We start from the raw sequence: 72,089 nt of genomic DNA on the forward strand, positions 1-72,089 counted from the left end.
GCCCTGCGGTAAACTGAAAACCAGCTCAAAAGTGGCATCACTGTGTACAATAGAGACTTTCCGTGAGAGGTCGCTCCAGTAGTATTCTATATATTCAGCTCTATGTATTGTACAGAGTGAAGCCAGCTAGGCAGTTGTTCGTTTTTCGCAGATCCTGGAAACTGTAATCACACATTCACACACATAGAAAACTATAGAAAATATGATCATTCATCATACATCAAGTAGTAACAGAATATTGTTACGTATTATATGTCGTCCATAATAAATAAATAAATAAATAAATAAATAAATAAATGTAAACGTAACCGAAGAATAGATCGGTTAAAATAGCGCCAAGAATTGAAATCACAAAAATGAGCGCCAAGTTCTGGTGAACAACAGTTACAAACACTCAAGGAATCACTTTCAAATTTAGATTTGAAACTTGCCTATGTTGTCTGTTGAAAATTATAAAGTAGTTTGACATAATTTTTAGCTAGTGGTAACCATACAGACAACAGCCAAGTTTCAAATCTAAATTTGAAGTGAGCCAGTGAGTGTTTGTAACTGTTGTCCACCAGAACTTGGCGCCTATTTTTGTAATTTCAATTCTTTTTAAGGCCACTCGTACTTGGCTCTTTTACAGGAATGTTTTTTGTTGGATATCACTTCTTTTTGTAGGCTAATTTCGAGGATAACATTTTCTTTTGGTATCAAACTCAATAACTTGTAACTTCCGTCTTACTTTTCATGTACAAGGGATTTATATCAATATTTTGTAAAGAAAAAAATAATACTACTAATTGTAAAAAAAGAATACCTGTGCCATACACAGTGTGTAGAAGTTTTTATACCCTTCAATATCCTTAAAGAACATATTTAATATTGTACACTACCAAGACTATTAATAAAAGTAATGCCATTTTTATAATTACTACTGCCCCTACTACTACTACTACAAGCATTCTATAATACTACTACAGGAAATAAAAACAACAACAAAAATAATTACTAGTACTATAAAAACTACTGCTACACTGGGCAATTGTTTTTAGAGGACTTGAGTTTTGAGGAGGGAAGAGATTATTAGTTTTGGGGGGAGTGCGCCATCAGCTTTGGGGGGATGGGCACCCCTGAACGGGAGTACCACAAGAAAACGCATGGGCATGATGTGTAAAACGTACTTGGTCGGGAAGCGAAGCGAAGCAAAGCACCCACATAATAATGACTTACGGACTTTGAAAAAATTGGTGGAATGAAAAATGAGAGAAAACGGAAGTACCATGAGAAAACATATGGACAGGATGTTGCTTTGTACAACAAACTTACATGGTCGAGAATCAAAGCAGGGCCCCCATAATGATGGATCAAGGACTTTAAACTTTTAGTACCGGGCTGCCCGCACTAATATTTTAGTACCGGGAAAGCCAGCACATGCCTTTTGGTACCGGGGTCACCCAGGCCCGCACAGGCGTTATAGTACCTGGGCCACCCCTTGCTTTTAGTTATGGACTTACTGAAATGTGTCATAATGCAATATGTTCGCACTTTAGGACGGTGTTTACCCATTCATCTTCCACGTTGGCCGATATAAAAAAAAAACACTATGTTCTACTTTTGATTCATTTATTCACTGCAGGAGTTTCAGGCAAATTCTGAATATATGTTGCTAGTTATGACCTTGATAAAATGTGTCATATTGATTTATGTTCGCAGTTTAGGGTGATGCTTACTCCCCTCAAACCCCGACGTTAGCCGACATAAAAACACATGTATCCTACTTTTGATTTCTTTATTCACTTCAGAAGTTTCAAGCATATTTCGAATGTGTTGCTCGTTGTGGCGTTGCTAAACTGTGTCATATTGCTCTGTGTTCCCACTGTAGAGGGGACTTTACCCCTTCATCCTCCACGTTGGCCGATATAAAAAAAAAACACTTATGTCTTACATTTGATTCTTTATTCACCACAGGAGATAAGAGCAAACCAGAACTTGAAATTTGAGAAACCCTGCTTGTAAGAATTAAAGCTTAAGAAAAATTTTCTCTAAAGTTACATGTAAGATAGACAAGTAAAAAGCAAATAAGTATATAAATAATATACAGATAAAATATTCAAATTAGAAATATCAAAAGTCCCTGTGAACTATAAACATAACTAGTATATATATTTTTAAACAGCTGTCCAGGAATGGATTAAGAAACTTTACATGATATATATATATATATATATATATATATACTTTAACTCAGAATTCTTTGTACACTTACCATAAGGAAGGGGAATGAAACTATCCACCTACAATACGTAAAAGGACATAAAATTGTGAAGGATTCATTTCATATGTAAAATAATGCTGAAAGTTAAGACAGAACCCAATTCTCGCCTGCGTAGTAAAATATAACACAAAGTACAACAAAAAATTGTTTGCAATGGATATGAAAGTTCAGCCCGTTGAAAAATCCGTTACACATCGCACAAAAGAATTGTCGAAAGCAGTTGTGTAAACTCAGTGGTAAGTTATTGAATTTCAAATCTTAAGCTCGTGAGTTCGATTCCCATCCTCCACTTTTTAATGAAATTTTATTTTAGGCAATGCATGAAAAATTATATAAAATAATTAGATTCAAATACCTGTTGCATATATGTATAACATATAATAATTGACAAAAGTAATTATTATGTTTAAAATATAACATCTGAGATAGATGTTCACAATACGTCAGCATTATATATGTGAATGTTAAATACAGATTAAGGAAATCATATAATAGCAATAAATAAGTTATGTAGTGTATTTATTTCCAGCTATTTGCCGTATAGACATTACTTCTTTACGTTCTCATTACAGCATCACATTTACCTTTTTGAAATATTATTCAAGCCATAAACATAGAGTATAAACAGAGATTATTTAAAGTCGGATCGTGGTTCCAGACAAGCGACACAATAGCACCAAAGTGTTCACAAAAATTTTAAGAACAAGAAAGGTAACGTGAAGAGACTGAAATTTTGCTTAGAATGGAAATCCTTCACATAAGGTTACAGTTTAATACTCTGATATGCTTCTGTAACTTGTAAATAACATGTTTTATAATATGGCGAAGCGATAGTGACTCTCTTTCTAGCTATCATATATATATATAAAGTGCATGTATGTATGTGTGTGTGTGCTCCAACAATTCTGATATGTCTAAATCAAAACAATCGTTATTAGTATCGGATACATAATTTCGGGGTCGCTTAGGTAAATAGTGTCATTTTCATTTCCGCTTAACTCGAATTAAGCTCCCTTTAGCACCCAGGTTTGTTCTGTTGGTATGTAAAGAAGGGAAATCGACGGATATTAGTGTCGAATCGTAAGTTTTCAGCGTCGCTAACTTAATTGGTAGCAGTGTAATTCCTTTGAATAAGAAATGCATCTCACCAAATGCGCAGCGCGCCCGCTCGGGTTATTGTGTTTTTCGTCGAGAAAGTACTTACTATATTCTGTGTTCTAATTTTCAGTAGGATGTAATGTTTCTTTGGTAATATTGTGGAAAAACCAATAATTGAAACCTACAGGAAAGGCATTTTTTTCTGTAACAATTAATTTATACTATTAGTATTACTGAATATCGAATAGTGCTGAATGCGAAGGCTGGTGTTATGGCCCGATGCGCGCCCGCTCAGACGTTGGCGACATTATAGTCACAAATGCCCTTTGATTTAGCTGGTGAGGCCTGTAAGATTTCACTGGGAAGTTTGTAACCCCATGCAGCTTTAAAATATGTAAGTGGAAAGATAATTTCAATGGTATGAATCGACTTCACATTGCCAAAGGAATCGATTAACCCTGCGTTAGGCGCGTACGTTTGTGTTGCACAATTAGGCGCGTGGGTGACAGATTTCACCCACCCACAAAAATATATCTAGAATAAGTAAAATCATCTTTAAATGACGATTCTTTGATTTGTTTGATACAATGTTAATTACAGGTAAGGGTTTTAGTTGTACACAGTCTTCTACTGAATACAACGGACTTTTTTTTTCATGACTACTAGACTGACTGCAAGCATGTTACACAAATGTTTTGAGATGTTCACTACACATCGATCTCTTACATTTTAATCACCACTTCCTTGTAGTTTTGTCTCTTCTTCCGTAGGCATGCCAGGGTCCTCAGGAACCTGATGGCTTTTCAAGGTCGACCATTTCTCTTCCTCAACACCCAGTAAGAATCGAAGTTCACCTCTCTTCCTAATTTCAACCGGAACTTGGGGAATAGAGCATCGCCGTTGTAACTGAGTTTCCTAGGCGATATCCTTCAACAAAATCTTCATGATAATTGAGTTGAACTGGTATTGAATTTCACAATGTAAAGTGCGTTAACTGCACATATATTTAGAAGATCAAAAGTAACACTAGGGCCATTTTGTTCCGTTTCAGTATTGAGTGTCACTTGCACTTATGTGACCAATTTCATAATAACTGTCATCAGAACACACTTCTGACTCCTGCTCTTCCTCCTCAGACCATTGCAGAACAATATTTTTATCTGTTGTCGTCTCTGGCTTACGGCGTTTTCATATTTTACTTGTTATGTACATAGGAGCGCGGTTGACAATTGTCACCCAAACAAGCTCCTGCAGAAATAATTTATTTCTTATAAACTGCAGACGGAAAACAGAAGTGTACTACTGCTGCCATATCAAACACCAAGAATTAACGTTCAGCTACTGAAAGGCGCAACTGCGAACTCCAACACACAGTGTTGCCGATTTGAGACAAAAATCACTGGGGGACACCTGTCACCCACGCGACTAATCTAGAGTTAAGGTAGTTCAAAACTATTGTTCTCACACACCCCACCAACCACACCTGACTGACCGTAGAACCCTTATAAGTTCAAACGGGTCTAGGTCAAAACCCCCACAGTCAAAACCCCCACACTCAAGAAATGTCAAAACGCCCACACGATCGGTCATAACTCCCACACAAATGGACAAATCTCCCAAACGCACGAACGATCAAAACCCCCACAGCCAAAACCCCCACACTCAAGAAATGTCAAAACGCCCACACGATCGGTCATAACTCCCACACAAATGGGGAAATCTCCCAAACGCACGAACGGTCAAAACCCCCACAGCCAAAACTCCCACACTCAAGAAATGTCAAAACGCTCACAAAATCGGTCAAAACTCCCACACAAATGGACAAAACTCCCACGCATAGCAACGGTCACAGTGGGGGTTTTGGCTGTGGGGGTTTTGACCGTTCGTGCGTTTGGGAGATTTGTCCATTTGTGTGGGAGTTATGACCGATCGTGTGGGCGTTTTGACATTTCTTGAGTGTGGGGGTTTTGACCTAGACCCACTCTGGAGAAGTATCTCAAAACATCATTCTATTTCTGGATAGAAGTGTTATAGCTTTGTTGCAGAATTTATACGATATAGAAGTGTACTGAAACTACAGTATAATCCCGCTTTCAACGCTTCTTCGCCTCTTCCAACATTTTAAAGTGTCCTCGAGTGTTCCAGTGCGATGGAAGTGATAACGGAACTCAAACATCTCCCACAGCTTGTGGTTTACATGACATGGATATAGAGGGTCCGGGGAACCGCTGATAAGGAAGAATAACGCTTTAGCACGACACCAATGGTGCGGCGAGCATGCAACATAACCTGCTGGTGAATAAAAACGTGTGATATGGTCGGATGAGTCGTTGTTCACCTTATTTCAACCTACAGATCGCGTTTGTTTGTGATGAACGCTCAAACAAGCGTAATTATCGTCAGTGTCGCCACTTAACCATGAAACAAACCGTCGGTTTGCTGATGCTGTGGACCGTAATATACTGGTTTTCAGTGGGTTCTGTGGTTTAAATACAATAATGCTATATTCCTGGGCGTTGATGTGCCCATTCACACGCTGAAATTGTTGCGATGTGGTTTGAGGGAGATCAGGATGAAGTCCAATAGCTTTCCTAGCTCGCCTAATCCCTGGACCTAAATATAATTGAATATCTGTGTTCCAGTTAGTAGACACATACATAATTGACATGTCTTATATTACTAAAGTTCAAATTTAAAGGCTATCTTGTATATATATATATATATATATATATATATATATATATATATATATATATATATATATATATATATATAGCCTTTAAATTATATATATATGTACTTCTCGCCATTCAAATTGCAAAACGAAGAAGGAGGTGAGGTAGAAATGCGAAACTTGGCAAACAGAGATGGACTAATAAGAGGAAAAAATTACATTTCCGTTAGGCAGTCTATTGATTAATGACACAGCAACGGGGTGAGCATCTCCGTGATGCACCGTTGGCTGTTTAATGTCCCTGTAATGCGTACGAGACACGAAAGAACACGCGGCACCCCATACCATGATGCTCAATGAAGGACCTGTGTGACGATGCATAATACAGGTGTCCTGAAGCGTATTGCCACGGTGCCACCAGACACGTACACGTCCGTCATGATGTCATGATACTGTAAACAAAGGCGGGACTCATCGGAAATGAGCACAAGATTCCATTCCTCAAGCCATGCACGATAGTGTTCGCACCATGTCTGGCGCGCATGCCTATGTTATACCCGCAGAGAAATCCCCAGTGATGAGCGACGAGAAAAAAGTCTCCGCTTCGCCAAACGAAGAAGCACGGCTTATGGTGACACTGGACGTCGTAAAATCGCACGTAATTCCCGCGCGAGCCGCCTTATGTAGCCGTACGGTGTGTTAGATCTATGCGTACCTGGAGTTAGTCCTTGCGGTCCATCGTCTGGCGCGGACGTTAGGAAACCTTTACGTCACTTTACTGTATCTTCCGGTACCCACTGGTTCCACACACGTGCCACAGTAGGTGCATTCCGTTCTAGTCTGGCACCAATCTCTCGGTACGATATATCATAATCACGGTATGCAACAATTCGGCCCCGATCGAGCTGCGAAATCTGCTGGAAGCGCAGCCGTATTCTACGACGAAGCATTACTGACCACTTTTGACACACTACACTCACGACCATGCACATTTACCGGTCTTCTGCGCCTGTTTGAGGTACTTCTTCTCAGATGGCATGTCAGGCGTATGTTACACACAACGGCCTTGGCCACCTAATCATTTCCTTCCACAATCATCCTCTACACGCTGTGCAAATTTCGTGCTGTTCCGATAATTCCTTCTGGGTGTTGTAATTTTATGGGCGTGCAGTTTATATAGCTATATTCTGAACTTTTTAAATTCTCAGTGGCGTAACAAAAGACATGAAGGTTCTCAGTACAGCGAGCGCGGAATGGCGTTCCCTTTCCATGTTTCTATTAGAAAGTCAATACGAAATACTGGCCAATTATTTCAACTTTCAAAGAGGACACTTATTTTTGCTACAATGACTTGTGATTTTCATCTCTACAGATCGGAAATCACCATTGTATTGTACCTAAAATTGTTCTCCCTATATGAGTCGTTCAGTTCCAAACTTGCTTTTGTTTATTTAAAGCAAATCCTGAAAAAGGGAGAAAAAGTGTAGGATCGATATATTTTGTAGAACTGGAGATACTTGACTGTTCATTTGAATAATTTGAATGCCCTCAAATATTTCCAACCCTACAATAATACATCGATCATACCGTTTTCTAGGATTTGCTGTAAATGAACAAAAGCTGGTTTCCAACTGGACAACTCAAACATGGAAAGAGTTTGTTTTGGTTGTCAATTTAGGAATATACTAGTATGTGCTGGATAAGAAGGCTTATGCTATAACAGTTGAGACAAGCACACTTCTGCATAATTTCTGATTATAAGGTGCTTCTTAATACTGAACTGAAGGCTATACAATTTCATGCTGTATTTGATTGTAAGAAATCAAACGTCGTAAGCATCATATCATGTGAGAAAGAAAAACTTGAAACACACACATGTAGGCAAGAATATAGAGAGTGTTCAACAAGAATATTTTAACAAAATCTCAATCTTTTATGCCTAATAGTTTCAGAGACTTTGTTAACGTCAGAAAAATCATTAAAGCCCTATCCTCTCTTAGGAGAGACAATTCGCAAAACTCTTTCTTATCTAGAACTTATAATGAACATTTCTACATTTCAAAGTTCTGCACATAATAGTTTTTGATATATGGCGAACATAACAAAAATCATTCAAAAACCCGTCTCCCCTTTGAGTAAGCTTTTAGAAAATCTGCTTCTTACAAATAGGCTAGAGTGCAAGGAAACAATTTCTGAAAAATTTCAAGGTTCCACGCCAATCTTTTGGAGATGTAGCTAATGCCAAACAATCGTTCAACCTCTCATTCCTCCTTAAGATACAAATTTTGCAAAACCCTGTCATATCTACAGTCTAGGGTGCAAGGAGGACATTTAATACAAGGTTACAAAGTTCTACTTCTAATAGCTGCGGAGATCTAGAAATCGTAAAAAAACATCATTGAACCCTATCCCCCCTGAGAAAAGGCATTTAGTATAACCCCCTATTTTCTACAGCTTAGGGAGTAAGAAGAACATCCGTAAAAAATGAGGGTTTCTTAGATCTGTTGGTGATTGAATCAGTGAGTCAGTGGATTACTCTTTTATATAAATATAGATTCATCGTAGTAGTTGTTATGAATGTTATGATGTATGAATGTTGTTATGAATGAATCTTAATGCTCAATCAATATTAGAAGGAAATCCAGATAAAAGACAGTTGTATTGTATTTATAGTATTTTCTTCCATATTTCCTGAGGACAGAACATTATGAAAAACCATCTGCAATATTTCAAACCTTAATCTCGACTTCGTCTTCTGACAGTAACAAATTGCAAATTTACTTATTTTTATTTTTTCTTACAGTTTGAAATCATTGGAAATTATTAGAAATGTATATTCTTCTGTCAAATTTACGAAAAAACATATAAACATGAGAGACAGCCGTAATGCTTCGCTCGGTTGGAAGTCTACGTTAGCAAAACATCACTCTTCTTTGCTTTTAACAACAATAATAACAATATTTAAGTGTCAGTGCACGAGAATCAGCTATTTTATTGTCCTATTTTATGTAACTTATTATTCCACTTTGTTATTAATGTTCTTTGTTATGCCAGTTATTTTTCTGAGTTTTATCACCTTTTTTCGAACAAGTTATTCAAGATTTAATGTGAAAAGTGGCCATTAAAGACAAATATCTACAGACGGCTTAACAAATCGTTGTTGCTATGCATTTAAAAAATATATAGCAAAGTCGAAACAACTCAACCAAAACAGTTCTTGAATTCATCCAAATATTCACAGTTTCTGACCTTTAACAAGTCGAATTTCCGTTTTTAAAGGAAAAGAAGATACTACGTTAAAATAGGAAAATAGGGAAACAAGATCTTATAAGGTAAGCTTTTCAATTTTTTTAATAGTTTATTTACTCGGATGGTTTGTTGGATGGACTACAAAATGGTAGTTTTAGGAAAGACCCAGTGTAACGTCGGTTCCTGTCACCACGACATGGCGCGTCTCACGTTCCGGATCGAGGAATAGGCCTCTAGATATAGAGGTTAGCTGCGAATATACTGAATAAGCAGTCGCGGTCAGACGACTAGGAGTGGTCCTCCAGCTTGGGGGTTTGGGTAGGGCTAACAACCTCATCCTGTCAAAAAGTCACTTGTTCAGAAATATTCACAAAAGCCTCGAACAAGGACTGATACTTGGTACGACCTCAGCTAAAGAAAATGGACATGAGATTTGGAACATGGAATATTACAAATCTTTATAGAGCGTTAAAATCCATAATGAGTGAGTTAGAGAAATACAGGATGGACCTAGTAGGAGTTCAGGAAGTTAGGTGGAAAGGAAATGGATCTGTTAATTCTGGAAATTTTACATTCTTTTACGGAGAAGGAAATAAAAACCAACAGTTTCGTTCACAAACGAATATTACCAGCAATTAAACGGGTTGAATTTGTTACTGACAGACTTTCTTTTATTACTCTTAAAGGTCGGTGGTGTGATATTATTCTTTTAAATGTACATGCCTCAACAGAAGATAAGGATGATGATATAAAAAGACAGTTTTTACAAAGAAGTGGAACGGATGTTTGACCAGCTCCCGCGATACCATATGAAAATTCTATTAGGGGAAGTCAATGTGAAGGTAAGACGAGAGGATATTTTCAAACCGATTATAGGGAACGAAAGTCTGCATAAGGAAAGTAATGACAACGGTGTTAGACTCGTGAACTTTGCAACATCCAAAAACCTAATCGTGAAGAGTACAAAATTCCCATATCGCGACGTTCATAAATACACATGGACCCCACCAGACGGAAAAACACATAATCAAATTGATCACACATAATCAAAGAAGGCAATCTAGCATAATTGATGTCCGCGGTCGTTTAGAGGGGCTGATTGTCACACTGATCACTACCTGGTAGCTGCAACGCCATCTTGTATTTTTAATGTAATTTTAAATATCTTTTCTTTCCGGGCAATGTGCACTAACTAGTTAGAAGAAGAAGAAGAAAATACGAAAAAATAAATAGAATCAAAATTGATTCTGATATGTTAACTCTATGAGTTTTTGTCAGTAAGTTGTCATAACAACGTTTTAAAAATAAAAGATATAATAGTTCAAGAATCATCGTATAAAATATGTATGCATAATCATAAAGGAGTATTTTATTTCAATAATTGTGTGCCACCATAAGACACGAAAGAAAAATGTCATATATACAGTTTTAAGTGATTTTAGTGATATAGCTAAAAAATATGACTGAGGACCTATGTATATAACAAGTTATGTTATATAGCAACGATAATGAGAGAGATTATCGTTGAATAAAAGAAATATTCAATGTCCGAAAACGGAGAGATTTAATTTAAAGAAATTAGATGAGAGCCAGATAAGAGAGGAATACAAGGTTGAACTTTCGAATAGATTCTCGCAATTAGAAGACTCGGAGTGCACTAGTGTTGAGGACACTTTGATTGAAATTAGGGATAGTGTTAAAATTTTGGCAAAAGACAAATTGGGACACGCGGAAATACATAGGAACAAACCATGGTTCGACCAGGAATGCACTAAACTAGCAGAGAAGATAAACAGGAAAAATTACGTTTGCTATAAAACCAGAATGAAATAAGTACACAAAATTTCGTAGACATCAGGCGGGAAACGTCCAAAACTTTTAGAACAAAGAAACGGGATTTTTTGAAAGCTAAACTTAAGGAACTTGAAGATAGTAGTATAAGTAAAAACATTCGGGACACGTATAAGGGGATCAACTAATTTAAGAAAGGCTATCAACCTCGTGCTTATATTAAAGAAAGTTGACTGAACAGTTGTTACTAATACGGATAGCATCTTAAATAGATGGAAGGATTTCTTTGACGATTTGCTGAACCCGCAGCCAAAAACTAATGTGCGTGGAGAAAAGGAGATACATACCGCAGAACCGTGTATTTCAGAACCTAACTGAATAGAAATAGAAACCGCTATAAAGAAATTAAAGAAACACAAATCTCCGGGTGTAGACGAAATTCCGTTTGAGTTGATTTTAGGTTGATGAGAAAAATTGTGGAACAAGATACACAAACTCATTATTCTTATCTGGAACAAGGGAGAATTGCCACAAGAGCAGAAAGAATCAATCATTGTTCCAATTCACAAGAAAGGCGACAAAACTAACTAATAATTATCGAGGCATTTCTATTCTGTTAACATCCTATAAAATCCTTTCAAATATTCTATTAGCAAGATTGACCCCATACAGATGAAATTATTGGAGATTATCAGTGCGGATTTAGACGAAATCGATCATCTATCGACCAAATACTTACCATTCGCCTAATACCGGTACTCGAAAAGAAGTGGGAATACAATACCCCGGCACATGAACTATTTATTGATTTTAGAAAGGCTTACGACTCGGTTAGGAAAGAAACATTATACAACGTTCTTACAGAACTTGGAAAACCGAGAAAGCTAATTTGATTAATTAAGATATGTTTAAATGAATCTCAAAGTAAAGTCCGGGTAGGAAATTTTTTGTCCACGAGCTTTCACGTCGAAAATGGCCTGAAACAAGGAGATGCATGGCCGCCATTATTATTTAACTTTGTGCTGGAATACGCTATAAGGAAAATCAAAGATAGCAACAAGGGCGAAGAGTTGAACGGTATTCACCAGGTTATGGCATATGCGGATGATGTAAATTTAATAGGGAATGACAGGAGAACAATAGAAAGAAATACTGAGATCTTATTAAACGCTTGCAGGGACATGGGTTTAGATGTAAATGCAGAGAAAACTAAATACATGGAAGTGCGTCGGGACCGTAACACAGCAAATTATAGATGCGTTAAAATATTAAATAATGCTTTTGATAAAGTGGATAGTTTCAAATATTTAGGATCAATATTAACAGACGAAAATCATATTCACGAAGAAATTAAATGTCAACTAAAACCAGGGAATTCATGTTAGTATTCAGTTCAAAATCTCTTGTCGTCGCGAATTCTGTCGAGGAATTTGAAGCTTAAAATATACAAAACGATGATTATGAATGTTGTTGTATATGGTTGCGAAACATGGTCGCTTATTCTGAAAGAAGAACATAGACTGAAGGTATTTGAGACCAAGATCCAGGGACGAATATTCGGACCCAACAGGAACGGGAATGGGGAATAGCTGAAACTTCATAGCGAGGAACTACATAATTTATACGGTTTACCAAACATTGTTAGGGTCATCAAGTCTAGGAGGCTTAGGTAGGCGGGTCATGTAGCTAGAATGGGAGAAAGTAGAAACGCCTTCAAAGTCTTGACTGGAAGACCAATCGGAAAACGACCATTAGGAAGACCTAGGTGCAGATGGGACACACTATTAAGATGGATCTCGCCAAGATAGGAACACAAAGTAGAAACTGGGTTAAGTTGGCTAAGGATAGAAGTCAGTGGAGAGCTTTTGTGAACGCGGCATTGAACCTCTGGATTCCATAAGCCATAGAGTTAGTTAGTTTTAAGATGGACTACATGCCCAGAAGGAGTAAATTCCCTATTTTCTTGTCCTAGGGACTTACATTAATAAAATGGAACAGCACAAGTAAGTCTAAATAACAAACAACATTTGCAGTAAATAAATATGCTGCCTTTCAATATTTTGATATATTTTAAGTTTAAAATTAATAATGTCAAACTTTAATATCATACGTATCATGGAATCCAAATAATTCGTGAGCAAAATGAAATATACGGCATTATACAAATATAAGTAAGTAATCTGTCGAGTAGATTTTGAGTTTAACGTCCCTTTCAGTAGCGAGGCTATATGAGATGGGACCTACTGATTAAAGTGGAATCCGAACCACATGGGCTCCCGCCGGAAATCGAATTCGGATCTCCCATGCCAAAGGCGTGTACGTTAACCGAAAAGCTCTCGAAGGAGCTCAAGTAAGTAATCTGTCCATAATGGTTCAATATGCGTAAATGAGTAATTTAGTATTATTTATTCATTAAAATTACTTCTCTAATACAAAATATCAACACCAAATATGAAATTGCATTTTTCTGTTTAAAAAGTAAGAACACACGGTGTTATGTGAATTCTGTATGATAAGTAGGAACAAATACTGAATTTTTCCGCTCACCTGCGACTGCCATTGCTGTGTTCTTGCTAAGTGCCAACACATTCCATTCCCCTCTCTTCTCCAGTCTTTTCGATACTATAGAAGATGTTTTCAGCGATTAGTAGTATTCGGATTAATTGTAGGAGAAGAACGCGGAAAAGCGTACTTTTTTTCAAGAATCAAGTGTTTAATGTATTGCGCTCACATAAAGGAAAAGGTAACTCTGATTGAAGTGACTTTCAAAATCCCATTTCTGATATACCCATTTCTGATATACCCATTTCTGATAGTGAGTTAGACCCATTTCTGATAGTTAGTTAGACCCATTTCTGATATACACCCTATTCCAAAAATAATGAGCGCATTGATTATGCCTCTTTTGAGCTCAAACTCCAATTTCGAGCATCTTCGGAAACAGTAAACCAAACATATCAAATTCGAGCTCCAAGCCAACCTTCGCAATCGGGAAAGTTGTGCAGATGTATTTTTTCTTTTAAGTATAATAAGACATTTTTAAATATTATTAAGTGTAGAAAAACGAACATTTATTGAAATATTTAATGATACAGCATTTCGAAAGTATGTATACATATGAGCACATGTTGGTGTTGTCATTTAAGTTTCCATATGCAAAAGAACATTTCCAATGAAAGGACAGGCAGTGAATATAGTTCTCGCATTTACTCTAGAATACATAATACAAAGCGGAAAGAGCAACACAATTTGCAGTGGATATGAATGTCATTGTTTTGGAAATTCATTTATATTTCAGCACTAGACGATTGGCAGTAATGTTCATGTTAACTGAGTGGTAAACCGCGGAACTACTATTCATAAGGTCGTGAATTCTAATCTCGCTTAGATCAAACTGTTTGATACCTAATGTTGTATTTCCCAGTACAGAAATATTTATATAAAATAATTACATCAAGAAGTCAGTTATATATTTCTCTCTTTCACTATATATAATATACGGCCGACCGACTCCCGGGATAAGGAGTCAGCTTCTACCAAGTGCCAACAACCTTCTCGGAGAGCGGATGAGCGGGTGGAGATCAGGGCACCTTCTTGTCCTTAGGAGGGAAAACTGTCCTAAAAGGCGGATGAACCACTAGATAGTCAACGGCATGGAGATGTGGAAAGTAAATATGATGGTTCTTTCTGAGGTAAAAAAAATTCCGCAGGTAAAACAGTCCCCCGTTCGGATCTCCGGGTGAGGACTACTCCCGGAAAAATCATCAGAGGAGAAAATAATAACTTTCATTTCAGCATGGGAACCTGGAACGTACGAATGCTACAACGTGAGGGAAAGCTTGAAAATTAAAAAGCGGAAATTTGAAAATGTAAAGTGAACATAATTTAGTGAGCTTGAGTGAAGTGAGATGGCCAAGGAAAGATGAGATAGTATTGGGAAATTACAGAATATGCTATTCGGGTGGCGAGAAGGCCCGAGCATGGTGTCGCAATAGCAATGAAGAACGAAGCAGCAAGAACTGTAACCAAAGTGGAATGCTGCTTTGACCGCTTGATGTTTGTAAAATTACATGCAAAACCAGTAGATATTATGATAATACAAGTGTAGATGTCAACAATCGACCATGATGATAATGAAGTAGAAGTAATGTATGATCAGATTAGTGACATATTGCATCAAGAAGGAAGCGGTAAGGTCAACGGGATAGTAATGGGAGACTTCAACAGCGTAGTAAGATTAGGAACTGCGAATAAGGTACTGGGATCATTGGACTAGGTAGAAGAAACGAACGAGGTCAAATGTTTATCGATTTGTGTAGGCAACATGATCTGGTGGTGATGAACACGTGGTTTATAAAAGAAAAACCAAACTGTACACGTGGAAAAGTAAAGGAGAAAAGAAACGCTACCAAATCGAATACTTACTTGTGAAGTAACATTTCAGGAATAGTGTGCGAGACGTGAAGACTGCCAGGAGCGGACATTGAATCGGAACACAATCCTCTGGTGGCGGAAATGCAATCCTGGTTAAAGTCGATCAAGAAAAATGGGAGGAGAAATTGAAAATGTAACATCGAACTACTAAGAAATATCGACGATGATGTGAAAGAAGAGATTGAAGAAAAATTCTGTGCAATAGGAGATATGGTTGACAATATAGAGAATAGTTGGGGAAAAGTTAAACAGATTCTACTGGACACACTTCACACTGACATTGGCAGGATGCAAAGAACACCGAGGAAACCATGGATAACTGAAGCAATGCTTAAGAAGATGGAGGAACGCAGAAGGGCGAGAAACACAGACATCAAGGAATACAGAAGGCTGAATAATGAACTGAGAAGAGAAACGGACAAATCCAAAGAAAAGTACATGAAGCAAATATGTGAAGAAATAATGGAATTTCAACGGCGCGGCAGATATGATCTGATGTACTAAAAAGCACACGAATTAGGAGGGAAAGCTAACAAAAGTATACGAACGTTCGGTATCGAAGATCAACAATCTAATGTAAAGACTGACCATCAAAGAATCCTTAGAGTTTGGGAGGAATACATGAAAGATCTGTATGATCAGAAGAACCGCCCCAAAGATATTGCGATCGAAGCAGAGGAAGAAGTCTATAATGATGAAAAGGGACCCAGTATATTAAAATTGAAGTAGTACAAGCAATCAAAGACATGCAATGGAGTAAGGCCACTGGAGACGACGACATACTAGTAGATTTGCTCAAGGGACTAGGAGACAACGCAATGAAAGTACTGACTTCACTTATTAACAAAATGTATCTGAGTGGAAAATGATCAAAGGATTTTCTTGATGTTACAATGATTGCATTGTCCAAGAAAAAGCAAACAAAGAAGTGCAGCGATCACAGAACTATTAGGCTGATTTCCCACACTGGAAAGATTATTGCACGCATACAGAATAGGCGGCTGGAAAGTAAGGTAGATAGGAGGTTAGAAGAAGATCAATTTGGATTTCGGAAAGAAAAAGGCACCAGAGATGCTATTGGATTAATGAGAATTATATCAGAAAGAATTCTTGATATAAAGGAAGAGTTGTGTTTGTGCTTCATCGACTGGTAAAAAGCTTTCGACCGAGTCAATTGGACGAAACTTCTGAAAATACTTAAAGAAATGAGTCAATTGGAGAGATCGACGACTCATTCAAAACCTGTACATAGGACAACGAGTGAAGTTGCGTTTGAATGAAGGAGAAACCAATAGTGTGGCAATTTGAATAGGAGTCAGACAAGGATATAATTTGTCGCAACAACTATTCGACATTCACAGTGAATGTTTAATGAAGGAAGCATTATTGGGAATTGGAGATTTCAAGATTGGAGGGCAGATCATTAACAAGATCAGGTGTAGACATGATACGGTTATAATAGCTGAAACCGAAGGAAAACTACAGGAGATGATTGGCTAAATAGTTGATACTGGAAAACTGTACGGAATGGAAATTAAAATCGAAAGGTCGAAAATCATGAGAATATCCCGTGGAAACATGCCCTTACGGATCAGAGTAGAACAAAGAGAATTTGAAGAGGTCGGTAATTTCAAGTATCTGGGAAGTATTTTGAAGAGAGACACTTGCTGCGCCAAAGAGATTAGGTCAAGAATTGCTATAGCTAAAAAAAGCATTCAAAAAGAAAAGGCCATTCTTAACTAGCAGGCTCAATATTGGACTTAAGAAGAACTTGGTCAAGTGCTATATATGGAGCATTAGACTATGGTTCAGAGACTTGGACATTACGGAAGTTAGAGAATAAATATTTAGAGAGCTTCGAAATGTTGTGTTGGAGGAAAATAGAGAAGATAAAATGGATAGAGAGAGCAACAAACGAAGATGGAGAAGGATAGGAGAGAAGAGGACACTTCTAGCCATCATCCTTAGTAGAAAGGCCAATTGGATTGGGCACATCTTGCAAAGAAATTGTCTTCTTCAAACCGCCATAGAAGGAAAGATGGAAGGGAAGCGAGGAATGGGAAGAAGAGCGGTGGCTCTGTAGTAGAGCGTTCACCTCTGGTGCTTGGGGTCTCTGGTTCGATGCCAGCTCGCGCCAAGTGAACTTTGTAATAGACAAACAACGTGTGCGTTGGTTTTATCCGGTCCTCCCGGTTCCTCCAACTTTATTTATTCCACCATTCCATCCATTTCTCATCATCATTGTCTCCTTTAGCCTAGTCGGCATAACCCTGGGACGTAAAACTCAAGATATTCTTTCATTTCATTTGCAACTGAAATGTTGAGTTGTTTGAAATGTAAACTAGTAACTAGATGTTCTTATAGTGGATGGATGGGGAGTAGTGCGGCGGAGAGGAAGAGATGGAGAAAATCCTATAGTGACCCCACCACTTGCCCTCCTCTCTGGTGTCAAGTTATCGTGTCGAAGCATGGTATAATTTGGAAGGTGTACTTGGGTGTGGACCGTAAGATGAGTCTCGTTCAAAACGATACACACAGCATGCTTTTCGAAAAGGAGCTGTTCAAATAAGATTTTATGTTGAGGTAGAGAGCGAATGTTCAGAAAGAGAAAGGTAATATCCATAATGATGATAATGTGCAAGATGTTGTGGATAATATACAAGATATACAAGATAATATCCGCCCTACATCATTTAAGTGATTTTATTAAATAAGTGTCAAAAGATACACAATTTTCTGTATCAAATATTGTACAAGTAGAATGTAGTGATTGGTTTAATCGGTTACATTGTCATCAACGTTATCATTACAATTAAGATTTCTCGAAAATAAAAATCTTATATTTTATTCTCGTAGACTTAAATAACCTTATATTGATATTGGTAATTCATTCTAATTTTTATTTATACTGATATACAACATCTAATATTAAGTACGGTAAACTGCGAATAATAAGATTTCAAGATATTCATCATTTTCCCACTTGTAAAATTTTCTTTAATACTATTAAAATACTACTAAAACACTATGAGGGGCGAAATTTGACATTTCATTCTTGGACGCTGATGTAACACTTCATTTTAAGTGTTCGTCTTATAAAAGGTTAATTAAATAAATTAAAAATGAAATTAAGATGTCATTACGGACGTGACATAAGTTAGTTTCCAGGACCTGTACATCAAAGGAGAAAAAGTATAGGTAGTTTATTTCAAGGTCATTTCTTTTTGCATTACCATTTCTTAAACAAAATGCTAAAGCTGTATTACGTCAAACATTACACATGGGAATACAAGTAACGTGTAATGCATTACAAGATAAACCATTTGAAGAACCAGTTAATGCATGCGTAAAAGAAGATGGCGAAACTTTAGAGACATATGCTGCTAATAAAGTGTGTCAGTTATTAACTGGTAGTTGTAAGAGACGGGCGCGGGTTGGTTTATAATTATATACAATCCGACAATCATATACAACTGCGCAAATCTATCTTCAACATTCGGGGGGCGGGGCGAATAAGACCGTTCCCATAATCTTTTTTAATCAATGTTCAAAATATTTTTGAAGTTAGAATATTTTAGGACACTTGTTTTATAATAATCTAAAAAATGACTTCCTCAAAACTATGAAGGAAGAAAATCAATTATGTATGACGCAAGAATACTCTTATTTGAGCAAAATTATGATGATCTGAATAGCATCCTAGGAATCGTTACTGGAGTAAAAAGTTGAAATAGACTAACAATGATTAATGAGAAATTTTGTGTAATGAAATATCAAACCTTTAAATAACTCAGATGAATACGAAACTACGAAAAAGCGGAAAGCGAAAGCACCCTCCAGTACTGAACAATGATAAGCGTAAGTTATCGAAAAATATTATGGCATGAACATGAGGTTTATAATATGTGTATGTCAACTTCCCAGCATGAGGGGAGGGATATATATCTACTTCTGCAACTTATAGGAATTTGCGTCCAAGTAGCGGGAGCAGAATTAATATAAATTGATGTGCCTACTGAACGCGCCAGACCAGGTTCAGTTTGAATACGACTGTTTTTTAGAAATGGAAAAGCGAAGAGAAATCAATTTCATCTCACTTTCCTTTGTGGCAATCGGACACAAATCATCACACTTCTCCCTGAAAAGCACTTTTCAAATCAGATTACTGCGGGAAGTCCCCCAATTGCAATATTGGGGAACATGTCTCCTATTTCCGCAGAATTTGCGCCCATATCAACAGCTGAGACAATTTTCCAGCATGCGGGGAGGGACATATCCTCATCTGCCACTTATTGAAATTTGTGTCCGAGTAGCGGGAGCGTAATAATACGGATTGGTGCGACCTAAATGCGCCAGGACACAAAGTTCGGTTTGAAATATTAAAGAATGCGATTCTTTTTTAAAATGTAATAAGCCAAGGGACATTCGTTTCATCTCAGTTTCCTTTGTGGAAATCGGACACAATTCATAACATTTCTCCCCTAGAAACACATTTCAAGCCGGAATATTTGGGGACAGTTCCCCCAGTTTCAAGATTGGAGGGGAGATATGCCCTCATCTCCCCGGAATTTGTACCAGTGATTATATATTTTATACCACCAACAAAACTTAAACGTGCAAACAAGAGTAAAATAAAAGTAAAAAAGAAAAGATAAGATGTGTTAGATATGTTTTCTGATAATAACTTTATTTAATTCATACAGTGTAGAATGTTGCATTAATGATTTTGATTTATTTAGTATACCAATGGCACCAACTTTTTCTGATAATAACTTTACTTGATTCAAAGAATGTAGAATGTTGCACTAAGGATTTTGATTTATTTAGTATACCAATGACACCAACTTCTAATCAATCCCCAATCACTGCTGAATATCGTCCAATTTCAACGTTGACTACTGATGGTAGTGTTGAATTTTTTATTCCGGGAGAAACCAGTGATTTTATCCATACTGCATACCATTATCTTTACATAAATTATAAAATTACAAAATCTGATGATACACCTTTAGGTGAAAATTATGTTGTAGCACCAAGAAATAATTTCTTACATACATTATTTATTCAAATTCATATTTTATTAAACGATAAATTAATTACTTCATGAGGATTTCATCCTTCTAATGCATACCTTGAAATTATTACATTACTCTCGCGATGGTACTGATTTTTTTACATTTAAAATCGGGTATGTGGTGCAAAGATACCGCTAACCAATTCAAAACATTAAGTACGGATAATGTAGGTTTTCAATAACATTCTAATTATATTACAAAAAGTAAATCGTTTGAAATACTGTATATGGCCGTTTGTATACAGCTATTGCAGGATTACCATGTGCAATTGTAAGTAAAGTAGGTCTTTGTATAAAATTATATCATTGTTAAAATGATTTTCGTTTAATGTCTGCTGCAAATACTGCATGTAAAGTAAAGCGAGAAGATGTTACTCTACGTACACAATGTATAGATATTTCAACACATTTAGCAATGGAAATACGTAAACACTAATATGAATCATGATGCAACGAAATATCCTTCTAAAGAGTTCAAACGTTGCAAACGTTATTTTATACAATCCTGATATCATAATATTTTGCTGGGTAACGTACCTAAAAGTATCGTTGTTGGTTTCGTCTCTAATTCTGCATTTAATGGAAAATCTGAACTTAGTACTTTTAATTTTTAACACTTTAACGTTAAAAAACTGAAGCAAAGTGTCGGATCAAGATCTTTGAGTCCCAATGGCCCTACCCTCGATTTTAAAAATGATATTTACCTTCTAAGTTACCATTCTCTGTTTTTGGTACTGGATTATACTTTAAAGATGATGCACATACTATTCCTCCTGAAGAATAGTCACATAACTCTATTCTTTATGCGTTTATTCTATCTGCTACAGCAACATAAGGTGATTATACTTGAGACCTTGTGCGTGCGGTACTTGTAAATTTAAAAGTATCCTTTTCTGAAAATTTAAATGGATGCATAACGTGTACTGTGTATGCACATTTTGATACTAATCCAAATTGAAAAAGAACGAAACTTTTATACAGACAGTACATTTTAAAATTCCATCACTTGAGTACTATGCGTATTATAGTGTACTTCTCTGCATTTCATGCTGAAGAATATAATACTAATTTTAGCATAAAAGACTTATCTATCATTAATCCTGATATCTTGTTCACACAAAATTGGATATTTAAATCTCCTTTACGATATAAGCGAATTGAGTAAGCCATTGATACAATCCTACCATCATTTAGCAGATAAACCATACGGCCTTACCTTTTATGAAGGTGACGTAGAATATTCTAATCTTCATGATGTTCCTAAAAAGTATTACAATAATGTTACTGCCGTTTAAACTTGAGGAAAAGCTCGTCAATATATTCTCCAATCAATTTTGAAAGGGATGTTACAAATCTTGAAGATTTGCCGTGCCTCAAGTATTAGTCATTATTTTTCCATATATCTAAGTGTGCGTATTATGAACACCACTTTGTAAAATACTGTCTATGCTGCATGGACGGTTACTTTATCGTGAATATGTAAAAGCATACCTATATTTGTTATACGTAAACAAAATACAACGAACATACATTAATTAACATATATTTACGGATGAAATATTAAAAGTGCTACTTTTTGATAAAGTGACTGGTGCAAATGTGAATGGTATATGTTCACTTGACAAAATACTTGAAAGTGTGCAACCACCGGCTGGACATATAATAAACTTGGACCGTTCAAATTCCAGGGGATCGCGCTGGGTGTGCCTACTCATTGATAAAAAGCAAAGAAGATAGTATATTGGTAGTATTGCATGAACTATTCCAGAACAAATAAAAACGTTTTTAAATAAGAATTGTAAAATATATTTTACAAGCAGTGATGCTTATCAAGATGAAAATTCAATATTGTCTGAACGTTTTGTTTATATTTTCTTCATTATAGTGAACGCAAGAAAAATGTCCAACCACGAATAAAGTTATTAAATAATAAGTATGATACTAAACACAATGACGATATTGTATTCAATCATGTATCAAAATATTAAAATGAAAACAGTAAGTTAGATTAATAAAATTTTTGATTCCCAATTTAAATCTTGTGTTTTTATTTACAAAGTAAATATAAAAGTGTTACAACGATGAATATGCATTAGTTAATACTGTTGATCTTTCATGTTTCCACCAAAAACAGAGTTGTTATTTATGAAAAGAACACAAATCATTAAATATGTTCGTATGCAATGTGTTTACTTTCAAATTCAATAACAGTATTTACTGCAAAAACCTTTTTAGTCCAAAGTAGTTTTGAGGACAGCGGCAGCTCAGTGATAGAGCGTTCACGTCTTGTGCTTGCGGTCCCGGGTTCGATACCAGCCCCCGCCAATTGAACTATGTGGTGGATAAACACCGTGTGCGTGGGTTTTCTCGGGGTTCTCCCGTTTTCCCCAGTTTTTTCATTCCACCATTTCATTCATTATTCATCATCACCGTCTCCTTCAACCTATCCAGCATAGTTGTGGGACGTAAAACTCAAAGATTTCATTTCATTTCCAAAGTAATTTTTCTGTCCATTTTCGATAAGAGATTGAATATTTTTTTAGGTAGTTGACAAAGAGGGTTACGTATGTGTGATACAGCGTGATGCAGCCTTTATTATTCCAAGTTAGTACATGTAAATTTAATGTTAACTGTTCAATTTGTTTTTGACATCCTAATGAGAAAATATTACATTATACTGGGGATTTTGTTAAACAATGAAAATTTACTATACCATCTCATGTAGTTAAACAAAATTCACGAATAATAAATTCTTTATCTGAAAACTTAAACACTAATTTCTTGTATAAAGCTTGTGATTGAGATTTCATGTATTCTTTTTCAAACAATTCAAATAATTCAAGAAGACATTTCAGATTGCATAAATACTGTACTGTATTAAATCAATGTTCTCAGGATTTATCATCGAAGGATTATAACGTAAGTATGCGTTTATTCTTTTCAATACATAGTTTTCACTAATATTATCCCCACTACACAAAAAACGTGTCGAAAAAAAATTTACAATGTGTTGTTCAAAATTTGTAAACAAATACTGTTTAATCAGAACCACTCTCCGATTATGGGGCAATCCCATCCTCTGGTAAAAACATATTCAATAGTATTTCGCGATAAAATTTTGCAATAGCAAAGAGTCTATATGAAATATTAAGTTTTTCACATACTTCTTCATTAACTGCATTAATGTCTGCATAAATGCAAAAGAAACTTCTACAACACCATGACTCATTAACTCAGCCCATCCATTAAGTACAAGTGCATCATAATCGTAATATTCACACATATGTGCCCACTTTAAGTTTCGTGTTTGAAACATCCACCACATAATTTATATTTGGGTTTCCATTCTTAATACTTTCCTTTACGCATTGCACATCAACATTGTTATTTGTACATTCACATAGAAGAGAAATTATTGCCAATGTGTAGATTTTGATATCGGTGGCACCGCAAGTCATACCACACTGGAGTTGCACTCGTCTTCCCCGTCAGACACTTTAATAATTTCGTATTACAATGATTCAAATTCTTCGCTGTCATCATCCGATGATACATATATTTCTTCAAATTCGAAAGAGACGGATGAGTATACGTTTACATTGCTTTCGTATCTTTCTAATCCTTCATCGTTAATTTATGAATCCGGAGACTGCATAATCCACTAACTTTATTTTTTTCAGGATTCTAGTCGATAACCTCGCTCAGTGTATACTGATTCCGTTCTATCGTTAGCATAATTATACACACTAATTTTAACATTATTATTTAAACATTATTTAAAATGATTTCGCGCGTTTGTTGTCGCGTCCACGAGCGCACCCACTCCGTGCATCCCGCATCGCGCTGCTTATTCGGGCCGTTTGCCGTCCGGCAGGGTGCGTGTTCAAGCTGTTACCCCTTCCACTTTGACAATGACGTCAGCATGCTGTGAAGCATCTACGTTATGTGTACAGTTCGAAGCACAGAAAATGTTACAAAAAGTTTAAGTCTAACTTAGAAACAAACTCTTACGCCGTGTGCTTATGCATTCCGAAATACACTTCTCATCGATTAGTTACTTTCGGTATTCAAGCCAACTCACCCCCCTCCTCTACATCTCATTGTCTAAAGCGGTGTGTCACGTAATGTACTCTTTCCATTCAGACGGAAAAAACAGGAAGAGTTTACAAGGTTTATCACTGTAAAACCGTCTCTTTCATTCGTTTGTTCTGAAATGTCTTTCTAGAGCTTCAATAAAACAAAACGTCACAAAATGTTGCCATAGCTTCATAAAGAATCTTATTTACCTTCTTCCCTTTCTTCAAAGGCTGCATAACACATCAACCTAAGAAGATGTTCCTTGTGAGTTCTATGGAAATTGTTAATCATAGCAGTAGGTTTTGTTTGTGCTTTCCAAAGTCTGTAATGCGGGCGCAGGGTTCTACAAAATACTGACAGAGATGAGTGATATTCTTTTTAGTCAATAATTACAAGCAAATGTTCCAGTTGACCTCATTTGCGTAGGACAGAAGGATGGAATTGCCCCCTCCCTTGAGGTTGAGAAATACATATTGTTTAATCAAATGTGTAGCAAAATAATAAAAAAAATCGATCTTAGCTCGCAACAAGAAAACTTTGTGGTGAACAAACACCGTGAGCGTGGGTTCTCCAGTTTCCTCCCACTTTTTCATTTCACTATTCACTTCATTGCTTATAGTCACCGTCTCCTTTATCCTTCCTGCATAATCGTTGGACGGAAAACTTAAAGATTTCATTTCATTTTTTTACTAATAAAAAGTAAAAAATGGTTATGTCGGCGGAGAATCTCCGCCTCCCCGATCCCAGGACCCGGGAAAAATCTAAAATGACGCTGCTTTTCATAACAAATCTATATAGTTACCATAGCATATTGCTTGAGTGCTTATATTTCGTTTCAACAGTCGAAGATTTGATCCCAAGCCTTGACAGTTCATGGACGACATTGAGAGATAGATAGATTCAAATATGTAGACAGAAAGCAATGATTTACATATATAAGTTTAGAATTGGAGGAAAATGATCGGACAGCATCCGCATTATGATGAAAATTGTGACTTTGTGGAACAGAAGAAGGAAGGGTTCCGAACTGCAGGATCCCATTAGGCAGTTGTTGAATTAAGATGGAGAATTCCTTTTTGACCATCAGATGGTTACGAAGGGAAAGAAACATCTTAAGACCTGGAGAATTAAGTATTTAAAAACTCTTTAGCTTCCAAGTCGTGTTTCAAAACACGATCGTTTTAGTTACCGATCCATGACTTTATCCACTCAGCCACGGAGAACTCTTCGTAGCCTGTCACATACTTTTGCTTTACCTACTAAAAAGGAATATTCCAAACGTTGACTCGGGGAGATGGGACGCAAACCTCTTGTAGCTTAGTATAATGAACTTCCCCTTGTTCAGGAACACTTTTAAAGTCAGTAAGATTTGTAGTTATTGTGTTCATTAAGTTATATTTTATAGAACTATATGATAAAATAGTGCCAAATACTTTGCGTCGTTATCTGTTATATAATGTTTAATGTAAGGGATTCCTACTTGGATAGTCTTAGGTTGTATGACGACCATTCTTATTGACATTTTCTTCTAGCCACGCTTATACTGTGCAATCGAGAAACTCAATTTTGAAGTAATGTAGTCGCAGCTAGTTCAACACGAAATTATTTTTAAATATGATATTTGTTATTATATACTTTTCTTTAACTTGCGATGTTTGACCTTTGATATTAAATTCTACTACGTTTATGTAATTCACTTCCCTACGTTATATCATGCTGAATGTTTGCATAACGACGACAGTCGGGTGGTAATAACAAAATCCATTGTCACTGTATTATATATATATATATATATATATATATATATATATATATATATATATATATATATATATATATATATATATATATATATATCGAGAGGGAGAGGAAGTTTGACTCAGAAAAAAATACAGTAAACCGTACGATGCAACATGGACTCCTTGGGGAATTTCGAATGAATTTAGTATATGTGTAAATTACCATCTGAGCAATTTATTGTGGGTGTAAAACAGTGAAACCATCCCTAGGAGGGAAGAGATGACATGTAAAATAGTAATAGAAATCGAAAGATATTTGTGTCGAATTCATAGTTTTGTTGTTCGAAGAGATGAATAGCGGCATTGCATATGAGTGCTCCTCATTTATTTTTAGCCCTGCATAAGTCGAAATTGGCTTTATAAATATATTTTTCTTTTCACGTGTGATTGTTTAAAAAACTTGTGCTAAAAAACTTTAGTTCGTAATTATTTTCTACCTTTAGTTATAATTACATATATTTTCTATTTATATTTTATTCTGCTCTGCAATTCTTACACATATGGTATGTCTTATACATTTGAAGGGAAGCTTATGACGACTCAGAGCAGCAGGGACATACACATAATGTAGATCCTGGCAGTCCAGACACCCCTGTCACCCGGTATCACTACTTAGCTGTAAATTTTACCTATTTTTAGAGATGATGTTAGACATTTTAGTACAGTATGTCCTCATAATGAATTTGAACCCATCAAAAAGCTTTCTATTCCTGAAATAAATTTCTGCCTGGTTACTGGTAGTGACGATTTTAGCTAGTGATCAAGGGATAATGCAACGAGAATTTCCCAGGAATCATATCTCTGATAGGTCTAGTATCTGTGCATTACCACTTTTGACTCCCAGTGTATTGAAACTCATACCAAAGGAACTGTTCGGAAATCTTCATTGGTTCTCCCATTTGACCGTCATGTCAATGGGTCCGACCTTGGACATCTACTACAACTCAAATCACTATTTATTTAAATGGTTCCGAAAAATATGCATTCGGCACCAGTACAGGGTGTCCATAAAGTCCTGCAGGAAAGCAAAACTCTATAACTTGGAAACTACGTAATGTATTAATAGATACTTTTTGGTGTACTTACAGAAAGGTTCAAAGTTTTGTTTCTGCTAGTCAAGGTTCATCGCCAAACCTCCAATTGTGCATCATTCACGTCCAAACACTCTTTCAGTATTTTTGGGAAACGAAGAATTGCGTGTTGGCGGTGCTCGTCTAGAATGTTCAAAATCACATCATTTATTTTGTTCTTGAGATCGTGCAGATTAGCTGGCTTCAGCGAATACTTGGTCTTCACGTGTCTCCACAGCCAGTAATCACAAGGCGGCAAATCTGGTGATCTTGCAGGCCAAGGTGTGGGTCCTCTTCGGCCAATCCATCTCTCCTTAATTTCTTCGTTAAGAAACTGTCAAACTTGAAGGACATAGTGCGGTAGTGCCCCATCCTGTTGCATGTAGACCTCATTAACGATGCCTTACTTAGTAACTTCTAGCAAAAGGAATGTCTGTAGCATGTTCAGAGAATTGTTACCATTTACCGTCTCTTCCTCGAAGAAAAAAAGGGTTGATAATATGGTCCATTGAAACAGCACAACCCACACTGACTTTGGGACTACCCCGCTTGTGCTCCTCGAATTCACGTGGATTTTCGAAGTTGTGAATGTTCACTTTTCCCGACGCATAAAATCTAGCTTCATCTGAAAACAGAAATCGAGACAGAAGGTCACCATCTTCTTATAAGCAGGTAAGCATTGACTCACAGAATTTCATTCTCATGTCACAGTCTTCCTCTTTCAGCTCGTGCACAAATTTTAACTTATAGAGCCGGACCTTCAAATACTTGCGTACGATCTTGTGTAACGTTGACTTCGGTATTCCCAGTTCCAATGACGTACGCTTAAGCGACTTCATTGGACTCCTGGCTACGCTGTCCTGCAACGTGTGAATCACATTGTCACTCGTACTGCGTGGTAAATCTAGCACACCTCAATTCCCGTTTCTTTTAACTTCTCGTACCACCTATTGATACTTGTTTCTGCTGGGGATGTTTTCCCATAAATTGTTTGGAAATTTCTCCGCACTGAAACGCAAGATTATAATTCCGCAAACCACAAAACACATTGTGCCCTTTCTTTAATAGACGCCATTTTAAGTCACGAGATTACCAACGCAAGCGTCATCAATCATTGTGGCCAGAAGAAACCTTTGAACTTCCCTTCTTCAAACCCCCAAAATTTATACACTTAAACGTAACGGTTTCGATGTTTTGGAGTTTTAGTTTCCTGCAGGACTTTATGGACTCACTGTATAGAATGTTTTCGATTAGTTTTACCTGTCACGCTCCCACTCTGAACTCAATGCCAAATAGGCTTAATTCGTTCTTAAGCATAATCAAAAGTGTCAGTATTGATCTTTGTGACCCCGAAAACTATGAAATCGACACTAACATCGTTCGTATTTGACTATTTTTACATGTCACCTTCCTCCTTATTGGGGATGGTTTCCGTGTCTAGCCCCTAACTATGCAGGAATTTCAACCAACTTAAGTTTACCTATAAATTACCATCTGAAAAACAACTGTGCATGTGATCTTTTTCGAAGAGGAATTCGTTGACTACTTTCTCAATACCAAATGTGATGGTTTTTCTTCGTTTTCCATGGTGAAGATTGCCAAAGAGCTCAACGTCATCTGCACTATTGTGCTATGAATGTAGATTTTAATGGCGTTTAGTTCACTGAATGCTCGCTTAGGTGCTGTACTTGTCACAGCAAAAGTGAGATACAGTTATAAATGAGTAGGGGTCTAAACAAACACGGAACACTACTAGCAATGACATTTATCTAAGAATAAAACTTTAGCTAATTTATTCTAAATTGAAATTTCACGCAATCGTTTCCTTTATTACTGTCCGTTGAAGTTGTTAGCAGCAAAGAGGTGATAATTGTTTTGAGTAGATTTTACACTTTACAGTTCCTTTTCTTCTAAGACTGAAGTAGTGTTCATTTGAGACAATGAGGAAAAAGTGTGAAATTATACAAAAACCAACAAAGAGGAATTACGAAACTTATTTGGGCCTCCTTTTGCTGTGAGCCTTCCGCACCGCTCTCCAGTTAGTTACGCCACCGTTCAGGGTGCATGATGCAGTTTTCCTTTCTAGGAACATTTTCTAAGGCAGTAAGAGTTTTTTACTGTTGTGTGAATTGAGTAGTGTTGGATAGAAATGTCTGATAAAGAAGACAATATCCTCAAACACAAATAAACTTTTTCGAAGTTCTAACGGAAAATGAAACAAATTGTCTTAAATATGTTACGTTTTTGAAGAGAAAATGAGCAAAAAAGTTATTACACATTCTCATAATGGTGTTATTTGGATGAGTATTTATAACTTACAAATAGTCATGTTTACGTCATGGCTTGTTAGATGAGGGGTTAGTGAATGGGATTTCTACGGTGGTGTTCCTGAGTTAAAATCTCGTCCATTTTTGCTACTTTTATCTTTTAGCTACACTTAGTTTATGCATTCCAGATTTCAAGCTTGAAGCAAATACAATATCAGCTAGTGAATTAAATGTATCTACATAGTTGAAGATAGTATTATTTTCAAAGTTGTATATTGTAAGCTAATGAAAAACATGTATATGCTTTTGAATGGAAAACATATCATATTTGAATATAATGTCAGCTACAATTAATTCACTAGCTGATACTATATTTGATTAAAGCTTGAAGGTCTGAATGCATAAACTAAGTAAAACTAAAAGAAAAATGTAACAAGAATTGACGAAACTCGAACCTAGAACCACCAGGGAAGGAATAAAGTCCACTAAACCCTCATCTGATAAGCCACAACGTGAACATACTATTTGCAAGTTATAAATTTGCATAAAGTTGTAAGTTACATATATTACAGTAAAAATGAGATTTTTTTACTTCCGTCCGATTGTCGTCATTGTGCAAATATTCAGCATATGACGTAGGGAAATGAATTACATAAAGGTAGTAGGATTTAATATCAAAGTTGAAACATCGTAAGTTAAAGAATAGCATATAATAACAAATATCATATTTGAATATAATTTCGTCTTAAACTAGCTGCGACAACATTTACTTCAAAATTGAGTTTCTCGATTGCACAGTATGAGCGTGGTTAGAAGAAAAAGTCAATAGGAATGGTCGGGATTCGAACCTAAGACCACCCAAGTAGGAATTCCTTACATTAAACATTATATAACGGACAACGACGCAAAGTATTTGGCATTATTTTATCATATAGTTCTATCAAATATAACTTAATGGACACAGTAAAAATAAATTTACTGACTTAGAAGGTGTTCCTGAACAAGACGAAGTTCATTATACACCCCATATCTATGCAACAAGAGGTCTGCGACCCATCTGAACGGCGCATCCACCGAGTCAACGTGTAGATTATCCCATTCTAGTAGGTAAAGGAAAAGTAGGTGACAGGCTACCTAGAGTTCTCCGTGGCTGAGTGGATAAAGTCATGGATCGATAACTAAAAGGTTTGTGGTTTGAAACACGGTTCGGAAACTAAAGAATTTTTAAATACTTAATTCTCCAGATCTTAAGATCTTTCTCTCCCTTCGTAAGCATCTGATGCTCTAAAAGGATTCTCCATCTTAATTCAACAACTGCTTAATGTAATCCTCCAAGTTCGGAACCTTTCCTTCTTCTGTTCCACAAAGTCACAATTTTCATCATAATACGGATGTTGTCCGATCATTTTCCTCCAACCTAAACTTATATATGTAAATCATTGCTTTCTATCTCCATATTTGAATCTATCTATCTCTCAATGTCGTCCATGAACTGTTATGGCTTGGGATTAAACCTTCGAGTCTTGAAACCAAATGTAAGCGCTCTAGCAATATGCTATCCTAACTATATAGATTTGTTATTAAAAGCAGCGTCATTTTAGATTTTGCCCGGGTCCGAATGTTGGGGTGACGGAGATTCTTCGGAGACATAATAGTTTCTTTTTTTATTAGTAAAAAATAATATGAAATCTTTAAATTTTACGTCCAACGATTATGCAAGAAGGATAAAGGAGACGGTGACGATAAGCAATGAAGGAAATAGTGGATTTGAAAAGTGGGAGGAAACGGTAGAACCCACGCTCACGGTATTTGTTCACCACAAAGTTTACTTGGCGGGAGCGAGGATCGAACTTTTTTATAACATTATTACACATTTGATCAAACAATATGTATTTCTCAAGCTCAAGGGAGGGGGCAATTACATCCTTCTGTCCTGCCCAAATGACACCAACTGGAAAATTTGGTTGTAATTACTGACAAGAAATGAATAACACTGATTTCTGTCAGTAGTTAGTAGAGCTCTGCGCCCGCATTACAGACTTTGGGAAGCACAAACAAAACCTACTGCTATGATTAACAATTTCTATAGAACTCACAAGGAGCATCTTTCAAGGTTGATGTGATATGAAGCCTTTGAAGAAGGGAAAGAATGCAAATAAGGGTGTTTATGCAGCTATGGGAACGTTTTGTGACGTTTTGTTTTATTGAAGCTCTAGAAAGACATTTCAGAACAAACGAATGAAAGAGACGGTTTTAGAGCGATAAACCTTGTAAACTGGTTGTGCTTTCCCGTCTGAATGAAAAGAGTACATTACGTCACACACCGCTTTAGACAAGGAGAGGTGGAGGAGGGGTGAGTTGGGTTAATACCGGAAGTAACTAGTCGATGAGAAGTGTATTTTGGAATGCATAAGCGCACAGCGGAAGAGTTTGTTCCTAAGTTGGTCTTAAACTTTTTGTAACATTTTGTATGCTTCGAACTGTACCATCATATAGTGTTATGTGTGTATTCGTACTATGCAGACGGGAAGTTCAAGAGCGGCTTTTTCACAAATGTCAAAGGTTTTTAATAGAATAGTATTAAGTATAAAAGGAAAATTATTTTTCTCTTGATCGTTTGCTTACATTTATGAGTGCCAGGAGATTTATTCCCCCATCTTATTCCTTTCTTTCTTACAATAAGTTTTATTATTCTTCATAGTTTAACGTTTGTGAACTTTTCTGTTGCGAACGCCAACAAGGAAATGCATATATTCTTGTTATCTCCACCTCCTTTCTTTTACTGCAGAATACATTTTATTGTTCTCCATACGTTTAGCGTGTGTGTACATTTTCTCTCACTACTTCCAACAAGGAAATGCATGTATTCTTGTTACTTCCCCATCCTTTCTTTCTCTACATAATACATTTTATTATCACCGGTAATAAATGTATCTAGGGGACATTTTCTATCAACATCTCCGTCAAAGATATACAAGTGTGCTCCTATACATTTACTTTTGCACTTTCACCCTCACTCACTCACCTTTAATTACGTACCTATTAATATTTTTTTTATGATACCCAATATTATATCAATACCTTTTCTAGTTATCTACTTCTAACTACACTCATCTAATGTTATGACTGTTATGAATGTAAAACTACAGAGAAGTGGTATTATTCTCCATTAGAAATACATCGGTTGACATCCACATATGTAACTACTTACAATTTCTAACATACAAACAAAAAATCTAAATTACATGAATTTAGAGCTCGATGGGAAAAATCTGATGATGGATTTGAATTAGCTGGGATATGCCATGGCATGGAAAGTGCTATAGCATTTGCTACTTTACACGGTAGGATATCGACGATACGACTTTTGCTACGAGAAATGATAAGATAAATGCTTCCGTCTAAAACTAGCCTAAGACATGGGTACAATGATGCTTTCTTTTCAAATTAGGCGAGGTTTATATAGGATCACCTCTTAAATTTGTGAAATGACATACAATTAAAATTTGGTAAATATTTTAAGGGACCGTAATATACGTGGGTATAAAATTGACAAAAATTCAAAATTTGGAGATTTTCTACATAATTTATCCGCTTTGATTAGAATTTATCACGTATGGGAAATGTAGGTATCATTTTCTTTTATAAGAGATGGGTACTCTAACGTACTCCTGTAAATTTCCGGAAGAAAAATCTAAGACCATCCCTTAAATTGGGGAATTGTCAAAAAATGGTAAATGCTGTCTAGAACCAAGATATATATCACTGTAAGCTTGGGTGGTTCATATCGTTCCCTTTTGTGAATATAAAATTGTCAAAATTCAAAAATTAGAGGTTTCTGGTTTATTGTATTCTTTGATCAGACCTGATTATCTTCTATTTGTCATAGGTGCGACTATAGGAGTCCATTTTCTTTTATAAGATATAGGTACATTGATGCTCTCTTCTTAAAATTTGAGGTGGTACACAGGACCGTCCCTTAAATTTACTAATTGTCAAAATAGAAAATTTGGTAAATATTCTTTAGCATTTAGATACATACCATTGTAAAATTTTGGTGGTCCTGTTTATTTCTTTCTGTGAGCAACAGTTTTGAAAGTTTTAAAAATACGAATGAAGCAATGATTTGAAGGTGATCAACTAATCAAATTGCATCAAGAACAAAGTTTCACTGATGAGACAATTAAATTGGAATAGAAATCATGAATGAGACGTAACTGGAATCCCGAGGTGCAAAAATTTTAAACAGTGATCTTGTAATGTTCCATAAGAGAATATCTACAAGGGGATAGTTTGCTCTCGAGGTGAGTTTTGTTTCTTTTTCAGTTTTCTAAAATGAGACTGATGAGATTTTTTTATTTTATAAAAAAAATATTTTATTAACGGCCCAAACATATTAAACAAGCCATTTCCTATAGAAGTATCTACAGGGGTCGTTTACTTTTGGTGTGAGTTTTATTTGGGCATTTTCTCCCAAAAAAAAGTTTATTTATTCACGATAAAATGTTTTCTTAATTACTTAAGTCCACCATGATTTAGTTTAAGATTTTGGAGCAATAAAGTTCAGTGTGGTGGTCTGAACCTTTTATTTCTTTGTGTGCCGCTCTTGAAGTAATAAATGAAGTAGTGCTTGCGAAGCTAAAAGTGACTTTACATGTCCAACGTTATAATTTTACCAGTTCCAAGCACAAATTAGGTGTCTTTACAACCTTAAAGTTTAATTTTCTGTTATTTCTAATTGTAAGCGTCTTTTTTATTTCTGTAATTAGAATGATTTAGCTACTCTCTAATAAGACTGTATAATTTGTATTTAATTAAATCAATTAAATTGTACTTTTTCACTCCATATTAGCGCCATGCGTTTCTCCTGCTATGATGAAACGAAAATTTCTTTCCCAATCACATGCTAGTTGTGAAATTGTAAAAATATCGAAAAAAGTAATGAAAAAATATTATTACCCTATGAAGATATTCTTAGCGCTTTGTAGATTTGGCGAACAAGTATCTGTTTGAGACAGTAGATGGATGTGGTGGAAAGTCGTGTTCCCACACCCCAATAATGAGTACTCCCATAGAACATTATCATCTATGAGATGACATATGAAGCTATTTCCATAATCACCCCTTCTATGGACAAACAAAACAAGTAAACACTTAAATCTCTTATTACGAAATTAAGTGTGATTTGTAGTAAATTATTATAGCCGTAATCCATCTCAAGAAAATTAAGTAGCATAATTGTAATCCACACATCATTTCAGAAACATGAGTCTTATTATGTACTGCCTCATTTTACACACAAGAAGATTTGTGATAATGTCCTACAAAATACGCTCTATAGAAATTATATTGAAAAACGCCATTAACTATAATTCCAAGGATGATGAAAATCATAGGCTATGTGGTTCTGAGATAGTCAGGTACATAATTTTACTAACATGTAAAGTAAATGCTTGTCAAAAGTGTAAGGGGATTATATATAATGTTGAAATATCTGCCTGTTAAAATCCTCAAAGTAGTTGTTTCGAAACAGTGTACGTTTCGTAACCAAACAATATGAACGATGACGTAAGTTTGAGTTTCATTGGACATCAGGCTAAGGCATGAGAAACAAACAAAACTTTGCTGAGTCGCTGTTTGAAGACATTGTGTGATCTGCACAAATAGGAAGCTTGTTTTTCAAAAGAACATCCAGTTTCTCTACATTACGATTATAATAAGGTATTCGTAACTATATAAATATATGACAATTTGTTATACTGTTAAAACTGTACTTTAATTTCATTCAATTCAAAAAGGTTCAATCACAAAATACGTTTTATATTTCTTTTAACAAATAATAAACATAAAAGTATTTGTCTTAAGGAGATTGAATACCTGCGTCGTCTTTTCTACCCCTTCTTCCGAAAATCTATTTAATTTTTATGTGTTTTGTAAAAATTATTCATTTACGAATAATTTTGAATATTTATAAATTTAATTAATTTAAATATTAATAAGGTTATCTATAAGGGAAATGCATTTTGACAAACCAAAAACACTTTTAACTGAATTTAAAGAAGAAGTCAGGAAAATCAAAACATTAAAATCACTGTTGTTCCTAAAGAAATAAAAGAAATATGTTTTCCAATATTATTCAATGATTTAAACAAGAATTTTAGGAATGATCATAAAAATGTATCGAAAGGTTGGGATCATGGCAACGAATTTTAGAAATGATCAAAAAATGCATCAAAAGATTGCAATCTTGCCAAAAATTATTTTGTGAATCAGGAGATACAACATTTTTGAATGCCCCCTAAATCGAGTTTTCGTATTTTTTTATGGACTAAGTACATCATACTGAGTTCAGGGATAGTTTGGCGTTGGCTACACTATATGTAGTTCTTCAGATATAGAAACCTAGGAGAAAATTTTTAACTGAAATATATTGGATCTTTAGATCCAAAAAGGAACAAAGATGGTGCCGGAACTCAACTGCGTTGAATCTATAAAAGAGGTTTCGCTGATATACGAAAGAACTTTTACTTACTATCTTACATTATTTTAACCGCGAATCTAAATATTTTAAAAATGTTCGTATATAATTAGCAAATTGCAATTAAAGATCAACGCATGTATTTAATTTGTGTAAAAGGATAATCAGGTATTAAACAAAGACATGCTGCTACCAATAGGGTTAGGATTTATAGATGCACACTTTGTTTTCTAATAAAGTACTCATTGTGCCAAATGTTGGCTCCTGATAGGAATAGATATTTTCCATCACATTTTTCCTCTTCTTGGATCCGTTATCCCTTTTTCTACTTTTTGGACCTTTTCCTCTTAATCTATCCTTAACTCTCATGTTTCTCCTTTTCGCTGCTACAGTTTAAAATATTAAAGAAAAATATTCGACAACCTCTATTATAAATTGTTTTTAAAAAGCTAGGGTTTGGGGACAAAATTCTCAAGAATGCAGTGCTGATTTGTGTGATCACTCAATAAGGCAAATCACTCTAACTCAAGTAATTTCTGGAAAAAATCATACAAATATCAGTACCGATAAGAGTACTTCCAGAAATCACTCCATTCGTGTACAAAACCGTACAAAGGATTATGCGGAAAAATTTCGGACTCCGATGTGAAAGTCATATTACATGAAACCAGAGACACAGGTGGACAGATATATTTTGAGCGTTTTGATGTTTCCGCTCACAACTAAGGAAATGAATTTCTTGTTGTACAAGATGTATAAATCGGAGCACTAATGTCAATACAATGGAAAGTTCGTAATAAGTTTCGAGATGGGTATCAGACTAGGCCTTTCTGTGATAAAGCAACTATAGCTTATGTTACTATAGTTAAAGCATTTTCCATCCTTGACACATTCCCATCAAAAGGTTTGAGAGTCCATTAGTAACGAATACGCCATGGCGAATCAGTTCATCTCAATCTCAAAGAGGGGCCACGATGGCTGTAGTCGAATACTTATCTCTGGTGCGTGGTGTCCGTGATTCAATCCCCGGGTAAGTAAATTTGTGATATACACCATCATGTCCATGGGTTTTCTCGGGGTATACTGTTTTTTCTCACATTTTAATTCTACTAATTCTTCCATTATTAATAATCTCTGTCCCTTAGCCTAAAGGATATAATTGTGGGACATTAACTGAAAGATTTAATTTGATTTGATTTCTACCTTGAAGAAAACTTTTTTGAAAGCTCTGAATCGTATTGTTGCATATAAAGAAACTACAACCCTAATCCTTCAGATTTCCCGCTTATTACTCGCTGGGTATCATAGATCGAGAGTACTGTCTTCCTCTTTGAGAATTTGGGCAGATCAAGCAGTTTATGTTTCCTGTGAGGGTTTCTGGTTTTGAGAGCTATACTAAAGAAATGCCCATACTTTCCATTAACTTGTTTTCGATTAGAAAAAAGGAGCAGACGTCAAACTAGTTGTAAGGAAGATAAATCTTTTATACCCCCCTTATTTCCCGTTTTGGTATGGAAACTAACCCAAAAAATCCACATCCCCTATACAAATAATAAATCAGTTCTTAAGAACACTTTCAAAACTTTTTTCCGAATTATCTTTTCCTTTCTTTCTCTTTTTTTAATATCTTGTCATCATGAAAGTTAATATTTGAGTACTGGTGACATATTTATAAACTAACTTTGAGTGACCTGATACTCTTATAAGATACATGAAATTTCGCGGTATTACTAAATCTTTAATAAAACGGGAACTCTTTAGGCTAAGTCATATATTTTCCGCAAGTATTTTGCATTGGTACTGTTATTGATCCATATTGTAATTTCTTCTAACGAAAATACTGCATAATATCTTAATAGATTCGAAATTTAAAAAAAAATCTTATGTTTCTAACAAACAGCCCAATTTTTATAAGCTTCTGTCACTACGCCTTGGATATTTTAGGTAAATAACATTTTATTATCGAAAACAATACCGAGATATTTAATTTGACTCTTCAAGTTCTATTTTGTCAAATATTTAACGTATTCCACATTTCTGTTAGTTCCGAACCTTACCTAATAACATTTATTTACACTTAATTCCAGAAAATTTTCATTGCTACGCTTAAGCATTACATTTATATCTTCTTGAAAATTCAAATTACTTGTATCACTATCTTTTATCACTATATCATACATAATTTTACGACGATCATAAATCGTACAGATGGAATATTTTATTTTTAATGGAATATTGTTTACATATATAATAAATAGTAGTAGTCCTAAATTGGAGCCTTGCGGCACGCTTGTCTTCATATTATAATAAAGTTATGAGTTTGTAAACGTACAACGCATTCTTTCCTTTCAGAAAGATATGCTCAAGTAATTACAGAAACGATTGATTACGATAAATCCAAAGCTGGATAACTTGTACAATAAATCAATATTGATTTTATCAAGTGCTTTGGTAAAATCAAAATATCACTAACGATAATTTTGTTGATCTGGAGCCTCATATATGTTTTAAATAAAATCTATCACGTTAGTAATTGTCGATCTATCTGGTACAAAGCGTTATCGATTTAAACTCATGTAACATCTAAAATGATTAAATATTTTTACATTTATCTTCGGTAGCTCGGGGGATTTGCTCGTTTCTGCGGAATTTTTCGAAGAAGTTATTCGAGTAATCTTATGTCTAACTAGAATACATATTTTCAAAAGAGAGCCCAGATGGCTAAACCACACCAAATGAATTGCTAAAATTATTTCCTGCCAATTGTTTCTTTTTCTCCTGTTTTCAGATGCCTGGTATTACAATACAAAAAGGCAGAACAAAAAATGAAATGAAATAAAAATTTTCAGTTTCATGTCTCAGGATTATGCCCTTTTGCGTAAGAGAGGCGATGAAGGCAAGTGAATGATGATAGAAGAATTGGGGGAATGAGAATGTGAAAATAAGTGTAAATGCTCTGCAGAAACTCACAGACTAGATGCTTTCCATCACACATGTTTTCCATCTTGGCCATTGATCGAACCAGTAAACTCACGCACCGGAGGCAAACCCTCTGACATAGAGCCATACGAACTTTTAGATCTCTAATTTGTATGTGAGCTCGTGTTCTTCTGTTACAAAGTACTTCTGAAGTCAATGGCTAGAGCAAAAATAATTATGTGAATAATATTGTATTTCGATCTATTTCACATATCTGCAAAATTTCAGCGTTTTATCTAGAGAAAAAAATTTCTAAGATTTGACAGTAACAGGCAAAAAAGCAGAAAATAACCAAATTAAAGCATTCTAAAGAAATTGCCAAGAGTATACTTTTCATATTTGTGTTTTGTAATTTAATAATTTAATGTAAACTATGTATTTTAGATAACATAATTGCCTTTTGTTGTTATTGTTATATACAGTGAATAGTTGCATTTTAGAGTGGAAGGCATAAATTGACCCTTAAGAAACAGCACACCACAAATTGTCGGTTAGTAGTACTAACTGCAAGTACTGAACAAAAACCAGAAACTCAACGTTGAGATTAGCTCTTGAGTTCCACTCTAATGACGCCATCACACTTCTACAGTTTTTTCAGAACTATTTAGAAGAATATGTGATTACAAACAATCGCTAGTTTCTTAGGCATCATGGCAAATTAAAGTGCATAGTCAAGCATTACATCATTGCAAGGAGATGGTAGGGTAGGAGGACTTCTTGCAGTCAATTACGCAATGAAACACGCTTCGAAATTCAGGAATTTATTCAAACGCCTTTCTGATCAGAAACATGGCTCACATTATCCTATTTATGTTGTTGGCAATCTACGTACCTACCACCGATGCAAAGAAAGCGAAAACTTTCCCAACTAAGTTTGAGAAAGTCTTTGCATCTCATTCTACCTCGGTATCCAATTTTCACTTTTCCTCTTATCATTAACTAGGCTATCATACACAGCCACTATTCGCTCCACCCATAGATTGAACTAACTGATCCGATCACAGCTCCAATTACTAGTAGGGAGTATTGTTCATGCTCCCACAATCGCCGCAATACAGTACCTGGTACCAATACTAGCACTTATAGCTAGCTTTGCCAAACCTGACGGCTTTTCATATTTTACTTGTTTTGCTATATACTACTATCTTCACTATAAGGTATTTTCTACTCTGAAAGCTCCCCATGATCGTAGTTTTTTTTTTTAAATGCACAAAGGTTCTACTGCAATAAGATCCTATTGGCCGATCAGTCTTACTTATGTGTTGAGCAAAACTTCAGAACGAATTCTGGTTAACCATCTTCAGTCTTATATCCATTCTTATTCTTATCTTCCTTTAACGCAAGCCGCTTTAGACCATCGTTTAGTACTCCTGAAAAACTATTAAAATTAGCAAGCTATCATATGAACCATTTTAATAAATGGTTGTCTTGTGTCCTAATTTCATTTGATATTAGTAGTACTTGCCCCACCTAATCTCACTTTGGACTTTGACCCCGACATTTGTGACGTCATAGGTCAAAGGTCAATGACCTTGGCCAGGGTTCAATGACCTAGGGGTACTTAGGACCACCCCCTCTAAATTTTGGCAGGGGTACATTGGCCCACCTCCTAAAATGTTGGCAGGGTTACATAGGACCCCCTCTTAAATTTTGGAAATAGCCAAATGAAAAATTTGGTATGGTAGCCTAGGACCATACTATGTACCTCTAGTAGTATTGGGGATCTATATCGTCCCTTTTATGGGTAAAAAATTGCCAAAAATTCAACCTTCGGAGGTTTTTGACGTAATTTATCCACTTTGATGAGGCGCTATTACCTTATATAGTTATATGGGCGTATACCGGGGTCCATTAGCTTTCATAAGACATGGATACATTAATGCATCCCTTGAAATTTTGGGAGGGATACCTTGGCCCACCTCTTAAATTTTGGAAATTGCCCAAATATAAACATTTGGTATAATAGTATTAGACCCTAGTAGGTATCACTATAAATTTGGGTGGTCCATCTCGTTCCGTTTCATGGGTACAAAATTTCCAAATTTTAGTACAACCACGTGTTTGGTTTTGGTTTATTTTATCCCCTTGGATGAGGTCCTATTACCTTATATAGTTATATGAGTGTATACAAGTGTTCATTTCCTATCGTAAGACAGATACATTTGTGCACCCCTTTCAAAATTTGGGAGGGTTACTTTGGCCCACTCCTTAAATTTTGGATATCCTACATTTTATACATTTGGTATAATAGTATAGGACCCTAATATAGATCACTATAAATTTGGATGGTCTACCTCGTTCCCTTTTAGAGGTACAAAATTGTCAAAATATAAACGTAAGCAATACGTTGTAGCACGTGTTTGGTTTTTGACCTAATTTATTCCCTTGGATGATGTCCTATTACCTTATATGGTTATATGATCATGTAAAGGAGTCCATTCCCTATCATAAGACATAGATACATTTGTGCACCCCTTTAAATTTTTGGGAGGCATATCTTGGCCCACCCCTTTAATTTTGAAAATTGCTCAGTTTAAACATTGGGTATTATAGTATAGAACCCTAATATAGACCACTATAAATTTGGGTCGTCCACATCGTTCCCTTTCATGGGTAAAAAAATGCCAAATTTTAGTACAACCACGTGTTTGGTTTTTGTCAAATTTATCCCCTTGGATGAGGTCCTATTACCTTATATGGTTATATGATCATGTATAAGGGTCCATTCCCTATCATAAACCATAGGTTCATTGATGCACCCTGGGTGGGGTACCATGGCCAATCCCTTAAATTTTGAAAGTTTCCAATTTAAGCATTCGGTATTATAGTGCATGACCTCAACATGTATCATGATAAATTTGGGTGGTTCACCTTGTTCCCTTTCATGGGTGAAACAATTGCTAAAATATAAACATAATCAATATGATGTAATACGTGTTTGGTTTTTAGCCCAATTTATCCCGTTTGATGCGGTCTTATTACCTTATATGGTTATATAGTCATGTATATAGGTTCATTTCCTAACATAAGACATGGGTACATTGATGCACCCTTTAAAATTTGGGAGGGGTATCTTGGCTTATCCACTCAGTTTTAGAAATTGTTCAATATAAGCATTTGGTATCATAGTACAGGTCTTCAATATGTATCACTATAAATTTGGATGGTCCACATCGTTCTTTTTCATGGGTAAACAAACAACCAAAAATCAAATTTCGGAGGTTATTGACCCCCTTTGATAAAGATTTAGCACGTTATATGGTTATGTACAGAGGTTTATTACCTTTATATGTTTATGTTCCCTTTTAAATTTGGGAATTATCAAATAAGAAAATTCGGTAAACGTTTTCTAGGACCCATTCTAAATGTTGGTGTTCCTCTTATTTCCAAATATTTAAATTTTAAAGTTTATTGACCTATTTTATTTTTTTGATACGGCTATATAACTGAATGAGTAAAGGATTTATTACTTTTCCATAAGACATAGGTGTATTTATGTACCAATCTTAAGTTTTGGGAGGGGTACATTTCTTATTGTTAAGTTAATAATTGGTAATTGTTCTTAGAATTGGGTGATATCTCTTTCTTTGGGTAAATCATTGTCAAGTACGAGTGTGGTCACGTGATCTGTTATTGACCTATGATGGGATTAGGTGTCCAGGACATTGGTACATTTAAACTTTGTAGGATAATTTGAGAATTATCAAAATGAAATTACGTCATTGGTTTTGATTATTCCCGCCAAATATAAACGTAAGCAACACGATGTACCATGTGATTGACCTTGATGAGGTAGTGTACAGGGATTCATTTCCTTTTCAAAATTCGTGGAAGTTATCAAATAACACGTTTCTAGACAACAGTTGGTTCTGCTAAGATAAACAACTGACCTAATTGAGACCTAACTACAACACGTAATTATATGATTAATTCTAAGACTTAGGTATATCGAGAGAAGTATTCTTTAAATTTGGAAATTGTGATAAACAAAATTTTAGTATGAGGCGCGAAATTTGAAACAATACTTTGAACTTTAGTTACGCTCATAGTCTAAGATCATTGGTGGTGGTTGAATTAACCTTGATTTTTCAGAAATCTGATAGGTACCTTATTGAATCTTATGACTTATAGACGAAAGGCAATACATGCTACAACACTTTGAAATTTAATCACAAGGTGATGTAATCTGACAGTGGCAAAGTTATTGTTGGTGCAATTTGATTGCCTTATCACTATCTTTCGTGCAATCTGATTGGCTGATGATTTTCAAATCTTTGCTGCATTCAGTTTTAAGTTTTGTTTAACATTTAAAAATCTTGGTTTGAACATTTTTGTTCAACATTTTGTACTCACTGATGAATATGATCAAAAGTTTATTTGTTAATCGAATAGTTAAAACAGGATAATTTGACGGTTAAGCGTGAAATTATTGTAGTTGAAATTTTTGGTTTGAAAATTTTTTCGTTTGAAACTTTTTGTTTGAAAATTTTGTTTCAAATTTTTGTTTGAACTTTTTGTTTCAGAATTTTGTTTGATTTTTTCAAAATTTTGCTTGAAATTTTTGTTTCAGAATTTTTTGTTTGAAATTTATTTTTGTAAAATTTTTTGTTTCAAAATTTTTGATTGAAACTTTTGTTTGTTTTTTTTTGAAATTTTTTCATTTGAAATTTTTTGTTTTAATTTTTTCGTTTCAAAACTGAAAATTTTTTGTTTGAAATTTTAGTTTTAAAAAAAGTTGGATTTTTTTGTTTAAATTTTTTTGTTTGATCATTTTTTGTTTCGAAGTTTTTGTTTGGAAAATTTTGGTTTCAAATTTTTAAGTTTGTGCACTCGTTAGTAAAGAACCGGAACTGTTTAGATCAAAAACCTCTGGCAACATCGTTTATCATGGTACAATAGTACAAATTAGAAAATGGTAATGCAATGTCATCAGTTTTGCATCATCATTTTGGATAGTATTCATGATAACGTCATCATGGCTACTAGTCTGCAGTTTCTAAACACACGTGATGTGATGAAATCATTTACCGATTTACAACGGAATGTACCTTATAGAATCTTAGCTAGCCAAATGATCTCAAAGTTTGGGTTAAGAATCGTAGTGAAGCTTAAAAATGATAAGAATATAATTTTACCACCAAGATATTTACCCATAGAAGCATCAAAACAAGAAGAACTGTTACGTTTCTTAAATACTGGATCTGTATCTTTATGTTTCAAAGGATTCTTGGGTCGAAGTCATGAATTTTAATTTAGTACACAGCCGGATTCAGTGTAATAGTAATTCAGTAAATTTGGTTTCGTCAGCAATTGTGAGGAAATCATGAATTCAAACATCAGCACATTCCTTTCCAACGACGTCAGCCGTAGCTCTATGAAATCAGCAAATTTCGTGTCAGCCCATGAAATCATTCGAGCAAGTGCGTTTCAGCAGGAAAGATGTGTACTTCTAACGATAGAGAAATCCTCTTCGCAAGCTACTATCCAATAAATATATTCCAAACTAAACATGTGATGATTGGTATCATTGCTACAACATTTGAATCTGTGATTCGATTGGGCAAAGCAGAAAAATTTGGTGTACAACTGACCTGTGAAGACCATGTTCACGAATCGACCAAATGAATGTTTATTTTCATGATGAGCTAAATGTGACCATAATCAAATCATGAGGTGGTGCTACGTAAGTCCTCGAGAAGAAGATGGTGCTGTTACGTAAAAAGAGTACATTGCATATCCCTCGCAACATGGTGTACCTAACGCAAACGGAATGGAACAAATTCATCAACCTATTCCAGTGTGTTAAACATGCAGTGGAAGTATACAACAAAACAAGTATATTCCTGAAAAAGTACTATTTTGAGAAATGTGTCATGCATATTGTACAACATGTATCTAGATTTTGTGGTGGTGTCAACATCATTCGTGGCTGCATACCTGTATTGATAAACAGTTTATTTATGATCAAATGGGCATTGAGTTTCCACCTAATGACATTGCAATAGACTTTAAAGGCTTCAATTGGAAATAAAATTATATGCTAAAGACAAATTAGTGCAAGAAGTTCAAAATACATTGTATCGACAATATGCAGATCCTATATCTGGTATGAATTTATGTGATTAAACAGTGCAGTGTAATAAAATGATCCATTTCAATGCATTGTGTTTTTTCATTTCAAGTACAATCCCGTTCTGATGTGTACTATTGCACCATGAGTACTATTAAACAATGTTGCCAGAGGTTTTTGTTCTAAACAATTCCGGTTCTTTACTAATGAATGCACAAACTTAAAAATTTGAAACCAAAGTTTTCCAAACAAAAATATCAAAGAAAAATTTCGAAACAAAAATGTTCAAAAAAAGTTTTCAAGATAAAAAAAATCAAAAATTTTTTAAAACTAAAATTTCAAGCAAAAAATTTTCAGTTTTGAAACGAAAGAAATTAAAACAAAAAATTCAAACGAGAAAATTTCAAACAAAATTTTGAAACAAAAGTTTCAAAAATTTCGAAACAAAAAATGTTACAAAAATAAATTTCTAACAAAGATTTTCAAAAAAAAATTGGAAAAAATTTTGAACAAAAATTTACAAACAAAATTTTTTAAAAAATTTGAAACAAAAAATCAAACAAAATTCTGAAACAAAAAGTTCAAACAAAAATTAAAAAAATTTCAAACAAAAAGTTCCAAACGAAAAAATTTCAAACCAACAATTTCAACTAAAATAATTGTGATTAAATTTCAGTGTTGTAGCATGTATTGCCTTTCGTCTATAAGTCATAAGATTCAATAAGGTACCTATCAGATTTCTGAAAAATCAAGGTTAATTCAACCACCACCAATGATCTTAGACTATGAGCGTAACTAAAGTTCAAAGTATTGTTTCAAATTTCGCGCCTCATACTAAAATTTTGTTTATCACAATTTCCAAATTTAAAGAATACTTCTCTCGATATACCTAAGTCTTAGAATTAATCATATAATTACGTGTTGTAGTTAGGTCTCAATTAGGTCAGTTGTTTATCTTAGCAGAACCAACTGTTGTCTAGAAACGTGTTATTTGATAACTTCCACGAATTTTGAAAAGGAAATGAATCCCTGTACACTACCTCATCAAGGTCAATCACATGGTACATCGTGTTGCTTACGTTTATATTTGGCGGGAATAATCAAAACCAATGACGTAATTTCATTTTGATAATTCTCAAATTATCCTACAAAGTTTAAATGTACCAATGTCCTGGACACCTAATCCCATCGTAGGTCAATAACTGTTCACGTGACCTTACTCATATTTGACAATGATTTACCCAAAGAAAGAGATACCACCCAATTCTAACAACAATTACCAATTATTAACTTAACAATAAGAAATGTACCCCTCCCAAAACTTAAGATTGGTACATAAATACAATCTTATGTCTTATGGAAAAGTAATAAATCCTTTACTCATTCAGTTATATAGCCGTATCAAAAAAATAAAATAGGTCAATAAACTTTAAAATTTAAATATTTGGAAATAAGAGGAACACCAACATTTAGAATGGGTCCTAGAAAACGTTTACCGAATTTTCTTATTTGATAATTCCCAAATTTAAAAGGGAACATAAACATATAAAGGTAATAAACCTCTGTACATAACCATATAACGTGCTAAATCCTTATCAAAGGGGGTCAATAACCTCCGAAATTTGATTTTTGGTTGTTGTTTACCCATGAAAGGGAACGATGTGGACCATCCAAATTTATAGTGATACATATTGAAGACCTGTACTATGATACCAAATGCTTATATTGAACAATTTCTAAAACTGAGTGGATAAGCCAAGATACCCCTCCCAAATTTTAAAGGGTGCATCAATGTACCCATGTCTTATGTTAGGAAATGAACCTATATACATGACCATATAACCATATAAGGTAATAAGACCGCATCAAACGGGATAAATTGGGCCAAAAACCAAACACGTATTACATCATATTGATTATGTTTATATTTTAGCAATTGTTTTACTCATGAAAGGGAACAAGGTGAACCACCCAAATTTATCATGATACATGTTGAGGTCATGCACTATAATACCGAATGCTTAAATTGGAAAATTTCAAAATTTAAGGGATTGGCCATGGTACCCCACCCAGGGTGCATCAATGTACCTATGGTTTATGATAGGGAATGGACCCTTATACATGATCATATAACCATATAAGGTAATAGGACCTCATCCAAGGGGATAAATTTGACAAAAACCAAACACGTGGTTGTACTAAAATTTGGCATTTTTTTACCCATGAAAGGGAACGATGTGGACGACCCAAATTTATAGTGGTCTATATTAGGGTTCTATACTATAATACCCAATGTTTAAACTGAGCAATTTTCAAAATTAAAGGGGTGGGCCAAGGTACCCCTCCCAAAACTTTCGACAGATGCAATAATATGCCCATGTCCTGTGAATGCTAATGGACCCCGGTATACGCCCATATAACTATATAAGGTAATAGCACCTCATCAAAGTGGATAAATTACGTGAAAAACCTCCGAAGTTTGAATTTTTGGCAATTTTTTTTACTAATAACAGGGACGACATAGACCCCCAATACTACTAGAAGTACATACCATGGTCCTAGGCTATCACACCAAAATTTTTGATGTGGCAATTTCGAAAATATAAGAGGGGGTTCTATGTAACCCTGCCAAAAGTTTGGGGGTGGGACAATGTACCCCTGCCAAAATTTAGAGAGCGTAGTTCTAAGTACCCCTAGGTCATTGAACCCTGGCTAAGGTCATTGACCTTTAACCTATGACGTCACAAATGTCGGGGTCAAAGTCCAAAGTGAGATCAGGTGAGGCAAGTACTACTATATTGAGCACCCACTCGAAGCAGTTTGGCACCTGACACTTCTCAAGTTTTCATTTAAACTAATCAGGTACAATTCCATCATTTCATACTTCGAACAGGAGTTCCACTGGACACTTTTCTATCGAACTTACTACATATCTTATATGTTTCTGATAGGTCACAACCATCAACCCCCAGTCACCAATCTATAGTCTTTAGTTTGATCATGATAGGCATATTTCGTCTTATTTTCCTCAGTGGATCGAATCAATTGAACATTACAATCCCCAATCGGTAAACTTGTCAGTTGGTGTCTCAAGTGGAAACTTAAATGGAATCCATACAAAACTTTAATGACTTGAGACCTCAAATGTAACAAATATTGTCGAATGCGCAACTCTGTACGAGTACGTCTCACACTCCAACGCTCACCACTGCTGCCAAATTTCATCATCATCATCAATCATCTCCTTTTCTTACCATCTGGCCTTCTGAAGTGGAATTAGATTCTTCTTTTGATTGTTTATTATCTCATAAAACGTCAATTTCACAACACAACATTTTTATAAAAATTCTTTAATGGTTAAAAGTCCAAGTATTTGTCCTAGCTGAACGATATTATAGTCACTCTAGTAGTACAAGACTGTCTTGCCAGTAGAATGGAGGTATTATTATACGGTGCAATTCTAATATTTTGTTCCTATTACTATATTTTTATATTATACTCTTCTTTTCTGCATATATTTATTAATTACAATATAGAAATAGAAACAGTAAAGTTAATAGAGAATAAGAAACATTACAATATATTTTAGAAATAGAATATTACGAATTTTTTTGCTATGTATACAAATTATACTCAAATACGGACAATAAAATAGATTCACTCACGTGTTTTCGAACAGAGTGTGATTCAAAACAGATGATGAAAGAACGATGACATTAAATTGTAAACATTACATTTCTGCTAGATTTTATGTGTGCCTACTACGCAATTACTTTCTGTTGGAAGTACAAAAACATTCATTTCACAGTTTCTGTGCATATTTCCAGCAGGACGCTATATCCCTCTGGTAGTACGTTCGGATGTTCCTTCACGAACAACAGAATCTCTGCTAGTCTTGTTCCACGTTGTAAGGTTCGAATGATCCCCTTTAAGCTATGAAACAAACTTTTTCTTCAAGTGTACACAGCTAGCCTGAGCTTACAATATAGATATGGTTCTTTTCAAAACCGTTCCTAAAATATAAGTATCGTACTATATACGAGTATTATTTTAGATTTGAAACTTTTACTAAGATCAAGATTTTTCTTTATATTATTGCAGGACCAGAAGAAATATTTGCCAGAAGAAATCATGCTTCGCATATTTGCCTTCTTATGGTCCTTTATAATTTCTGAACAAAGTTTAGTTTCTGAGTTGGAGAAAATTCAAAACAATGAGTTCACTGTGCAGTGTATCAGCAAAATTGTCAATTGTTCAGGAGAAAGAAGTCGAAAATTATTTATATGATAAACTTGATGGTTTTGAGGGGGCGTTTTTGAGGATTCGGTATTCCGTTCATGGCAATATCTTTCCTAAGAACTCTGATTTGAACTGGAGAAGTGAACGCGACAATATTGCATTCTTAATCTTACTGCAGGATCCTTATTCATCAGAAGATATAATGAAACACACGAAACAACTAATGTTCTGGAACGTTGCTAGTAAAATTATTATTACACTTGGAAATCGCTATTATACACATAATGATATTGAAACTGTATTTCGCGTAACAAACACAGAAAGGGTATATAATGTAATCATCTTAGCTAGGCGTAACTCAACAGGTTTAAGGAATGATAAAGAAATGTACATCTACACATATTTTCCTTTCTCAAGCTCCCATTGTAAGAATGTTGGAGAAGCTAAGGTTTTGGATCAATGTATTGAAGGTAAATTGATGATTGGAGACAATTTATTTCCTAACAAAATTAGAAACTTACATAATTGTTCTTTAAAGTTTATTACACATGAGAAGTATTTGTATGTCAAGGCGGAGAAATATTGGGATGAGGAAGGTGTAGAAAGTTATCGCTTAGAAGGGCCAACCGTAGACCTAATGAATGAGATCGCTCGTTACCTGAATTTTACGTTTGATCACTTCTCATACATACCAATATCACAGAACAGAACTTTTTATCTAGATTTAGAATATTTAAAATCGTACAACGTTGATGGAAGTTTCAAAATGAGGAGTATTATTGACCCTCCAATCCCACTTACAGACCATTTTGAAGTTATTATATCGGGATTCTTTGGAGACCTTGTGTGGATAACACTTTTACCAGATTGGTATCCAGTGTGGATGACTGTAATTTTTCCTTTTGATCTTTTCACTTGGTTATTATTATTTGCATCTATTGTCATGGTAGCTTCAATTATTGCATTAGCAAAATTAACAAATCATGAAGAAAACAGACATGTTTATCAATTTCCTTTTCTTGACAGCTTGTCTATCTTGCTTGGAGTTTCTCTTCCTCACCAATCACGTGGACTTTTCATGAGGCTTTTATATATGAACTGGATTGCAATGTCTCTAATTCTGATTAGTGGTTACCAGGGATCATTCTTTGAATTTCTTACACATGGTAAAAGATACCCATTTCTGAAAACAATGGAAGACCTAGTAAATTCAGAACTTCGTTTTGGTGGACCAGATGATTTCCGACAATTATTTCGTGAAACGATAGACCCAGTGTACCAGAAAATTTACAGGGAATGGAAATATATGGAGGAAATTATTCATGCTACTATAATTGCTAGGGACTACACTGACACTTTGAATCGTACCCAGAATTATTATATCTTCAAGTCCAACGTGTTTTATATTATTCCTGAAGTAGTTATTACTTTGCCGATAGTTTACTTGCTCCCTAAAGGATCTCCTTTCCTTCTAGTTTTTAGTGACGTTATTAGTCATCTTATAGAATCGGGTTTACAGATGCATTGGAAAAGGAGTATGGAACAAATAAATCGGATTAGGTCAAGCTTGGTGGAGATTACGGAGGAAGAAAATAGAATTTTAAGTTTGGAGCATTTATCGTGCGCTTTTATTGTATTAGGAATCGGTATAATGATTAGCCTCATACAGTTCCTTCTCGAACTTAAAAGGGGTAATGCTAATCCCGAGAATAATTAAATGAAATTAAGATCATATGTGTTTTTATTGCTTGTGAAAAATCTGAGCATCTTTTATATCCTATAATTGAACAATAAATTTCAAATTTCTAATAATGGTGGAAGCCCGTCGCCAGCAGTGACTTTTAACATCAATCACTTTGCCCTAATGAGGGCTATTTTGAACGTCATTTTGAAACAAAATGATGATGAAAAGTGATTAACTTCAATGAGTGTGTGAAAGAATAGTAGGATAGTACAAGCACCGTATGTAAACATGCGTTAATCTTGTGAATCTTTCAGACAATACATTTTATACTTGTTGTCATGATAAGGGTATAAAACAGAATGGTTTGAATATGTATGTATAAAATATTTAATTAATACTGTACTGTACGATTTATTTTTTTATGTATTTTTACATATTCGATTATTTAGTCGGCTTCAACATAATCTTTAACTCATACCTATACAAAACTATACTAATGCAAAGGAGGGAATGAGAAGAATCAATTTGAAGCAGACATGAAAATAGCGTTTGACTCCAAGCTCTCTCGTTGCAAGACTGTATTTACCAGACTCTGTGTATATGGATTGTGTTAAAGGTAGAATAGAGTATCATGTTTCAAGTTTTTTTCGCGTCCGGAAAAGAGCTGTGAAGCGGCTGGATTTGCAGCGTGGGGAACATGATAAGCAAGAAAATGCAGGTGGTAACAGCAGGAGATTCGTACAGCAGACGTAGACCCAAACACAAGACCCGGTTGTATGTACAATTACACCACTTTAACACTTATTTAGGTACAGTACTTGAAAACAATTAGAATAGATCAGTTAACAATGTAGAGCGGACAATTTAGTAAAATTTTACTATTGAAGACAAGTCAGCTAGGAAAATAAAGCTGTTTGATTACCTGGGCTCACTAGGTACTTCATTTGACCAGTCAGAGTTGGAGAGGAATGAATCATCACTAAATTTGTCGGCTTTATCTACGAAAAGAGAAGAAATATATGAATCTTTGGACGACAACAAAGTATCGCAATTATTGTGAAATAATATTATTGTATATCACTGACTGGGAGAAAGTGGAAGAATGTGGCGTTGTATCACCTGTGGACTGCCCAATCCTAGAATTTACTCCTTTGGCAATATACTGGCTTACATTCGTATGCATGTATACACGACTCCAAAAGTGCATTACCACCTGCAATTCTCCTTTTCCTGCAATAGCAGGCAACCCATAAAGCTCGACGGTTGGGTTGGTTGTGAATTCCGAGATAAAGCATTTGCGCACCCAAGTTGGTCTATAGTTTTTGTCTTATCTTGGTGTCAGGAATCACCTCTCAAACGTTGTCGGTGTTGTTTTGAAACACCCTATATATACTAGTGTTGAATTAATAGTGAAAATGAAATGAATTTTTTTAGTTTTACGTCCCACGTTATGCCGGTTAGGCTAATGGAGACGGTGACGATGAGAGATGAATGAAATGGTGGAATGAAGAAAGTGGGAGGAAACGGGAGAACCCCGAGAAAAACCACGCACACGGTGTTTGTCCACCACAAAGTTCACTTGGTGGGAGCAGGGTTTGAATCCGGGACCCCAAACACCAGAGGTGAACGCTCTACCACTCGAATTAACAGTATTTGAGGTAGCTGGAACAATTAGTAACTATTGTTTCAGCGAAGCCCAAGTTCAGCCGAATGGACCTGGAAACAAAGGAGGACAGGGACGGGGGATCAATTTTAGCTCGGTCTACGACCTCTCACCTCATGAGTCTACAACCGTACCGAGTTATTAATTCCTATTCCCATTTCAATCATGATATTTTATGACTCAAGGAAACGTCCATTTAAATAACATGGAGTTTTTTCTCATCCCCATTAGACTCCCTAAAGACTGAAAATATTCACCAGTAGGGGATAAATGTATGTTCTGGCGCACTTTCACCCCCGCCCCTCAATAACATAGCGCACCCCTGCTTCGAAATAACTTCTAATCTACCCCTCTAATAATTTTTAACACTTCCTATCCCCCCAAATAACTTCTATCACATCTCAAATAACTTCTATCTTACTCATAATAACTTCTAATGCATTCTATCACTAAATCTAGTTACAAAAAATCACTAAATCTGGTTATAACCGGTTTTGACTTCAAAAAATCACTAAATCTTGTTATAACCGGTTTTGACTTCAAAAAATCATTAAATCTGGTTATAACCGGTTTTGACTTCAAAAATCATTAAATCTGGTTATAACCGGTTTTGACATCAAAAACCACTGAATTTAGCTACAAAAAATCACTAAATCTGGTTATAAGCGGTTTTGACTTCAAAAAATCACTAAATCTGGTTAAAAAATGAAAAATCACTAAATCTGGTTAAATAAATCACTAAATCTAGTTTCAAAAATGAAAAATCACTAAATCTAGTTACAAAAAGTACAAAAAATCACTAAATCTAGTTACGAAAATTACAAAAAATCACTAAATCTAGTTACAAAAATTACAAAAAATCACTAAATCTGGTTACAAAAAATCACTAAATCTGGTTACAAAAAATCAAATATCTCCACTATTTAAGAATGTATTAAAGAAATGTAAAAGGGGTATAAATACTGACTCTAAAACAATTATTTTCATGTTACTGGTTGCATATGTCTAAGGATAAAATTACAAAACAATTTTATGACTTATAAATATCATAAAGTTAATTAAATTTAACTTAAAACTAAACCACACATAATTACTCACTAACACCTATCAACTACACTACACATAAAAGTTAAATTTTACTTAAAACTAAACCACACATAATTACTCACTAACACCTATCAACTACACCACAGATAAAAGTTAATTAAATTTTACCTAAAACTAAACTATACATAAAAGTTAATTAAATATGACCGAAAACTAAACTACACATAAATACATTTTAACTATATCATATAATGCCCCCAAGCTAATGTACTTACACCACCCTCTAGTATATATCTTTTATCATCATTTGAATCTAATGCTAATTATTTACAGCTATGATATATACATCATGCTTACAACTTCGAATTAGATTTATATTATTGTATGTTTTCACATCATTGAATAGGGTTTGCTTATAATCATCAAATTGTAACTCTTTTGCTACTACACATTTTGTTATTCCTTTTGCTTTTTTCTCCTCTTTATTTTCAACTTTAAAGGCATACATCTTTGATCTTAACCCAACAAATTCTGTCATTATTTTACCATTGTTTTCATCCTTCATCTTTTCTAATACTTTTTTGTTTACTAATGGTATTCCATATTGATTGTCCTTTCCATATTCACTTGTATCAAATAAATCAACCATTTCTTTTAAGTCTTTGTAGAAGTCATCTGTCTCAATTTCATATATAAAACTATTAGTATCCATATAACATAAGCCTATATCAATATCATATTTAGGTTTCATAATGTTATAATGGAAGTCATACATTAATAGTTTTGACAAATCTAGCACACTCATACCAACATATATAGGTTTGTTGAAGGTCAATTTTTCTTTTTTCATATGTATCGCACACAAATCTTCAGTAAATATTGTTTTATAATCGAAGTTCGGTTTCGCTATTAACTTCTCCACCCTGGCTGGATCATATTCTAAGGTAATAGATGGCCTCTTTCTAATGTTTTCCATTGTTTTACCAAATACGCTATTGTTCATTAACTTGTAAAAATCTTTCTCGACATCATTCTTAGCTTTTGTTCTCATATTTGTATTTAGATCAATATATTCCTTTAACCAGTTTGATTGCTTGAACTCCAATATTCTATGAATTTTCTTTAATATCATCCCAAGTGACATATATAGTTTTAAATTTCTATAGTGAATAACATCTTTCTTTATTGTAAAGCGTTGTTAATAATTTTGAATGTTTCGATCCTGGTGGACACATATCTTCTGGAGCTAATGGTAGATCTGAATGTTTATCATGTAAGTATTCTGGATATTCTAAATCAACTTCTAATATGTAGCCAGTTTCTGAATCATCTGGAATATTCATTATGTTTATGTAAGGTTGAACCCATTTAAAGTCTTTGTAAGGCATGTACTGACTCATAGCCCATCCATATAAATTATTTGCATCTAGATAAGCTAAATACTTTGAAGGTTCGTCTTTGTTATAATTTTTCATATACTTATTATTTACTTTTACATATCTCTTACTACATTGAGAAATTCCACCTCATACCTTTTTCTCTCATTAATATTTTGTCATAGTCAGTTAACATTTCTAGTTTGATCTTAGTCATCTTTAACATTGAATCCCACGATAAACCAGGAGCAGTGAAATACCAAGCAGGATCTAAACCATATGCTTTTAAACACACATCTCTAAAACTTTCAAATACATCAGCTAATATTAATACATCTGTTTTGTTATAAAGTTCTGTATATTCACCTAGAGTTTTAATATTGAATAACTTCCAAACATTTTCCGCATGCTCATAATCTTCATCACTGATGTGGGTTTTAGTAAGTTTATTAAATAACATTTCTTTTGAAGGTAGTTTTGTTTCTTCTAATCTTTCAATTGAGTCAATATAACCATATGGGTACACACCTTTTTTAATTACTAAATCTCATAAATCATTAGGGAAATACTTTGACGTTTCTCTATATTGTTCTTTTGTATGGTTATTTGCTAGTTCTGCTATACTCCTTGACATAAACCTAAATGAATCTAGAAATCGTAAATTAATTCCATTCTTTTTATCAACCTTCACATATTTTGAGTATGTTATATATTTTTCCTCATTATTTGCAATTAGTTTTATTTCATTCTTTTCATAAGCAAGTTCTTTAACAAACAGGCGAGTATCATAACCACTTAAGTTGTGAATAAATACTGGAATAAAATTAGGATTTCGATAGCTTAAGTTAAAATAACTGTGACCTGCACCTCTAAACTTTCCAGTTAAATGATCATGATCTCTTACTTTTGCTTTACTTTTATTTATATCCTTTAAACATTTTCCTAATTCATGTTTCCATTCTTCTAACTTTTCAATCATGCTATCATTATCTTTAGCGAATTGTATTTTCTTATTTAACATATTTATTTGTATTTCAATTGCTGGTGGTAAATCATTCAAGTTTCTCTCACATATATGACAACTATTGGAATTATTATATATCTCGTTCTCATCTTTAGTTAGGTCATTCATTTCAACTTTTTTGTTATATATTTTCTTTATTTCTATTGCTTCTTGTTTTAACTTCTCCACAAACACCTTTGCAGCATCTAAACCAATATAACTAACAGGACTTTTATACACACCATTTGAATATTTAATATAATAACAGAAACTCATTGGTAAATGCTTTTGATAATTCACAGTTTTACAACAATTATGCTCTACTTCCATTTTACATAACAAACATTCAAAATCGGCATATATCGCAAATGGTACTCTCAATGATCTATTATAATTTTGGAACTGTATTTGATTGTCATATGGTTTTGGAAGTTCTATTCTAACAGACTCATGCTCCTTACAATATAGCTCATGTTCTTGTAATTGCAACTCATTTCTAAAACGTCTTGTTAAACACCTATCACAGAAGTATAATTTTTCAGTATGTTTTGCTACTTGACTTCTTATTAATCTCGATAAATCCTTTATCCAACAAAAATGATCGTTATTTTCATCCTTTACATATAATAAATTAACGTATTTGTCCTGCTTATCTTTTGTGATTTGAAGTGGGTATATATTATATTCATCATCATAGCTATACACGTTAATGGCTATGTTACTTCTCTTTTCAAACCTTACTATATCTTTTAACAGTACGGGAAATTCAATACTATTACAATATTTCTTTTGTAATTCATCCACAATTTCTCTATAATATGAAGGTCGTTGAGGATCTTTTTCTGCTGGTTTTAAATAACTTGCAATAGAATATAAGAAACATTTATTATCTTTATTTTGAACATTAATTACTGCTTTCTTATCTTTAATTGGTTTAGGAAGGTCAATATAGGAAGAAGCTCTCAATGGTACATATTTATTTAATCTGATTTCTAAATATTTAATTTGGTGCAATGTCCATCCTGATCCTCTACCTTGAAATTCCTCCATCTCTCTACAAAGTTTTTGATTTGCGTGAGTTATATATTCATCTAGGTCAGTTGATTGTAATATTCTTTCATTCATAGTTTTAAAATTATGTTCTTGTACTTCTTTATCTTTAATATAATCACAAATGAATACAAGGTTGACTTTTAATGGGTGGTGCTTTAATTCTTCCTTGATTTTGTTAATAACAACCTTTCCACTTATATTTAAAAACTTCACCGGATCTTTATATCCTCCTATGTTTTCAATTGTGATAGTTAGTAATCGTTTCTGTATTGCTGTTTCCTTTGTTTCTACTTTAATTGGTATTCGTTGTGGTTTCGATTCTTCAAAAACATCTTGTTTAAATGGAAATATGTTTCTAATTTGTGATCTGTTTTGTTCATCTTCATGTTGTTTAATAAGATCAAGAAGTTCAGCCCTTCTTAATCTTGAATAACCCTTTATTCCTTTCCTTTTACAATGTTTTTTTAGTTCATCAACTTTCATTGTGTATATAACTTTCAATTCATCTGGTTCATTTTGATGTTGTTCGATTTTTTGATTAATTCACTCTTATTTAAAGAACTATAGTTACGGATTTTTTGACTTTATATATTAGTTTTAGTTTTGTAGTCGACATCTCCTTCATCTCCTCACCAGTAAAATTAACATTATTTATACTCATCTTATACGAAAAAATACTGTATTGTTTTTTATATTCACCAAATTTTTAGATCATTTTCATAATATTTTTTTCATGTTATATATACCAACATTAGCATACTCAATTTTCCTAAGACAACTGTTAATATCTGTACACCCCTGTCATTGTCTACATATATTAGTGTGTTGACTTAGTACACGACTTTTATGGAATCATCCCATCAAAGTCACTATTAATATGAAAAAAGCTAAATCATTTTCATAATCTCATTCATCATCATAATCATCACTATTATATTCATATTCATCACTCACCTTCTTATCCTAATTATCTTTATGGAATAACCATAAAATATAACATTTATAATATTACATTACTTTTATTTATTTATTTAATTATTATGTGAATTATTAAACCATAAAATATAACATTTATAATATTACATTACTCTTATCTATCCAACCATTATGTGAATCATCAAACTCTAACCATTTAACAAACAATTTATTACCTTTCTTTCTCAATATTTTTTCAACCAAATACTCATCCTTATATTTAGTTTTCAATAATTCTGGTTCATATAATCTTCCTCTAACTTCTTCATTGTTTATATCTTTAATTTTATATGTTGGTGGATTAGATGGTATAACCTGATTATTAACAAACACTTCTGCTGACCAATTTGGTGTATAACCTTTTTCAAACAAACCTTTAATTTTACTTATACGAACATAATCACCAATCTTATACTTTAACTTAACAGACTTATATTCTTCCTTATACACTTTTTTCAATATCACATGCTCATTTTTCATATTCACTTCTACAGGTTTCACACCAATTGTTCTATGTACTTTGTTATTATATTCATCAACCAAACCTTGCAATATTTTTAACCACTTATAATTACCTTGAACAGTAAATTTCTTCCACATATTTTGTTTAAGTGTTTTGTTAAATCTTTCAACAACAGAAGCTTTTTTACCACTATATGTTGAGTAATGATTAATATTGTTTTTTCTCATCAAATCTTCAAATTCTTTATTGTAAAACTCTTTCCCTTGATCTGTTTCTTAATTGTTAGGTTTTCTTACTTTTAACACTTATTCAAATGCTTCTGTAACATTCTTCCCACTCTTATCTTTAACAGGAACAGCAAATGCATATTTTGAAAACACATCTATAATCATTAGCAAATACTTATACCCTTTATTGATTTTGGAAATACCTTTTAACACACCACTATCCATTTCTACAAGATCAGCTTGCCAAAGATCATCAATACCTCTAACAATAACACTTAACCTGAGATAGTTTTTCCTTACAGGTTTATGAATTTCTTCTATAATGTCTTCTCTAATACCTTTACCTTCTTCTAGTCAATCGGGCTTTTAATGAATTGAGATTTATTAGCAACACATATACCTTTCTTAATATATCTTCCATTCTTTGTTTGTTCTATTCTAATGTTATCTATTTTTGTATCTGTTGATTTCTTACACTTAACACAATACATCATACTATTTATTATATGGAAAATTATTAACCTCAATCTATAAATCAAACTATAATTCAACTAACAACAACATTCTAAAGATCGGCCTAATTCAAACTATAATTCAACTAAGAACATCATTCTAAAGATCGGCCTAATTCAAACTATAATTCAACTAACAACATCATTCTAAATATCAGTCTAATTCAAACTATAATTCAAGCATATGTTTGTTTGATGCTGTTGTCGATATTTGATGATTAATACTAGAATTAATGCTGCTGTTGATTAATACTATAATTAATGCTGTTGTTAGTATTTGTTGATTAATACTATAATTGATCACGAACTTCAATCTATAATTCAATCTATAATCAATCTGTATAATAACTTCTACAATTCAAACACTGTTCATCTATATAATTTAATCAATATAACATTCTATAACTTAGTCTATAATTCAAAGAATAATTCAATCTATATAACAATTTATAATTCATCTGTATAATTCAATCTACAATGTTATTATATAGATTGAATTAGAATGTTGTTATATAGATTGAATTAGAATGTTGTTATATAGATTGAATTAGAATGTTATATAGATTGAATTAGAATGTTATATAGATTGAATTGGAATGTTGTTATATAGATTGAATTAGAATGTTATCTGAAACCTCTCTTTCTATATACATTACAACAAACAGTAATTGTCCTTCTTCCATAGCTGAATTTTTATTTGGTTTAATCGTTATTATATCATTCTTCTTAAAACCAAAAGGTATCAAAGTATCAGTCAAAGGATCAATCAAAGGCCCAATCAAAGTATCACCTAAATATATCTCTAGAAAGTAGTTATCCAAACTTAATTCCATGTGCATTATTTTCCCATTAAAGAGAAATTTATAACCATTAGAAAGATTGAATATTCTAAAGATTGGTTCCTTAACATTTTTAGCTCTCAATCGACATATTAGGGGTATAGTTTCTTTCTGCATAATCAATTTAGTAGTATCTATCCTAATCTTTTGAAAATCATCTTTCTTTATATATGTGTCTTGTAATGTTTTTAATACATCAACAAATTTGTTTCTATCACCTTCCAATTGACTATTAACATTACTATGTATTGAATCTAGCTGTTGTAAAGTTACTACATCTTGTTGGTCAATTGCATCACCTACATTAACAAGTCTTTTGTTTTTGAAATCAACCCATGTTATATTATTTGATGTAAAAACTTCACTTACATGATTGAGGTTTGTAGTCCTCCTTTTAGTATTACCAAAGATATCCATATTTATTATATAACAATTCAAATTATTTAACAGCAAGTAAAACAGTTATACGAGCTCCACCAAAATCAATCAAATCACCATTCTCATCTTGAATTGAAACTTTTATATTATTAAATTTGTTTTGATGTATTGGAAAAAATATCTTTTGTCTAGGTTCATATATGATTGGTTCTCTAAACTCTGCATTTGTTTTAAATGTTGCTATTAAATCTGTTTCGTTGTGTGTTGTATCATTATGTTTTAAAATCATACCTTCTGCTAAATCACAATGAATATTTATAGTATCAAACGGATGAAACCTTGGCACCTTATCTCCTACATGTTCTGTGTTTCTAGCCAAGTTTTTATCACTAAAACCTAATACAGTGTTAATGGTGTCTAAGGTTATATCACAAGGTCCGCTAAATATTTTAACTCTATTTTTCTCTCTGTCCTCAGTAAATTTTTTAAAAAATTTAAAAGCATCACCAGTGTATGGAAGATTTGATTTAATATATTCTTCTAACTCTTTTAAATTATATTGACCAGGTTAAACTATAAGTTGTTTTGCAAGATTAGAATAGCCAGGAAAGTTACAAAACGATAATTTATTATTTTTTCTGTAATGTTTGGAGTTAAGTATGTTGTATAAAATCCTGCAAGAGCTACTTCTAAATCGTTATCAAATGGGTAATGCAAAGACATGTTTAATATAGATGAATAACCATTTAAATTAAATACTTTCATTTATTATATAATAAATAATTAAAATGGATAATAGGGATATTAAAGTAAGGTTAACAGAAGAAACAGCGAAGAGAAAGAGGAATGGTGAGTTGTTACCTGATGATATAAAATGTTTAATAGTTGGGCCTAGTGGTTGTGGTAAAACGACGTTAACGATTGATAATTTTTTGTTGGCACCTAAATGGTTAAAATATGCAAATGTTTATATTTATTCTAAAAGTCTAAATCAACCTAAATATCAACACTTAATACAACTTTTTCGAGATATAGAACGTAATATTAAAGATACAGTAGCAATAATAAAAGGAAACAAAGAAGTGATTATTCCATTAGATGAATGTGAGGACTATTCTGTGGTAGTATTTGATGATTTCATTTTAGAAGAACAAAACCACGTTAGAGAATATTTTACTCGAGGTCGTCATAAGGGTTTGAACTGTTTCTATCTTGGACAGACATATTCTAAAGTACCAAAACAATTAATTAGGGACAACTTAAACTTTCTTTGTATATTTAGACAGGACAATGTAAATTTAAAACATATATATGATGAATTTGTTGCATCTGATATGTCCTTTGAAAAATTACAATTATTATGTAGCAAGTGTTGGAGTGAAGAACATGGTTTCTTAACAATAGATATGACTAGGAAGGTGAATAATGGTAAATATAGAAATAATATTAAAGAATTTCTAAAAGTGTGAACTAAACGTATATGAACGCAGGTGAACGTGTATGTTATGTTATGTTATGTTTTTATTTTTCTTTATATAATAAATGGATGTTAATAAAGCTAAGAAGTATATTAAGTTAAAAGAAGAACTTATTACAAGATTTAAGGAAATTAAACAAAGCAATCGAAGTAAGTATGAAAAATTTAAAGAACAAGATGCAATTTAAAGATCAGCCTGTTATTGATGCAATTAAAGATTTAGGGCAAGATATATAAAAAGTAGCAGAAGAAAATAAAAATCTAATTCAAGAGTTAGTTCCAGGTGTGTATAAAACTGCGAGAGTGGATTCATGCTTATTAGAAACACGACCTATGTATGATAGTCCTTTAAATGAAAGTGATACGCCTATAACAGAAGAAATAAAACACATGAAAAAACAAATTAGATATAAAGTAGAAGGAATAGAATCTTTAGCAACAACTCATATTGGTAAGATTGCCTCAAGATATTATGCAAGTAGAGATGATAAAAGTTTTGGAATACAACCATATGATGAAGATGGGAAAATTATACATATGATAGGAAATGCAGAAGTTAAAATTCATGGTGATGATTTAGTTATTAATAATCGACATTATACAGGAACAGAAGGTTTATGGGAATTATTGACTAAACATAATCCAACAAATTATAATGATGATCTAGAAAAATATAAACAAATAGTAATTGATTCTAGTGTTGCGTTTCATAATAATGATCCAAGTACAAGAAAACAAAAATCTAGTAAAGGTAAAAAATATAATGAGATTATCGAACCTATTTGGGATGAATATATAAAACCAACAACACCTTCAAAAAGACACCAAAATCTGGAGAAGGAATAAAGGTATATAACGAATTATCAAAAGAATACATATGGATGGATGATGTGAGAAAACTGATTGATCGCTTGATTGTTATTGATGGGGAAGAAAAATCTGGAAATGATAACTTTTATAATGAGAAAGTAGGTATTATGGATATGATTAATTCTAAATTCATACAATTTATACCTAATGATTCAAAAGGTATAGGCTATTTGATAAAGATATTGAATACGCTGCCACCAACATTTTGGAGTAGTGAAAAGTATGGAAAAGGATTAGTAAATGATTTGATTAATAAACTTCCATTTGAGTTGCATATTCTAGGATTTCAATATTGTGGTCCGGGTACAAAACTTCAACAAATATTAGAAAGAGGTGATAAAGGTATTAATCCATTAGATGAGGCTTGTAAAAAACATGATATATACTATAGGGATAATAAAGATACATAATCAAGACATATTGCAGATAAGGAATTAGAAAATAAAGCTTGGGAAAGAGTTTTTGTTAAAGATGCTAATTTAATAACTGAAAAACTACCTGCTCTTGGAACTGCTTTAGTGATGAATACAAAAGTAAGATTTGGTTTAGTTTTATAAGTAACAAAAGTATGATTTGGTTTAGGTTTATAAGTATTTTTTAGATTTAGGTTTATATGTACTTTTTATGGAAATTTTTCATAAAAAGCTTTTAATTATTAAATAGATATGTAGTTAAAAGGTTTTACATTTACGATTCCTAATCAGGAACTTAAACAATTAAATATAGATCACATTTTAACTAACAAAGAACTCAAACAAAAGGAAGCAAAACTAAGTATAGGACAATGTATGTCTCTATCTCTTTCTATACCAGAACTTAAGAAAATAAACATAGAAATGAAGACAAATGATAATAAAGTTCATTATGGTGGTTTTATATTTACTATTCCAACGATTTTAGCTTTAATAGGTGCTCTAGGTTCAGTTGCTGGAGGTGCGGCTGCTATTGCTAAGACTGTAGATGATGCAAAAAAGAATAAAGTGGAATTAGAGGAACAAGAGCGACATAACTTAGCAATGGAAGAAAAACAAGGTGGTAAGCATTCAAAAAACGTAAACTCCAAAACAGTAAAGAAAAAGTAGAAATTAAACCTTTAAGTAATTTAGACCTAATACAACTTGTTAAAAAACTTAAGATAAGAAACTTTAGAGGTGTATTTATGAGTGATGAATTGCCTAAAAAACCAAGGAAGAATGAGTGTGGTATTGTTAATTTTGATACGTCTAAAAATATAGGAACGCATTGGATTTGTTATTGGAAAAAAGGAAATAGAAAGTATGTGTTTGATTCATTCGGAGGTAATCCGCCAAAAACACTCGTAAAGTATCTTTGTCATAATATAGAGTACAATAGCAGCCGTATACAACATTTTAACGAGGTAATTTGTGGACATTTATGCATTACAGTGTTAAAAATGTTTACAGATGGGTATAGTTTTTCAGAAATTATTAGTCAGGTGAATAGGAATAAGGATATTTGGAGAAGTTATATTTAAGTTTTTATGGGTTTATTTTATGGGCTTAATTCATAAAACGATTACAAATATTTTTTATAATAAATATGGATAAGATCGAATCATATGAATTACAATCCTATAAACCTAATCAAAAACAACCGAGAATTGAAATAAGCCAAACAGGTCTATTGAATTTGATATTGACGTGGGTGATGGCTTCATACATTCTTATTATGCTGATATTTATGTAACTTTTGAAATTAGATGTAGAGACGCTGATGGAGAATATACTGCTGGTCAAAATATTAGACTTATTAATAATTTCTTCCCACATTTGTTTTCTCAAATTCAAGTTAGTAAGCATGGACAGATATTAGATATTATAGATTATCCTGGTTTAACTTCAACAGCTGTAAACACATGTACGATTTCAAAATAGAGGCAAATCACTATGATGAATGTGAATGGGAAGGAATTACGTGGGCAAGAACAGATGAAGAAACAGTGTTTTTGCTAAGACTTTTGCCAGGATTTTGTTCAGATTTTAAAGATATTATGTGGAAAGGAGGTTTGAAATATACATTTAACAGAAGTGGTTCTGATGATAATGCATTTGTTATTTGGAAAACAAAAAAGCAGGATGGAACATATGAAGACAATCAACCGCATCCAGGTAAAGTTAAGATTACAAATATGGAGTTAAGAATGCCTATTGTTAATTATGAACCTAACTATGCCACCTTGTTAAGATCTAATATGTTAAAAGAAGGTAAGATTCCTATTTCATTCAACACGTATCAATGTTTGCAGAAGACTGTTAGTGGGAAGTATTTAGAATTCGATTTAACCACACAATTTAACTCAAGTGAATTTGATATGCCTAATTTCGTGATTGCCTTTTTCCAAACTGATAGAAATGATAATCAAGAAAAAGATTCAAGCTATTTTGATCATTGTAAAGTTCAGAATATCCATTTTCGTAATTCTAGAAATGAATCTTTCCCATTAGAATCTTTAAACTTAGATTTTGCAAAACATAAGTATTTGAAAGCTTATGAAATGTATACGATATATAAGCGAGCTACAATTGGAAACACTGAGATGTGTTATTACCCGAAAGAGTTTTTAAAAAATAGACCGATGTTTGTAATTAATACAAGCAAACATAAATCAGTAACTGTAAGTGATAGAACTAATTTGAAACTGACTGTTAAATTTGAAAGCGATGTACCAGATAAAACGATTTGTTATGTTGTTATGATTGGTAAGAACTTTGAATACGATGTTGAGAAAGAAAAGATGATTGAGAAAATGTAAATCAATTATATGTTTGTAAGTGTTTTTATGGTAATATCATAAAACTTATTTAATAAAATGAGCGTTCCAGATAACATTCCACGAGAGAATTTAATTGTGTTAATTGAAGATTTCATATTAAACCTTGAGAAGTTATTAATGAAAAACAAAAAGAAGTTTAAGAGAATAAAATGTGTTTATACAACTCTTATTACGTTATCAATTCTATTATCAGCTTCTACAGGGTTTATCAATGTGTTCATTCCTGTTACAGTGTATTCAATTATTACAACTGCATTTGCTTCGGCTTCTGCTGTTATAACTGGTTTATCTACACGGTTTAATATAGCCACAAAAAAGTGTATTATAAAATATGATAAATCGAATTGGGCTGTTTAAAGATGAGCTTAATGTAATTAAGCTCATGAATGGTGAATTAACAGAACGAAATTCGAGACTATTAGAAACTGATTTTTTAAAAAGTTCTATATAATAAATACGATGGCGAGTCATATTGAACTTTTAAATAAGCTTGGAAGTCTTGAACAAAAACAAGTTATTGGATTAAGAGAATTAGAATTAGATATAGAATATAAGATTGTAAAAATGGTAAAGATTAAAACTAAGTTTGCAAAAAGCATTTTAGTTGAATGTGAAGAGTTTAAGTTCTTTCTTCCACCTAGATTTATAAAACACTTAACAGATAAGATGATTGATGAAATTGTTAAAGATGGATTAAAAATCAAATATACTGGTTTAAAAGATAATTATCCAACTGTTGAGTTCTGTATGTAACAAAATTGATGCAAATAAAAACAATCTTATAAAAAAGTAAGCTGTTAGTATGGAGCCTCAGAAGAAATTTATTCTTACTAATTTATTCAATGTGATTGTGAAAGATGTACAAGATCAATCGCAAGTAGTATTTGAAATCAATGGATGTTTATTCAGTTTGAACTATGATCAATGGACTGAGTTTGAGAAATCATTATTTTCAATAGAGAATGAAGTTAGCAGAAGATTTCACTATCAATATACTAATTTGTAACTATTATGTAAATATGTAGAATTTAGTGAGCTTTTATGGTAAAATCATAAAAGTGTTTTTGTAATTTTATTTTACTAGATTTAGTGATTTTTTTTATTTTTAACTAGATTTAGTGACTTTTTTGTAACTAGATTTAGTGATTTTTGTAACCAGATTTAATGATTTTTGAAGTCAAAACCGGTTATAGCCAGATTTAATGATTTTTGAAGTCAAAACCGGTTATAACCAGATTTAATGATTTTTTGAAGTCAAAACCGGTTATAACCAGATTTAGTGATTTTTGAAGTCAAAACCGGTTATAACCTGATTTAGTGATTTTTTGTAACTAGATTTAGTGATAGAAAGCATTAGAAGTTATTATGAGTAAGATAGAAGTTATTTGAGATGTGATAGAAGTTATTTGGGGGGATAGGAAGTGTTAAAATTTATTAGAGGGGTAGATTAGAAGATATTTGAAAGCAGGGGTGCGCTATGTTATTGAGGGGTTGGGGTGAAAGTGCGCCAGAACATACATTTATCCCCTACTTTCACCTTCCGGATTTTTCCTGTGGGTTAGTCAAAGACTGCTACAATCATGCCAAAATTGACCACTGGGACCTAACCCGAAGTGACCAATAATTTTGGGGGCCAAATCATGTCCCATTTAAATAACATTGGAACGATTTTTCAGTTATCCATAAAACATGAATAAATTTTTAATTTTTTATTTTTGGTGATTTACACCTATGATGCTATCGGAAACGTACAAGGATACCGACTTTGAACTTTTAATTCCAATTCTAGGTATCGAAAACGTAAGATTTTATCTCCAAAGAGCATCCATAAGAATAACATTAGAAAATTTTCCCCTTCCCATTACACTCCATAAAAAATAAAAATGTTCACTTTTGGCACTTTTTTTGGTCGGCCTTTCCGAAAATGAACAAACATGCCAAATTTGAAGTTTCCATGTTAACCAGAAGTATGTGTTATTTTCTGTCAGTTCATATAGTTTTCTATATTGTACTACCCTTTGGCTACTTCGGGGCTCCACCCCCAGACCCCGGAATCTACTCGGCCTATGGCCTTGCATTTCTTATCTATCAGCCTTTGCATCAACAGTGAATTTCGTGCACTTGCTCTTTATATTTCCTAAATCTGCTCATTCGGGCGCTTCGCCCCGAAACACTATCTTTGCTCGGCCTACGGCCTCGCACCTCTTGAATCCACAATACTCTTGTTTCTTTTCCTATTTCAACTATGTAAAAGATAAGATTTTGTAACCTAAGAAAACGCCCATTCAAATAGCATGCGAATTTCTTCATCCCCCTTTAGACACTTAAAAAATTAAAAAAAAAAATATTCACGTTTGGTAATTTTCCTGTCGGTTCGTCTTGGAAGGCTATAATCATGCCAAATTCCATCATTCTAATCCTGTCGGACGTGCCTAAACATTTTGTGGTGTAGAAAACGTCCCATATACATAACACGGGAAAGAGTTATCAGTTCCCCATGAAACCACTCTACGATTGGAATTTTTATTTCTGATGATTCACTTAGGTAACACTAACGAAAAAGTACAAGCATACCGAATTTCAAGAATTCCAATTCTAAGTAACTAGAACATGAGTTTATAGGTAAAAAGAAGATCCATTTAAATAGAATAGGAAAATTCTTCACCTCCTCTTTAGACCCCCTAAAATTAAGAATATTCACTTTTCGCAATTTTCCCGTGGGTTAGTCCCGGAAATTTACAATCATGCCAAATTTAATCATTGTAGTCCTACAAGAAATGCTCAATAATTTATGTCAGCTCATGTAGTTTTATATATAGTTAAGATATTTATACAATTTTATGGCGTTAGCGCCATCAACAGCCTTAAGCCCGTCACGTTTGAGGAATGACGTCTCTCGGCGAACATAGAATCCGGGGAAAGACAGATAAGAAAGGAATGAGGAGGGGAAGGAAGCGGCGTGGAACCTATATGTGAGGTACTTTCCCGGCATTTGTCTGGTGTGAATGAGGAAAACCCAGGAAAAAATCTCACTCGGGACGGCTGGCTTGAAAAAACAACTGTCCACCTTTTCGACCTAGTGTTCCTACTGGGAATCGAACCCGGCACCGCTATTGCCTTCTGCGCGAGCGTTAGCAACTAAGCCACAGGGGCCAAAAATTGTAATTTAAAACATAATTAAAATTTGGTATTGTAGGGTCTGGATAGGGTTGTCTATAAAAATTACAATAAATAAATAAAATAACAGTTTAAAACTTTAGTTGTGTTTTATGGGGAACAGAAAATCATTCCATGTTATTTCAATTTAAAGCACCCCAAGGTTTTATGGAACATTTTCTACACCCAAAAATGATTAGGCACTTCAAGTAGAACTACAACGATTAAATTTGGCAAAGTTTGTAGCCCACTGGAACTATATAGAAAATTTCCAAAAGTGAATATTTTCCATTTTTAGCAGCTTTAAAGAGAAAAAAATGTATAATTTAAATAGACTTTTTGGACGTATAAAACCTCATATTTTAGGTACCGTAATTGAAATCGGAATAAAAACTAGGAAGTGTGGTATCTTACTAGGTTTATGGGCCGTAGCATGAAAAAATTTTGTGTCTGGCGACAAATTCCCACCTACTTAAAACTAGACTAATTATATAAACATTCAACTGTGCCAACTGTCAAGTTCATAAAAAAATTCAAATTCACAGCAACTGGGTAAGTAAGAAAATGCTAATCCAAATGTCAATTGAAAGGAACGGCAGTCTTTTAAGTAAATATTGGCAACAACGCATTGTAATTTTTCAACTTGGTCAGAAGTTAGCAGGTTTGGAAAAAATACCGTTTTTTTAAAAAAAAGAACAAAAAACGTGTTTAAAACATGAAAAAGGTGTTTAAAACGTTTTAAAGATGTTTTCAACACACACGAAAAATACATATTTTAAACATTTTGAACAGTTAAAACATGATTTTAAACATATTTCAAAATCGTGTAACCACGTATTTATTAAGACTTTTATGCTCTTGCAACCGATCTTTTCATTTATTTTATTTTCTTTAAGACTACACTGTGTTGGGTACAGAATATTTCAGTATAGATTAGTAATTCCCAACTTATTTCATATAACGACCCCTTTTATTACACCCTCTTGCCAGTGACTTTGCTAAGCAAAAGGTTTCTAAATATGCATTACTGCCCCAAAAATCTGAAATTCAGGGAAGAAGACGGATGACTTCTAAACGAACGCCCCTGTCTAGCGGAAATCATACAAGATTCTAGATTCCTTTTTTTCATGTAGTTTTTCTTTATTTCATCTCGGATTCATGGTTGTGAAAATATGTCATTTTACGTCGGTGTATTCTTTTGGACACATTCTGCTATTATTTAACGTAATTATGAAGCATTGACTATGACATTCGGAGCTTGACTTGTTAATCATTCCCACGTTGCAGCTTACACAATACAAGTATAATGTTAATGTCTTAAATTTATAAGCAAGGAGGCGGCAAATTAGCCTTCCTCCCCATTCCGTGAACGCCCTTGTCTAGCGGTTGTCCTATGAAACTAGTCCACACGCTTTCACGTGGTTTTTGTTTCATTTATTTCATACCCTTTGCTACGAAGATATTACGTTTGCTGAGCAAAAGTGAACCTTTCAGAAAATGGACTTGTATACCTTGTGCTCTAAATGTTGAGTTGGAGCCAAATTTATCCTGCAACCCAAGTTTGTTCGAAACACATAAAATTAGTTTGTTTAGTTTGATTTATTACATCTTTCATCAGTAGCAAGGCTATATGAGACAGGGCTTTTTGTTTAAAGTGAGATCCGAACTACTAATTTTGAAATTTTAAGTGGGATCGCAGTCAAAATCTATACAGCAAATTCCGACGTCTCGTGTCTCTATCCTCAAAATTTAATGTTAAAAGACTGAATATTGCACCCTGCAGCGTGGTATATACATACATACAGACGAACAAATTGAGTTCAAATTGTTTCAGACCTAATAATAAGTAACTCACTTTAATGGTTAGTTACACGACCGACTGCCATACCTTGCGTTTCTCGCCTGATCTCTTCATATAAGCTATGCAAAGTTGTAAAGTTTCAAAGAAAATTTAGAACTGTGGTGGGGAAGAGGTACGAAATAACATTTTCATAATATAATGAAAAATATATTGTTGATAAAAAAAATAATTGTTACCTGAAGCTTCCAGTTGCATCTCAGCCACACCACTGACGTTAGATTCATCAGAAGCAATTTTCAGATCAACATTTTTACCATTTGTTTGGGTTTCCATTATTCTGAATACAACAAATATTTGTTTCCGTGATAATTATTTTATTTATTTTTTAATATCAGTTCTAAAAGTAGTCCAACCTTCGACTACGTCACTTTCTCGCAAGTTAACTGAGAAACATTTAAACAATACAATATACGTTAAAAATAAGGAGAGAAAAGAAACAAAATAAATTGTAGATCACCACATTGACCTGCTGTAACCACGAGAAATAAAAACATTTACATGGGAAGAAAATAGTCTTCTGGTTGGGGAGCACTTTCGGACAGTTCTCTTGCTCTGGAAGATTTTTTTACAAAAATAAAATAAAATGCAAATAAACATATGTTTAAGACAAGAATTCAAAATACACGTGTTTTAAACAAAATGTTTAATACGTAAACAAAATTTGTTTTAAACAAAATTAGTTGTTTAAAACAATTTTTAATCATTTTTTAAATATTTTGTTTTAAACAAAACAATTCTGGAACTTAGTAAATTTGGGACGAAGTCCAAACTAGCAAAAACACGAACTAATTACATGAACACTCAATTGTGCCACCTGCAAAGTCTGTAAAAGAAGTGACAATTCACAGCAGCTTAGCTAACAAAATGTTAAGCTAAGTCTATTGAACGTGACGATAATCTTCTGAACAAGGCATTTGATAAATTCATCAGAATTTGGGGACTTTGGGGTAAGGCTTCCTCTTTCTCCCCCTTTCTCCCTGCTGAGACAAGACTTAGCTTTTTCGGCCGTCCTGAATAAGTCATAGTCCCCCAAGAAAAACTTCCTGGGTACACCCCTGTATGATTATTTAATTATATTTGTCACTATTTTATTTGCCAGTTTCGTTTCTATGCAGTTTGGATCGTACGCAGTGCGGATCCTACGCAGTGTGG

Source organism: Thermobia domestica, chromosome 18, assembly GCF_964235325.1.
Source record: "Thermobia domestica chromosome 18, izTheDome1.hap1.1, whole genome shotgun sequence".
Lineage (NCBI taxonomy): Eukaryota > Metazoa > Arthropoda > Insecta > Zygentoma > Lepismatidae > Thermobia > Thermobia domestica.